At 47.4% G+C, this 71,819-nt stretch overlaps 1 protein-coding gene across 1 annotated transcript; it reads right to left on the reverse strand.

Annotated features, from left to right (window-relative positions):
- Positions 1-21,313: 21,313 nt before the first annotated feature.
- On the reverse strand, positions 21,314-39,071 carry NCF4 (neutrophil cytosolic factor 4). The gene is made up of 10 exons (XM_060113466.1): positions 39,040-39,071; positions 33,551-33,635; positions 32,930-33,083; positions 30,770-30,840; positions 27,657-27,784; positions 25,993-26,050; positions 25,222-25,320; positions 23,013-23,143; positions 22,686-22,751; positions 21,314-21,509 (listed from the first exon to the last, which is right to left on the reverse strand). The coding sequence occupies exons 1-10, from the start codon at positions 39,069-39,071 to the stop codon at positions 21,314-21,316; spliced, it is 1,020 nt and encodes a 339-aa protein (XP_059969449.1).
- Between the last annotated feature and the right edge of the window lie 32,748 nt (positions 39,072-71,819).

The following is a 71,819-nucleotide window of genomic DNA, read 5'->3' on the forward strand; positions in this document are numbered from 1 at the left end:
GCCACAAATTTGGGAACAGTTTGTTTATTGCTCTTCCTGTGAGGGTATCTCTGCAGGTAAGTTTTGTTCTATCCCTGGATTCTAGGTTTCTCAAAGCTGCCTCATCTGGTAGAAACAGAGCTTGGGAGAGGCACACATTGCTTCTGCTTATTCCCACAGATGGGGCTTTGTCTCATGGCCACACTCAGCTGCAAGGGAAACTGGGAAACTCAGTCTTTATTCATGGCAACTATGTATGTTAGTTTCCTAGGGTTGTGGCTACAAATGAGCACAAACTTTGTGGCTTACAGTAACAGAAATCTTTTCTCTTTCAATTTCAGAGGCCAAAAGTCCAAAATTGTTGTGTAATAAGGCTGTGCTCCATCTGGAGGCTCTAGGGAGGATCCATCCTTGCCTCTTCCAGCTCCAGGCGTTCCATGGCTTGTGGCTGCAAAACTCCAATCTCGGCCTCTGTCTTCATATGGTCTTCCCTTCTCTCTGTGTCTATCCTCTGCCTTCTTCCTATAAAGACACTTGTCATTGGATTTAGTGGCCACTTGGATATTCCAGGATGGTCTCATCTCAAGATCTTTAACTTAATTACATTTGCAAAGACTCCTTTTCCAAATAAGGTCACAATCACATGTTTAGGGGGTTGGGATGCAGACATATCTTTTGGGGAACCCACTACACTCTGTATCCAGCACAAATGATTTTATTAGGAAAAGGGAAATACAGACACTGGGGAACAATGAGCAGTCTCTGCCCTCTGCAGGAGGATGGACATCCTCGGGAACCCATAGAGCCAAGCTTTGCAGAACTGGGAAAGTAGATGGGGACTTGCGTGGGGCTGAGAATTTGAGACAGCTCTAGGGACTGGTTACATTGTCAGCTGTTCAGCAGTAGCACCTGCCACCACTGTGACCACTCTCCTCTATTTCTGCCCCCTCCCTCCTGTCCCTGCTTGTTTGCACCCTCAGCCCCACTTCCTGTATTACTCATGGCTCCCACGGGCTCTTCCATCTCAGGGTCTCTCTCACCTGCTTTCTCTCTCTATGTCCTAGGCTGGGATCCTGTTAGGCAGACCCTGAGATCGTGTTTAGCATTTATTAAGATGTGTCCTTGGGATCAAAACCTGTAAGAGGGAAGGAGAGGAACCAAGACTAGCAGAAGTTGAGCTCTGCTGCTGGCCCAACCACAGCCTACACATGAGTCTATATTTATTCTAACCCTGGGCCACTTCTCTTTCCATACTAAGTAAATAGCCAAATGCTCTGCTCAAAAATGCCCATTGGGAGGATTTTTCATTTTTTCCAAGACCACTCCTCAATGGGACTGCAGTGCAACTGCCATGCCCTTTCTGCTGGTACCCTCCTGCATCAGAGTGGGACTTTAGTCACTAGTGATGAACCTACACTGACACATCATTATCACCCTAAGTCCATGGTGTTGTACATTCTGGGTTTGGACAAATGTCTAAAGATGTGTATCCATCATTACAGTATCACACAGAGCGGTTGCACTGCCCGAAAAATCGTCTGTGCTCCTGATTCTTACATTGGGGATGTTCATCTTTTTTCTAGTTCCCTTCCTGGAATTAAAAAACTAAGGAACTATGGAATTAAAAAAGTCAAAACCAGTCACCACACCACCTACCACTGTTGATTTCACTAGAGAAAGAATTTTTTTTTTTAAGGAAAGGATATAATCTCAGAATAAATAGTCGTAAAATTTAAATACAATTGTTTTAATTTTCCCCATTACACTTCATTACACTATTCATCCCTCTCCTAACCCCTGGCCATCACTGATCTTTTGACTGTCTCCATAGTTTTTCCTTTTCCAGTATGTCATATAGTTGGAATCACACAGTATGTAGCCTTTTCAGATCGGCTTCTTTCATTTAGTAATATGCATTTAAGTTTGTCCCATGACTTTTCACATCTTGATAGCTCATTTTTTCTTTTAGTACTGAATGATACTCCATTGTCTGGATGTATCCCAGTTTACTTATTCATTCACTTACTGAAGAGCATCTTGATTGCTTTCAAGTTGTGGCAGCTCTAAATGAAGCTGCTATAAACATCTATATGCAGGTTTCTGTGTAAGTGTAAGGTTTCAACTCCTTTGGAAGAAACGGCCAAACTGTCTCCCTAAGTGACTGTACCATTTTGCATTCCCATTAGCAATGAATAAACATTCTTACTGCTCCACATCTTCACCAGCATATGGTGTTGTCAGTGTTCTGGATTTTGGCCATTCTAATAGGTGTGTAATAATGTCTCATTGTTGTTGTTTTTTTTTTTTTTTTGCGGTACGCGGGGCCTCTCACTGTTGTGGCCTCTCCCGTTGCGGAGCACAGGCTCCGGACGCGCAGGCTCAGCGGCCATGGCTCACGGGCCCAGCCGCTCCACGGCATGTGGGATCTTCCTGGACTGGGGCATGAACCCGTGTCCCCTGCATCGGCAGGCAGACTCTCAACCACTGCGCCACCTGGGAAGCCTGTCTCATTGTTTTTTTTAATTTGCATTTCCCTGATGACGTATTATTTGATGTCCGTATATCTTCTTTGATGAGGTGCCTATTAAGGTCTGTGACCCATTTTTTAATCAGGTTGTTCATTTTCTTATTGTTGAGTTTGAAGGGTTCTTTGCATATTTTGTATAATAGTCCTTTATCAGGTGTGTCTTTTACGAATATTTTCTCCCACTCTGTGGCTTGTCTTTTCATCTTCTTGACATTGCCTTTCCCAGAGCAGGTGTTTTTTAATTTTCCAGCTTATCAATTTTTTCATTTATAGATTGTGCCTTTGGTGGCATCACCAAACCCAAGGTCATCTAGAATTTCTCCTGTGCTACCTTCCAGGAATTTTATAGTTTTGCATTTTATATTTAGGTCTATGATCCACTTTGAGTCAATTTTTGTGAAGGATGTAAGGTCTGTGTCTAGATTCAATTTGTGCAGCACCATTTGTGAAAAGACTATCTTTGCTCCATTGTATTGCATTTACTCCTTTGTCAGAGATCAATTGACTATATATCCGTGGATCTATTTCTATGCTCTCTATTCTGTTGTATTAATCTATTTGTCTGTTCTTTCAGCCATGCTGTGCTGTCTTGACTACTGTAGTTTTTACAGTGAGTTGAAGTTGGGTAGTGTTGATCCTCCAATTTGTTCTTCTCCTTCAATATTGTGCTGACTATTCTGGGTCTTTTGCTTCTCCATATTAGCTTTAGAATCTGTTTGTTGATATCCACAAAACAACTTCCTGGGATTTTGATTGGGATTGCATTGACTCTATAGATCAAGTTGGGAAGAATTGACATCTTGACAATATTGAGTCTTTCTATCCATGAACATCTCTCTGTTTACTTTGTTCTTTGATTTTATTAATCAGAGTTTTCCTCATATAGATCTTGTACATATTTTGTTAGATTTGTATCTACGTATTTCATTTTGGGGGTGCTAATGTAAACAATATTGTGTTTTTAATTTCAAAGTCCACATTTTCATTGCTGATATACAGGAGAGTGATTGACTTTTGACTTTTGTATACTAACCTTGTATCTTGCAACCTTGTTGTAATTGCTTATTATTTTCAAGAGATTTTTTTTTGGTCAGTTCTTTTGATTTTCTACATAGACGATAATGCCATTTGCGAACAAAGACAGTTTTATTTCTTCCTTCCCAAGCTGTATACCTTTTTAGTTCCTTTTCTTGTCTTATTGCATAACTTAGAACTTCCAGTGCAATGTTGGAAAGAAGTAGTGAGAGGGTATATCCTTTCCTTGTACCTGATCTTAGTGGGAAAGCTTTGAATTTGTCACCATTAGTGTGATGTTAGTGGTAGGCTTTTGGTAGATATTCTTTATCAAGTTGAGGATCATCTTGAGCTTTTTAGGTTAGAGACTCTGTCATGGGGAGGAACATAGGAAATCAGCTGTCAGGCATAAGAGAACCCTGGCTTTCAGAAACAAGGCTGGACCCAGAGGTGAGAACAGAGCCTCAAGGAGGGTTGGGGAACAGCTGTGACCCTGTTCATTCCTCCTTTTGTGGGTTAGGAATGGTTCTAGGGCTGAGGATGGATCTGAGCCTCCAGCTGGGGAGTGAGGAGGTTCAGCCTTGGGGAAAGGAGGAACTGGGACTATCTCTGAGACCACTGACCTGTGAGGTTAAAGGCCATGCTCCAGGTGAGAATGCAGGGACCCCTGGGAGGCATCTTGGGGAGAGGCCTAGACAAACAGATCCTGTGAGTGTGACACAAGGCATGAAGCTGCCTCTGATCAAGGATATTCTGAAGGCAGAAGTCTGATGGAACAGTCAGGAGAGGTGGGTGTGGACTGCTGGGCTCAGAGATGGCAGCCTAGGCTGGGATCCTGCACAGCCTTGGGGAACATGGGGCACTGGCACTGGTTGAGGGAGCCAACAGAGAGATGGGAGGGAGTTCAAGGCTCACAGGGCCTCCTTTTCCCATCCTGGGGACCACCATCCAACCCCACCATTGGCAGAGACCTGCCCAAGACTCAGGGAGTGCTTAGACTCTGTTCCTAGATTCAGACACATCTTCCCCAGGGCCCTGCATGAGATTCTGCTTCTCTCTAGACTGTGGTTTTAGTTTTATCTTTAGACTGCTCTCTCTGTTGCATAATTTGATTCTGTTGAATTGATGGTTTCTTGAGTATGACAGAGGAAATGGTAAGCATGTGTTTTGGGGTGATTAGCATGGGAATGGGGGAGCTGATGGGACACATGGGTTCTCTCACACCAGGCGGTCTCAGGCAAGGGGGGAGCTTTGGAGTTTGGTGGGAAGGCAGATGAGCAGAGCTGAGTAGATTCAGACCGCATGGGCTCATCAGCCCTGGGGTACAAGGCCATTAGGGCCTCTCCCATCTGAGTGCTGCCCCAAGACCTGGCCCCCAGCTCTGATCCTTCCTCCCAGCCTGGCCAATGGGGTGCCTTTCCATGCAGTTGGTTCTCCTGTAGGCTTCAGAGATTCTCTGCATCACTGTCTTTCTTCAAGGGGCCACTCCCTCTGCAGCCTCCTTCTCCCTCAACACCCACTAGGGAAGGAGGCCTCAAAACTGCCATAAGGGCATTCCACATTCTTAGGATTTTGTTTCCCTACTGATTACAAGATAAAACTTGACAGGGGTAATAAATCTGGCTCATTGAGGGAAGTCACAAAGGTTCTGGAAATTCCATGGACATTCCTCTGCACAGAATTGTCAGTGGTGCTCAGTGATGTTATCTCGACTTTGATGGCCTTGCGGAAGGTCCCTTGTCCTTTTGTTTTTAGGAGGAGAAACCCCACCCAGCCTCAACGCTGCCTGAGAGAGGGCCCTGAGGAGGCCTTCATTCCCAACTTGGCCCTGAACTATCAAGAATGGAAGAGAGGTCAGCTGTCTGGTGGCCCCAAGCCAGCTGGAACTGGTTACCATCTTCCCCAAGAGACCATCAGGGCCAGGCCCAGCACATTGACTTTCTGATTCATCCCAGTCACTGCCAGAGTTCCAGGCTCCCAAGGCTTCCCCTGTGACCCAGAAATTCATTCCCAAGTTCTCTGTATGCTTCCTAATTGGACCCCTTGTCTGATACCTCAGCCTTTCCAAACCCTACCTTGCACTCCTGGGAACTCCTGGTCTAGCAACAGCTCAGGCTCCTTTCTCTGACTGTTCCCTTAATTCCTGTTAAGTGTTGAATTGCAAACCCCCCCATCCCATCCATATGCTGAAGTCCTAACCACCAGGACCTCAGAATGTGCCCTTATTTGGAGATAGAGTCTTTACAGAGGTAATCAAGTTCAAATGAGGCCATTAGGGGCCAAATGAGGTCAAAATGGATCCCTAAGGCAATAGAACTGGTATCCTCATAAAAAGAGGAAATTTGGAAACAGGCATGCATACAGAAAGAACAGTCTGTGAATATAAACGCTGCCATCTATAAGCCAAGGAGAGAGGCCAGGGACAGATCCTTCCTTCCAGTCCTTAGAAGGAAACAGCCCTACCAATAACTTGACTTTAGGCTTCTGGCCTCCAGAGTTAAGACAGATTTTGTTGGTTGAGCCACTCAGTCTATGCTACTGTGTTAAGGCAGTCCCAGAAAACTATGATACCCATCTAGCTCTGACTCAAGCCTGCCCTCCCCTGAGGACATTTGCTTCCTCTACAGCTCTCTCCAGCAGAGGATTTTTTCTCCCATTCCTGTCTTCTAAAATCCCCAGCTCATTTGAAGTTCACGGCATCAGACTCTACCCAGCTTCCTTCCATGTTGCTGGCATCTGCTGACGCTACAGTCGACCCCTCTCAATCACTGATGGCTTGAGGACCTGGTTTGCTGTCTCCTTCCCTCCACTCCTTAGAGCATCATTTCCAAGATCCATTCCATCCAGTACCTCAGCCTCTTGGTCACTCATCACATGAGTGGCAGAGTTGTGGTTCAGAGCCTGTTTCTTTCTACAATCCCACAGCCAACAGGTGAAGTACCTGGATTCTGGAGTCCATCTACCTGGGGTTGATTTCCGTCCCTGCCACCTAGAGCTGTGAGTCCTTGGGCACTGCCATCTTCTAAACTCTCTGTGTATCAATGTCTTTGTTTATAAAGTAAAGATAAGACTCGTGTCTTCTTTATGAAGCTGTTTTGAGGACTAAATTAGAACATTCAACTAAGAAACTATGTGGCACATAAAAAACTCATAATAAATGAGTAGTATTAGTATTAATATAGCCTGGAAATAAGAGCAGTCTAGTAGGTAGAACTTTGTATCCCAAGAGGATGAGAGCAGAGTGAGAGGACAAGCTGAGGAATTGTTTACTTAATTACTTTATATGCTATATACTTTATATACTAGCTACTTTATATACTAATGGTAGAATCAGGTCTGGAATACAGACTTTCTAAGTCCCAGAAAATGACAATGCAATAAATAAAATTAATTTATATTTATTGTATAAGTCAAGGTCCGATCCAGAGACAGAAATTACATATTTAACTTTGCTGTGTAGCAGAAACGAACACAACATCGTAAATCAACTATACGTCAATAAAATAAACTTTATTTTTATTTATTTTTCTTACTTTTAAATTAATTTTTATTGGAGTATAGTTGCTTTACAATGTTTAAAATAAATTTTAAAAAAAAGAAATTACACGATTTATTTGACCAGAGAGAATCTGACATACATAATTGTTAAGTATAAAGTTGTTAACTTGGTAACTAAAAAGTTAAAAAGAGAGAGTGAGCACTTTAAGGTATCACGGAGGTAGCAACTGCAGACTGTAGCTACCAGCCCAAGCGCTGGGGGCAAAAAGGGAAGAGCTTGGAATTATAAAAACGTAGAAATTGAGAGAAGGGACCCCATTCAGGTGACGCTCAGACCTCTGAAGAGGGGACGTTGTTCAGCTGGTGCCAGTGTCTTGGGAGGTGGGGGGCAGAGTTGCCCAATGAAGCCAGTCCTGCCAGTGCTGGAAAAACCACAAAATGGAGAGGAAAGAATTGCCACTGCTGGGGTGAGGTAGAGTTCCCTGAGTGAGGCTCATGAGACCAGCTAGGAGGCAGGAAGGGGCAAGTCCTTTCTTCCTCCTCCAGCCTCAAAGCATCTCTCTTGGGTCCCCGTTAACGGACACTAAGAGGGTACCAGCTGAAAAAGCAGAAATGTGGCTGGGGATTCCCAGGCTCAAAATGGCAACAAAGCAGAGAACGGAAGGACCGATTTGGAGCTGAGAGACAATAGCTTAATAACCAGCACAGGCAGGTTATCGATATGGGAGGAAAATAAGGAAATGTGTGTGGCAGGGTGGGTTGGGAAGGGGCTGGGTTGTCCAATCAAAAGATGAATTTCAGGGCTTCCCTGGTGGCGCAGTGGTTGGGAGTCCGCCTGCCGATGCAGGGGTCATGGGTTCGTGCCCCGGTTTGAGAAGATCCCACATGCCGCGGAGCGGCTGGGCCTGTGAGCCATGGCCGCTGAGCCTGCGCGTCCGGAGCCTCTGCTCCGCAACGGGAGAGGCCACAACAGTGAGAGGCCCACGTACGGCAAAAAAAAAAAAAAAAAAAAAAAAAACCAACACTGAATTCCTATGGCTAAGTTGATCAGGGAATCCCTTGTTTTTTTTAATTTTTTTAAATTAAAAAAATTTTTATTTTATATTGGAGTATAGTTGATTAACAATGTTTTGTTAGTTTCAGTTGTACAGCAAAGTGATTCAGTTATACATATACATGTATTTATTCTTTTTCAAATTCTTTTCCCATTTAGGTTATTACAGAGTATTGGGCAGAGTTCCCTGTGCTATATAGTAAGTCCTTGTTGGTTATCTATGCCCTTGTTTTTTTCTCAGAGCCGCTGAGTGACATTGGTCCAGAATTTAAAAAGCAAACATGCTAGACACAGAGCTGATCTCCATAGGAACAGAGATATTACAAATACCTAAGAAAAATATGAGCATACCAATTAACAATAATTCATAAAGGAAGAAATGCAAATACCCCCATAAATGTGAAAAAAATGTTTAACCAAGAAGATGCAACTCCATACCATTTTCTCAATAAGAATGACAAAGATTGAATGGAATAGTAACATACAGTGTTTGCAAAAGTCGGTAAAAGAAGAGGAACTCAAATTCTCACGCACTATTGGTGAGAGTGTAAATTGTTTTAAACTTTCAATGGGGCTACTTGTTAATAAGTATCAATAGCTTTAAATCAAAATACTTATATCCCTTCACCCAGCTATTTCACTTCTGAGAATTTATTTGAAGGAGCTACTTAGAGAGAAGTGCATGGATCTGTACCAAGAAGTTCTTTGAAGTCCTTTTTATAGTAAAAAAAGAAAAAAAAAAAAAGGAAAACACCTAAATATTAAATGAGAATATTAGGTCAATCAATTATGGTGCATACTCATCCATAAAAATATGTTCTCAATGTACTGTTAAGTGAAAATGCTGGTTGAAAAATAACACTTTTTGTCCTCAAATTATAAATCATGTATTTTTGCAAATATAAAACGAAATATAAATATAACAATATAAAAGGAAAAGACTGGAAGGGCATACATCAAAAAATGTCAAAAGTTTTTTTCTCTGGCTAGAACTATGGGTGATTTTTGTTTACTTCTTTTGCTTAGCTGTAGTTTCTAATTTTTCAACATTTTTTTTGTTTGTTTGTTTGTTTTAATTATTTATTTTTGGCTGCGTTGGGTCTTCGTTGCTGCACATGGGCTTTCTCTAGTTGCGGCGAGCGGAGGCTACCCTTCCTTGCAGTGCATGGGCTTCTCATTTCAGTGGATTCTCTTGTTGCAGAGCATGGGCTCTAGGCAGGCGGGCTACAGTGGCTGTGGCTTGAGGGCTCTAGAGCACAGGCTCAGTAGTTGTGGCGCACGGGCTCAGTTGCCCCGCGGCATGTGGGATCTTCCCGGACCAGGGCTCGAACCCATGTCCCCTGCATTGTCAGGCGGATTCTTAACCACTGTGCCACCAGGGAAGCCCTCAACATGTATTATTTATGAACAGGGCAGGAAAAGAGAAGCAAAAGCTTACTGGTCACTGAAACTGCTAATGTATCTAAAGACAGCTGGGCCCATCAGGAAGGAGGTGTAGAGCCCTTGGCAGGCAGACAGACAAGGGCAGCTGTGGAGTCCAAAGCCATTCAAGTCCTATTCAGAGGATGGGACCCTGGGGAAACTAAGGCACAGATCTCTCCTGTGAGATGAACACCATCAGCCATCACGCTAAATAATTAAACATGCTAATCATCCACTGATCTCCCCATTCCAGGCCTTGAGGATTAGAATTCATCCCCCCAGCATGGCTCGGAGAGAATATTGGATAGAGATTGCAAGTGTTTCATGTCTCTGCAATTATATTTCTTGCTGTAAATTGATAAGCCAAGGTGACGAGGAGGGGGAAGGGAGCATGGTCTGGCCTGGAGCTTCTGGCTCTCAGGGCCACTGCTCTCTGCCCTGACCGGTGAGGCTACCACTTGGGCTAGTTAATGGAAGACCTCGGGCCCCTAGGAAGCAGCGAGTTCCAGCCACTGCCTGGAGTTGTCATCAAAGACAAGTTTATTCCCCAAGGTAATGTAACCTCATCCTCTAAGCAAAAGAACAAAGTCTCAGAACTCTAAGACAGAAAGAAACACTGGATCACAAAGGAGAAATGTTCTTCCCCTGGAGCCATTTGTTCCCCAGCTTGAGACTGGGGGCAAAACTCCTAACAGCCCCCTATATCTCCAATTCTTGAACTTCATGGGGTGTCACAAAGAGGGAAGGTGCTGATGGATGGTAAGCACTTAGATCAGTGTCAGGCACATAGTAAAAGTTCAATAAATGTTCATTGTGATCATTATTTCCCCAGTTTATTTCTGCTCCTACAACAGACCCATGTGCCACCAGAAGGGCCACCCGGCTTCTGGGTGTCTGCATGCAGAGATCAGGAAAAGTATTTGGAGGTAAGTTTATTCTCTGACACGCTACTGAAAGCCCAAGGGTCGAGATATTCTTTAAATTTCATGATCTTCAAATGCAACAACTCCAAGGAACAGTTGGAGGAAGCCCTTTTGCGATGTCATTCCCCACGAGAGCACATTTGGTGTGGATTTGAAGCCAGTAGCCTCATCTGCCTAACCAAGGAGATTCTGACACTAGACCAGAGGTAAAAATAAAATCTCGAACTTGTTCCCAACATGGCACAACTCAACGTTAGAGGAATTACAGTGAACCTCTCTCTAACCCCATCACGACGTCAAGAAACCCAGGAATGGTGCAGTCCTTGAGTTTGACGGGAGAAAATATGATGTTTCAAAAATTAAGGGAAAATATTGGAAGGAACTGAAGCATTCAAAGAATTGGATTCCAAAAATAAAGGCAGATGCTCTCGTGGTACGATCAGGAGTGTTTAAAAGAATGAGACAGACTGCCTGGGTCCAAATCCTACTGTCAGTCGGACTTCAAACAAGGTACTCAGTCTCTCCATACCTCTGCTTCCTCATTTCCAAACTGGGGATGCTATTTTCCTTTTTACACAGGACCACTTTGAAAGTTCAGTGGGATGATCCATGGAATGTGCTTAGAGCTGACCCTGGACAGAAGTACGTGCTCAATATATGATCCTGGATGTTTGTTTTTGTTTTATTTTATTTTTTGTTTCTCTGTCTTTTTTCTTCCTTCCTGTTCTGTAGGTCACATTCTAGAATTTTCTCTAATTTAATTTTGATTTCTCTATGCTGTTTTTGAGTGTATATCTTAGTACAGCCTTTTTAAGATTGAAGTATAGTTGATTTATAATGTTGTTTTAGTTTCTGGTGTATAGCAAAGTAATTCAGTTACATATATATATATATATATATATATATATACACACACATGTATATATATTCTTTTTCATATTCTTTTCCATTGTGGTTTATTACAGGATATCGAATATAGTTTCCTGTGCTATACAGTAGGACCTTGTTGTTTATCTATTTTATATACAGTAGTTTGTATCTGCTAGTCCGAAACTTCTAATTTATCTCTCCCCCACTCCCTTTCCCCTTTGGTAACCGTAAATGTATTTTCTATGTCTATGAGTCTGTTTCTGTTTTATAAATAAGTTCATTTGTGTCATATTTTAGATTCCACATATAAGTGATATCAAATGGTATTTGTCTTTCTCTGTCTGATTTACTTCACTTAGTATGATAATCTCTAGGTCCATATCCTGGATGTTTTTGACTGGGAGCAAGTTTACCTTTTCCATATGGTCAGATTAATTAAGTCAAGCAAATCATTTGCTATTCCTCAAGTTTATTTTAATCTTTGAACCATTCACCTGATAGAAGTGGACGCTTTCAGTGCATAGAAAAAAATATTTTACTTATTTTTATTTACTTATTACCAAAAAATTATATTTTTCCAAAAGAACTTTACTTCTCCCCTTTGGCAAGAGATCTCAACACTTTCCAGCTGTTGATATTTTCTGACTTGCAGACTTTCATTGACTTCCTTTACATCTTTCCTTAACTCTGCAGGACAGGTGCCAACAGCCTTGATGAGATATTCAGAGGAAAGTCTGGCTTCATCTGGCTTCATCCTCTGGCCACCCATTCACAGAAGGCTGGCAGCAGTGGCCCCTACCAGATGACCTCTGCTTTCCCTGGGACAAGGGGGCAGGTAGCACCACTGATGGGCCATCACCAGGTATCTTTTGGCTTCAGGTTGCAGAAATGTTTTGTCCTCTTTCTACGACTTTGATCTCATCTGTCCCACGTTGCTTTGTTGTTTGGGAAGCCTCTGCCCCACCCGCCTCTTCCAAACACCACCCTGATCTTCAGAGGTTCTGTGACTCAGTCATGGGGATTCCAGGATTCCACCTGCCCAGGTTTCTGAGGTTATAAGACTTCAGCATCCACAGAGCTCATGTTCCTTCTCAAAGGCCCCAATTTCCAAACAGGAAGGACATAAGCCCCGACCAACGTCACCAAACATCCCAATGGGTGTTATTTGGGTCCAAGTGTACACTGTTTAATGTCAAATGGGTGAAAAGGTCAAACCAGCCTTACTGGAAACCTCCTGATGTATTCTGGACAGACATGAGAGGAAAAGGACATGGCTCATAAAAGTCCACTTAACAGTAATAACCACGTCTCCAGCACAGTGCTTGGATGTTTTTGTGTTTATAAGGGCATCTTTCTTCCTTGAGGGAATTGTCCTAGGATGGGGTGGGTGGAGTGGGGTGGGGAAATATGATCAAGGTGTCTGCGATTCCCTCCAGACTCCAGCCAGCCTGCACCACACTCCATTCCCCGCTGGACCATGGGTCCCAGCTCAAATGCTCAGAGTTTGTGTTAAAGCTTAGTGACTTCTTTTTAGGTGGTCTTCTTTTTATTAAGTCTGCATTTTTTGGGTGGGTGCTGTATGCCAGGGAATGTACAAGATATATTTCTTTATTTTCACAAACCCTATGACAAAGGGAGGTACTATTATCGTGAGCCCATTTTATACAGGAGGAAACTGAGTCTCTTACCCAAGTTACCCAGCTAGGAAGTGATGGAGACAGGACCCAAGTTTTCACTCACTGAGCCAGGCCCCTCCCCTGCTTTCACTCTCTTCACAGCCTCCCCCCCAGTTGGCAGCTGCTTCACTTTCCTCCCGCTCCCCCTCTGCCCTTCCCGGTTGGCCCCCCTTCCTTTCTTTTGTCCATTCCTTGTTGCTCCTAAGGACAAACTTCCAAACCAAGGCTATTGTGAGGGTTTACTGAACCAGCTTCTGGGGAAATGGAACATGAGACAGAATTTCAAAGGAGGAAAGTCCCAAAGTTTACAGGTTGGGAAGAGGGTTCCGAGTCTCTTGCCACAACAGTGCTTACTTGGATTCCTGCCTTGGTCTTTCTTCTCCAAGGCCAGGCTCACCAATCCACAACCTCATCCCGGAAAACCCCATTCCTGTCACGTCCGTCAGCCAGAAGAGTCGAGGAAACATATTAAGGTCACATTCACGGACTGCAGCCTTGGGCACTGCAAAGAATAGAAGTCATTCCCTCTCAGAAAATCAGCATCCTCCAATTATTATAGAGACAGGAAATGTCAGCCCCCAGTCCTGCCATGCCCATTCTGGAGCCAGGAGAGAAAGAATTGATCATTGTCACTTCATGTCCAAAAATGTACAAAATGACCCAAGGGAGGGATCCAATGCTCTCTTAGCATAAGAGATCAAATAATTAATTAACACAAAATGAACCCAAAGTTCTGAAGACTGGAGAATATGAATCTCCCATGGAAACTGACTTTTAAACTTTTTTTTTAAATTGAAGTATAGTTGATTTACAATGTTGTGTGAGTTTCAGGTGTACAGCAAAGTTTCAGGTGAATATATATATTCTTTTTCAGATTTGTTTCCCTTAGAGGTTATTACAAAATATTGAGTATTGTTCCCTGTGCTATACAGCAGGTCCTTGTTGGTTCCCTATTTTATATATAGTAGTGTGTATTTGTTAATCCCAACCTCCCAATTTATCCCTCCCCCTCTTAAATTTTTAACCTCTAGTATACCCTTAATGTCTTAGTGATACATAGAAAACAACATGTGTAACATGTATGTAAGCTACAAAGTATAACAAACAGCTGTCAACCTACCACTCACACCCTGAGTACTACAACACATTACCCATCATCTGTATCCAACTGCCTTCCTCCCCTATGTATTCCCTGCCTCCCTCCCGGAAGCAACTGCTATCCTGAATTTTGTGTTTGCTATTTTTTCTTCATAGTTTTTGAGCTTTATAAAAATAGAATCCTATTTTCTGAGACTTGATTTTTTTCATTCAGTTATGTTTCTAAGAATCATTTGTGTTGTTGTGTGTTTCACCATTGTGCTCTAATCAATGAATAAACCTACTATTCTCTGGACAAGAGTTTGGATGGATAACCTTTGTTGGGGGTTGTTGCAAAGAGAGCTGCCATCTCCTGGTCCCATGCAAGAGTTCATTCTTGGGTCATAAAATACACAAATGTTCAACTCTCCAAAATAATGGAAAACGGTTTTCCAAAGAAACTGAATTAATTTACATTCCTCTTATTAGTACTGAGCATCTTTTCATATATTCATTCGCCCTTTATTTTCTCCTCCCTGGTGGAATACATATTCATGTTTGTTGCTCATTTTAAATATTATAGAATTGTTTGTATTTTTCTTTTCTAGATGTGGGAATTCTTTAATACTTTAGATACTAATCTTTTGTCATTTATATATCTTGCAAATATCTTTTAGTTTTTGGCTTATGTTTTCCCATGCATCTTTTTTTTGTTTTTGTTTTTTGGGGGGGGTTCGCGGGCCTCTCACTGTTGTGGCCTCTCCCGTTGCAGAGCACAGACTCCGGACGCACAGGCTCAGCAGCCATGGCTCACGGGCCTAGCCGCTCCACGGCATGTGGGATCTTCCCGGACCGGGGCACGAACCCGTGTCCCCTGCATCAGCAGGCGGACTCTCAATCACTGTGCCACCAGGGAAGCCCCCCCACCATGCATCTTTTGATGAACAGAACTTTGTATGTTTAACGTAGTCAAATCTATTAATATTTATTTTCGTTTTATTTAAGAATTTCTTCCCTACTCCAAGATTAGGTAGGTAGTATTCTATATATCTTCTCAAAGCATTGCTTTTCTTTCCTACAACCTAATATATTTAAAACTGCCTTTGGGAATTGTTTGACTTAGGGATTCAGTCTCACTTGTTTGGGGTTCCATACGGTTGAGCAATTTGCCCAAGTACCATTCTTTGATTTTCTTCCTCCTTTCCCCTACAGATCTGCAAAGCTACTTCTATCATATATCAAATACCATGTATGCATGGTATTCCTGGACTGTCTGTTTTGCTCCATTGCTAGATTGTCAATCCCTGTCCCAATATCACACCATTTTCTTTTCCATTGCTTTACAATAAGTCTTGCTCTCCAGAGGGCATGCCTCGTCACTTTATTTTCTTCAGGAGTACATTGACTATTCCAAGTCCTTTATTCTTCTCATATCAATTCTAGAATAACTTTATGAAACTCTAAACAAAAAAACAAAACCAAAAAAATTATTGGAGTGTATTTTCTCATTGGATTAAACTCACGGATCCCTGTGGGTGAGTGGGGAGAACTGACATCACTGCAGACAGAGCCTGCTTCAGCATTTGTGAATGTTGATTTACCAGCAATATTCTAAACCTTGGCAATTATGTAAATGACATTCTTAAGACTGAACACTTTCAAGAGTGAAGGAGTCAGGCTCTGTGATTGTAGCAAGCACAGAGTCGGAAAAAAATATGTTTAACCTTGCTCAAAAATTCTTTGTACATAGGCTGTAATACACAAATCCCACTAGGGAGAAATAAAAACTGAAACACTGCTTTTCTTCTCTTTCTTTCTTTTTTTTTTTTTTTTAACATCTTTATTGGAGTATAATTGCTTTACAATGGTGTGTTAGTTTCTGCTTTATAACAAAGTGAATCAGTTATACATATACATATGTTCCCATATCTCTTCCCTCTTGCGTTTCCCTCCCTCCCACCCTCCCTATCCCACCCCTCTAGGTGGTCACAAAGCACCGAGCTGATCTCCCTGTGCTATGCGGCTGCTTCCCACTAGCTATCTATTTTACGTTTGGTAGTGTATATATGTCCATGCCACTCTCACTTTGTCACAGCTTACCCTTCCCCCTCTCCATATCCTCAAGTCCATTCTCTAGTAGGTCTGTGTCTTTGTTCCCGTCTTACCCCTAGGTTCTTCATGACATTTTTTTTCTTAGATTCCATATATATGTGTTAATACGGTATTTGTCTTTCTCTTTCTGACTTACTTCACTCTGTATGACAGACTCTAGGTCCATCCACCTCACTACAAATAACTCAATTTCGTTTCTTTTTATGGCTGAGTAATATTCCATTGTATATATGTGACACATCTTCTTTATCCATTCATCCGATGATGGACACTTAGGTTGCTTCCATCTCTTGGCTATTGTAAATAGAGCTGCAATGAACATTTTGGTACATGACTCTTTTTGAATTATGGTTTTCTCAGGGTATATGGCCAGTAGTGGGATTACTGGGTCATATGGTAGTTCTATTTGTAGTTTTTAAAGGAAACTCCATACTGTTCTCCATAGTGGCTGTACCAATTCACATTCCCACCAGCAGTGCAAGAGTGTTCCCTTTTCTCCACACCCTCTCCAGCATTTATTGTTTCTAGATTTTTTGATGATGGCCATTCTGACTGGTGTGAGATGATATCTCATTGTAGTTTTGATTTGCATTTCTCTAATGATTAATGATGTTGAGCATTCTTTCTTTTTTTTTTTTTTTTTTTTTTGCGGTACACAGGCCTCTCACTGTTGTGGCCTCTCCCCTTGCGGAGCACAGGCTCCAGACACGCAGGCCCAGTGGCCATGGCTCACAGGCCCAGCCGCTCTGCGGCATGTGGGATCTTCCTGGACCGGGGCACGAACCCATGTCCCTTGCATCGGCAGGCAGACTCTCAAACACTGCGCCACCAGGGAAGCCCTGTTGAGCATTCTTTCATGTGAAACACTGCTTTCCATTAGAAGGTCAGGAAGGGGGTGTGTATAGCATTTTTCCAGGAAGGATGATAACATCTCACCAGTGTTTTTGTTTGTTTGTTTGTTTGTTTTCCACCCATCCCTGCACTGAATATGCACCACTGGCACAAAGCAGTTGCTAATCAGTCAGAAGATATTTCTCTGGTTATCCATGCTGTCTGGTTTGTCTGGACAGCACTTTTTATTTGAACTGAAAAGAGGTTGGCTGCTGCTTCACATTTGCTTTCTAAAAGTCTCTTGCAAAATGTCTCTTCTGGCCCATGCTAACCTGGATCCATGCAGGGAAGGAAATTCTTGGAAATATAGTTCCAGCTTTGCTAAGTCAACACAAGTCCAAAAATTATGTTCACCTTTTTTTTTTATCATTTGTTCTTGCATCTCAGACTATCCCTCTAGGGCCATTTTCCTTCTTCTTGAAGCATGTACTTTAAAGATACTTTTAGTTCAGGTATCTTTTTTTTATATTGAAGTATAGTTGATTTACAATGTTGTGTTAACTTCTGATATACAGGATAGTTCAGGTATCTCGATGGCAGAGTCTCAGTTTGTATCCATACTTGACTTCATTTCACCTTCATTACTGAAAGAGAGTTTTACTGAGCATAGAATTCTAGTTTGAAAGTTATTTTATCTCAAAAATCTGAAGGTACAATTATATTGGCTTTGGCTTCCATTGATGCTGTTGAAAAGTCTGCTTCTCATTCTAACTGTTATTATTTTGTAGTGATCGCCACTTTCTCTGACTGCTTTTAAGATCTTCCCTTGCACTTCCATGTTCTGTAGTTTTGAAATATTGTAGCCAGTTGTGACCGCTTTTAATTTATCCTGCTTATCCAGACATGCTTCTTGTATCCATAGGTTTAAGTTTTTCATCAGTTTTGAAATAGTGCATCTGCCATCTATTTAAATGTTGCCTCTTTGCCATTCTCTGTATTTTCCCTTTCTGAGATTCTGATTTTTTAAAAAATCTCATTCTATTGTTTCTATCTCTTAACTCCATTTTCATACTCTCCAACTACTTGTCTCTCTGTGTTATATTCTGGGTAATTTCTGATTTTATCTTTCAATTCACTAATTTTCTCATCACGTGTGTAATATATAATACTATCCAACTCATCCACTGGGTTTTCTGTTTCAACAGATGTACCCACACACATACTCCTATACATAGGTATATGTACAAGTTCAATATATATGCCATCTTTCTTTTGAAAATCTGCCTGGTCATTCGCTTTAGCTCATTCATTTTTATGATTTAATCCTTAATTTCTTTAAACATTTTAGTCACGCAGTTCAATAATCTGTAGACCCTGAGGGTCTAAAGCTATTATTTATTGTCACTGCCTATTGTCATTCACAGAGAGTCAGTGATCTTTGACTAGGAGCTTATTGCTTCATCTTTTCTTTTTTTAAATTTATTTATTTATTTATTTATTTGGCTGTGTTGGGCCTTCATTGCTGCACACGGGTTTTCCCTAGTTGTGGCGAGCAGAGGGTACTCTTTGTTGTGGTGCGTGGGCTTCTCATTGCGGTAGCTTCTCTTGTTGCGGAGCACAGGCTCTAGGCACTCGGGCTTCAGTAGTTGTGGCACATGGACTCAGTAGTTGTGGCTCGTGGGGTCTAGAGCACAGGCTCAGTAGTTGTGGCGCACGGGCTTAGTTGCTCTGCGGCATGTGGGATCTTCCCCGACCAGAGCTTGAACCCATGTCCCCTGCATTGGCAGGCGGATTCTTAACCACTGCGCCGCCAGGGAAGTCCCCATCTTTTTTTTTTTAAATTATTATTTACTTATATATTTATTTATTTTGGCTGTGCCAGGTCTTAATTGCAACACGCAGGATCTTTAGTCATGGTGCGCGGGATCCTCTGTAGTTGTGGTGTGGGGAATTCTTAGTTGCGGTATGCAGACTCTTAGTTGCGGCATGCACGCAGGATCTAGTTCCCTGACCAGGGATCGAACCCGGGCCCCCTGCATTGGGAGCGTGGAGTCTTACCCACTGGACCACCAGGGAAGTCCCCTTTTTGCTTCATGTTAACCTGAGTGAGTCTTGTTAGCCTCAACTGGGGACACTACTCCAGAGCGGACTTTCTTCTGCTTCTGCTTGGAGAGGGGGACACCACTCTCTCAGGGTCACTTCAGCCCTTATCCCCAGACCTTGACCTAGTACAAGAGCCCCTGGTCCAGGTTCCCCATCTCACGGCCTCCCCTGGGACTCAGCATTCGAACAGCAGCACTGCCTTTGCATTCCAGAACAACCTCCCAGATGCTGTGGGCTCTGGCCCCAGCTCTCATCATGGGATTTTTTTTCAGTGGGGGTGGGTGGTGGGGTGGGAGGGTCATTGGAGAACCCCGCTACTTCTTATTGGGCTCATGATTCTTTGAAGAGTGTGTGCTATCTAGGATCCCGATACTTTGCAGCAGCAGGGTCCCTCAGCGAGTCTGGTCAGGCAACATGTTAGAAGTCAAACAATTGAATTTGCCAGTACATACTTTGCATGGTCTGTTTAATGATTCTTAAACAGATGTTTTCTAGTGCATTCTTACGGTTGAATTGTACTCCCCCAAAAGATATGAACCCCCAGTGACTCAGAATGTGACCTTACATGGAGATAGGGTCTGGACAGAGGTTATTAAGTCAAAATAAAATGATCAGGGTAGGCTGTAATCCAATATGACTGGTTTCCTTATAAAAAGGGGAAATTTGGACACAGAGACAGACACTCACAGAGGGAAGAAAAATGCAAAGACACACATGAAGATGGAGGATTAGAGTGAGGTGTCTACATGCTAAGGGATGACAAAGAACACCAGAAAAGTACCAGCAGCTAAGAAGAGGCAAAGAAGGATTTCCCAACAGGCTTCATTGGAAGCATGGCCCTGCAGACACCTTGATTTCAGTCTTCTAGCCTCTAGAACTGTGAGACAATAAATTTCTGTTGTGAAAGCCATCAGTTTGTGGTTATTTATTTATTTATTTATTTATTTATTTATTTATTATTTTTGGCCTCGCTGGGCGGCATGTGGGATCTTAGTTCCCCGACCAGGGATCGAACCTGTGCCCCCTGCAGTGGAAGCATGGAGTCTTAACCACTGGACCACCAGGGAAGTCCCTGTGGTACTTTGTTAGGCGGCCCCAGCACACAGATGTAGGGGGCCATGATGGCCTGGAATAGCGTTTCTACAACACAGGGCTGTGGGGATGAGAGGCACTGGCAGCCTGCCCTTTCTGGGGCTGAAATGGCAAAAGACGGGGAGCTGAGGGAAGAGGGGTCCCCCATCTTCTTGGCTGCATCCACTCAGAATAGTGCATCCGGAGCAGAGTTTCCATCACATGGAGTAGGGGATGGGGAAGGGAGGGGAGCACACTGAGGCTCAAATGCCACAGACTCATTGTTCTTACTGAGATTTAGTAGGCTTTTCTAGAATAAACGCTTCTCCACTTCCTGTATGCCCTCAGAACAATTTCCAGAAACTTTCAATGGTTGGTTTTTAGTATTTTTCATCAGTTAAGTGGTTGTTTCACTGGGCAGGGGCGTCCACCAAGCTCCTCCTGCAGCCATTCTGGAGGTGATAGCTATTGCCATTTTAGCTGCTTAGGAGAGAAAAAGCTTCAGCTCACAGAGGAAGATCCCGTCATTCTGCGTCCTCTTCCTCCCCAGTGGGGCCAGAGTCTTCCCTCCGCTCACCCCCTACTTACAATGGAGACCACCAACACCATGACCCAGGTCTCTGCCCCCTCTGCAGACCAGCAGGAATAAGAGAGCAGAGGAGGCCCTCGACCCTGGTCATGCAGAGGGCTTGGTGTTGGCCTGACCCAGAGGGCTCCCGGGGGACTATGACTTCCGTGAGGCAGGCGGCCACTCCTGGGAAAGGGCATAAAAGGGAGTGACCAGAAGGGACATGAGTGTCACTGGGTTTCTCCACACATGGGGACAGGGCGAGGGAATGGGGCAGTTGGATTAGGGGCCCAAAGCCAGGGCCCCCTTCCGTATATAAATGACACCTCAGTGATGCTCATTAATGGGTATTTTCCTCCCTCTCCTCTCTCTCCTCAAAAGACACTATCTTCCTCAGTCCAGCACTTTGAGATGAAATGGTTTATTTAATTCAGAGACCAAATGCAGAGATGGTACAAGCCAAGGCCAGTAGGTCCATCGGATTCAGAACCAGGAAGTGTGTCCCATGCTCCCAGCCTTTCTTGGTCCTAATCCTCTCCGAGGGCTCTTTGCTAGGTGTCCCCTCACTGCCCCAGGGATGCCGCTGGCTCAGGGGACCGTGTTGTAGACCTTGTAGTTGTCCTCCTGGGTGATATGCAGCTTCCAGGGGAAGAGGTGCTTCTGGGAGGGGAGACCTTGGGTCCACCTCACCATGAGCCTCACATCCTCGTCTGATAGCAGACGAACCAGATCCCCCTCGGCGTCCTGATAATTGAGGGCGATGTCCTCCCTCTGGAACTCCCGCCTGGGTGGGAGAGATCAGGGTTCAGGAAAGGTCCAGGGGCCTTAGGCCTAAGCGTGGGGGCAGGGAGAGGGGACAGGGAGTTTTAGGGCCAGGATCGAAAAATCAGACGAGGTCAGAGCTGGACACCAGCCCTATCATCCGAGTGGTCCAACCTCCTACTATACAGATGGGGAAACTGAGACCTCCAGGGGACAACGGGACTTTCACAACAAATTAGTGGCACAGCTTGAAATGTCTTGTGCATAAATGTGCTGAAGACTTAAGAACTGTCATAGGGAAGAAGAATGGGTTTTGCCAGGCACAGAGTAGAGCAGAAAAAAGCCCCTGCGACAGCCCCTGTGTGTGGCTATGGAGAAGAACCTTTTAAGGATTGGAACCGTCTGACCTGGGGTGCAGGTAGATGGGCGAAAAGCCATCCAATTTTCCATAGGTAATCTGACAAAATGCGTCAGAAGCCCTATCAGACTTGCAAACACCTTGATCCCCAAATCTCACTTCTAGAAAATCATCCTAAGGAAATAATCAGGCAAGTCACCAAATATGTGAATCCCAGCACTATTCACAGTAGTAAAAAAGTGGAAGATAACTTAAGTGGCCAACAAAAGGGGATGGCTACATTAGTTATGGTGCATCCACAGAATGATGCTATGTAGCCAATTAAATAATATTTAAGGGGAAGTGGGGTGCAGGTGGGGTGTGCGCTGAAGAAATCTGAATGCATATCAGATAATGAGAGGAGTAAAATATGAGGGGATTTCACCTCTTTATGTTTTCTGTGATTTCTGACATTCTTTTAAAAAAATAATGAATAGATATTGCTTTTGCAGTCAGGAATATAACAATGCTATTTCCATTCTGTAAAATAACTGTTCATAACTCAGCTGGATCTTGGGAGGCGGTGGTTCCCTAAGGGTGGAGGGTCCAAGTCCAAGGTTTTGAACCTAGAGAGACTTTAGCAAATCCAGGCCCACAAACTGTAAGCCCCTTTACCTCTCTGCAGCCCCCCACTCATCTCTAATGTGGAAAGGTGATACCCACCCCTCAGGGCTGGGCTGTGGATAAAACAAGAAGGTGAAATAGATGCAAAACGCCCAGCCCCTGAATGCACTGTTTCCCCTTCTGTTCTCTCCTCCAGCGTGTCTGACGCCCCCAGCGCCTCCCACCCCAGCCCCTCACCTCATGAGCTCCAGCAAGTCCTTGAAGAGTGGGGTGCTCTTGAGCTCTTCCTCCACTGCAATGTCCCTAAGGGGACAAGGGGCAGGGGTGAGGAGGCAGCAAGCTGGAGTGGGGAGAGGGGGATGAGGCAGGCCAGGTCATGCTGGACCTTGACATCCTGTGACCGCCTTTTGGTTTATCTGGAGGGCGCTGGGAGCCCCTGCGGGCTTTTACGTGTGTGTGTTTGGTGGGGGGACATGCGATCTGGTTTGGGTCTTAGAGCCCGGAGTGTGATATGGAGGTGGGGGAGGGGTGGGGAGGGGCAGGGAGGCTAGACAGGCCACTAACTTGATGGTGCTGATGGTGTCCTCATAGTAGTAGCAGCGTAGCCAGTTGGTGGGGTCATCCTCCTCTGGGAAGTCCTTGAGGATCTTCACAAAGGACACCGGGAAGATGCCTGTGGTTCCCCGGACAGTGCCCTGCGGGGCGGGGAGGGGGAGAAGGCACTGCCCTGCCGGTACCAGCAGAGGCATCAGGGCCATGCCCCTGGGACCCGCCCCTTTATACTGACAGGACAGGCGGAGGAGCTCTGGGTCCCCTTAGGCGGAGGGAGGAGAAAAAGTGGGCAAGGTCACCAAGCTGTTCACCCCAAGGCGTCCATGTTAGAACAAGTTAAGACCTGAATTTCTCTGGAAAGCTGCTTTCACCTCATTCATTTATTCACTCAGTCATTCATTCAAAGGCTTCTTGAGTGCCAGCTACGGAGCAGGCTCTGGGCACTCAGAAGAGATGAAAATCCCTGCCCTCCCTCCTGGAGCTTCCAGTGTGATGGAGGGCGACAGACAATGCACAGGTACACAGGTGAATCTCACGGGGACTCAGGTGGTGGTAGGCGTTCAGGAAGAAAGTTGGCGGGGGGAGGGAGGAGGAGGGGTGGGGCCAATTCACTCATTTGTCCACGGATCCCATCTGCTCTAGACCAGACAGCCAGAAATCTCCCTCCAGCCAGGCCTCTCTCTTAAACTCCATCCAAGACCCAGCCGCTGCCTGTGCTTTGTCACCTGTTCTCAATCTTCGCAACACTATGGAAGATATATTGTCTCCGTCCCCTTTTACAGACGTATAAACTGAGGCTGAAGTACTACCCTCGCTCCTCCCCAGCCCTCCCTTCCATCTGAGGCCAGAAGTCGGCCAGCATAGCGACTCATAGAACTTTCTAGAAAACAAGAAGTCAACAAACACTTCCTGTTTCTGGAGAATGACCCAGCAATACCCCTCAGCTGTAACAGCCTGTAGACTGCCTGAGACAGAGCTCCGGCACTGGCGTAAAATCAAAACCACCAAGTTGCGAGACCAACGGTTGGTCCACACGCCTCTCCAGCCCCTGGATGCCAGGGACCCTCCCCTTCCCTCAATGAGTCCAGGACCCCCGGGGGCTGGCCCTGCCTCCTGTGCCATGACCCCCTTCACACCCCACCCCCCAGGAGCCCCGAGAAAAGAGAGTCTTTCATAACTATAGGACTTAATCCAAAAGGCTGGCACCAGGCCGGGGCCTCCCACCCGGTGACCCCCACCCCCCATCTCCAGTCGTGCTATGAACCCTTGTATGGATCACGCTTGCCGCGTGCAGGGACAAAGCATGGCCAAGATGCCACACACCCAGTCTCCCTATGGGCCGAGCCCTAAAACAGCTGCACCTCCTTCAACCCTTCCCGGAAACCTGTGAAGAAACGGCCACTGTTAGTTATCTCCATTTATGGGAAAGGAAACCACGGGGTTGGGTAAGTTTCCCAAAGTTGCAAATATAGTTAAAAACAGAGCTAGGATGTCACACCAGACTCTGGAGCTCGTCTCCCTCATCACCTTCACTCGCTCCCTGCGTGGTGAGTAACGTTACCCCAGATTACGGACAGTGCGTCTCAACTGGGCGTGATTCTACCCCCCAGGGCCAGATGTCTGGGGACACATTTGATTGTTGCAGCTGGAGGAGTGCTACTGGCGTCTAGTGGATGGAGGCCAAGGACGCCGCTATACACCCCGCAGTGCACAGGTCAGCCCCCCAACAGAGAACTGCCTGGCCCCAAATGCCAATAGTGAACAGGCTGAGATACCCTGTTATAGACCAAGAAATTCAGCTCAGAAGGTTAACTGACTTGCCTAAAGCGACAGTTGGTTGGGGTCAGTACCAAAGGCAAGTGTAGGCTCAGAATCTGCTGCTCCAGCCACACACAGCTGTATTTCCTCAGGCTTCCCCAATCCACCTGCCCAGATCTCCAGGACTATCTTTGGACAGTATCTCTTCCATGGGGCCTTCTCAGATACCTCCGTGTTCTCTGATCCCCTCACAGACTTGAAGTGACCTCACCTCCAACTTAACTTCCACCTCACCTCCAAAACTCACCTCCATCCTCACCTCCAACCTCACCTCCATCCTCACCTCCAACCTCACCTCCATCCTCACCTCCATCCTCACCTCCAACCTCACCTCCAACCTCACTTCCATCCTCACCTCCATCCTCACCTCCAACCTCACTTCCATCCTCACTTCCAACCTTACCTCCAGCCAGTCTTTATTGATCCGACTGAGAAGGAAGATCACATCTCCAACTTTGAAATTCAACTCCAGTTTGCTGTTCCCAGTGAAGTCAAACAGGGCCTGGGGAGAAGGTGGAGTAAGGAGGGAGGGAGGAAACATTCACTGAGTTCCTACTAAAGTGCTTTACATACTTCAGCGTCCCATTTAACAGATGAGGAAACTGAGGCTCAGGGAGTATAAGTGACTTGTCTGAGGCCACTCTATTTGTTAGCGGAGGAGCCGGGTTTAGAACCCATGTCTCCCTGACTCCAGAATGGTGCTCCTTCCAGGCCTGCCAGGGTAAGCATGAGAGGGAAGGGGCCAAACTCCATGGACTGGGCAACTCCCCATCCCCCAGGCCTCACTGGGGACTCCAATGCCCCCATAACCCCCAGGGCATTGACCACACTGGTTTTGAAATACCCATTTCTAGGGGTGCATCCCTGGGGAGCTGTGAGCTCCTTGAGGACAGGGCCTGGTCTGAGTCACCTCTGAAGCTTCAGTCCCCAAGGCAGGGCTGACCCAGAAGAGCTTGCTGAATGAATGACGGATGGATGGATTCCCCTTTGTCTCCGTGTGCTCCTCACATGCCCTCCCCTCAGCTGGCTGGGAGTCCTCAGGTGTCCAAGGCCACGGATGTGGGTCCTTCTACCCCCCCAATACCCAGCCCCATTCTGGGCACACAGCGGACGCCAGCAGGACGGGCTCAGTGGCTGAAGGGTGGAGCCAGGCTGCTGCCCAGTGGTGAGGTACCTCCGCTCGTGGAGCTGCCATGCGGTCAAAGCCAGTGCCTTGTGGGGACGTGCTCTTTCTGTGGAGAGAGAAGAGGGGCTTGTCACCTCTCCTGCTTCTGTGGCCGGAGGAGACCCTCAACAGAGGCAGGAAAGGCAGGGGAGGGAGAGCGTGTTAAGGATGCAGCTACAATTGCTCCTCTGGACCAGCACACTCTCCACAGCTTTCACTGCCCTGGAGGAGGGATTGCATCCCCTTCTGTGGACCAGGAGGCATAGGCTCAGATATACATTTGCTTAGTGCCATAGTTTGCCAACCCTTCCACATTACTCCCACACTCAACCCTAATTTTTCAGCTGAGGAAATGGGCTTCAAGAAGTGCTGAGCTGGGCTCCCCTGGTGGTGCAGTGGTTGAGAGTCCGCCTGCTGATGCAGGGGACGTGGGTTCGTGCCCCGGTCTGGGAAGATCCCACATGCCACGGAGCGGCTGGGCCCGTGAGCCATGGCCGCTGAGCCTGCGCGTCCGGAGTCTGTGCTCCGCAGCGGGAGAGGCCACAACAGTGAGAGGCCCGCGTGCCCCCCTCCCCAAAAAAATAGAAGCGCTGAGCTCCACTCCAGGACACAGGGCTGCTGTGGGGCACAGCTGGAATTCAGAGCACACCTGCCTGGGTGCACAGGGGAGATGGCGAGGCACCACACAGAGAGGACACTCAGAGATACTGGCCAGAGGGAGGAGGGAGGAGTTGTGTGGGAGGGCGGGGCTCAGGAGCCCTGTCCTGAAATTCTTAGCAGCAGCAACCTCTTGTTTGGAAGCCCAGCCCTATTTCAGTGGCTTGGATTTTTTTAAAAATAAATTTATTTATTTATCTATTTTTGGCTACATTGGGTCTTCTTCGTTGCTGCACGGGCTTTCTTTAGTTGCGGCGTGCGGGGCCTACTCTTCGCTGTGGTGCACGGGCTCCTTCTCATTGTGGTGACTTCTCTTGTTGTGGAGCACTGGCTCTAGGTGCGCACACAGGCTCAGTAGTTGTGGCGCATGGGCTTCGTTGTTCCACGGTATGTGGGATCTCGAACCTGTGTCCCCTGCATTGACAGGCGGATTCTTAACCACTGCACCACCAGGGAAGCTGCCCGGTGGCTTGGAGTTTTGAAGACTTTTTCCAGCTTAGGAGGGGCTAGAGGGAGCTGCCGGCCCTTTGGAATAAGGGAGTGAGCAGCACGCCCCCTGGGGACCAGTGTGATACACCAGGAGCCACAGCCGGCCCCACGGAACTAAAACTAACCAGGGACAAGGCATCCCAGGAGATGCAGGGAGGAGTGTTTGCAGACAGAACGATTCCTCCTCCCTTCCCTACTCCCTACTCCCCCCAGGCACCCAAAGCCCTCGGACCATCCCCAGTGGTTGCTGAGGCACCAAGCTCTCCCCCATCAATGGCCCAGCCCCTGTCCTCCAGCCCCTACTGTCAAACACACTTTCTGTCCTCTAGGCCCTACGCTTGATTTTCCAAGCTCACCTAACAAGCCAAACCACCCTGGAGTGCTTAGGTATAGACCTGGTCTCTACTCCTTGCCTCTTTCAGGGAAAATAAGTGCCTTTGCAGCAGAGGCCTCTGGGACAGAGCACCTGATTAGGAGCAAGTGGCCCAGGGCTCTAGCTGATGGGGGTGCAGGGACCGGTCACTTACACTTTCCGGGTGCGCGGGCGGAGCCGTCGGAGAGCCTGGGGCACCTGCTCTGCATCATAGGGCGACTGGTAGAAGAAGATCCGGACGTCCTCATCCATCAGCACCCAGATGGGCAGGCTGAGGAGGTGCTGCATTTGAGGGTGATGCAGGACAGGTGGGGTGGTCAGCAGAAAGCTCTCGACATCCCAGCCCATCTGCTCCATCCCCGTCCCCCAAGCTGGGCCCGCCTCTCTCCACTAATGGTTCTCTGCCTGATAACAAGTAAGACATATTTTAAAATCTCAATAGGCTGAGGGTAACATGTCACAAGATTTGCCCCTGGGTTCAAGGTCAGGAGGGGGCCAACTTGCTTGAGAACAGTTCATTTGGAAAAGACCCAAAGGCCTTCAGACATGACGATAATGGTGACGACAGGTAACGTGATGTGGTGGTGACCGTCCAGGCACTGCACTGAGTGCCCCACGGTGTGACCTCGCTCCAGCTAACAATAACCTGGGAGGGAGGGTCAGAAAGGTGAAGGGACCTGCCCAGGGCCACACAGCCTAGCGAGTGACACCCAGAGCCATCTGCCACCAAGGCTCATCCCTTAGATCAAAACGAGACAATGCTGGGGGGAGTATTCCCCAAATAACCCAAATTAACAACAGTTAGTGGAATTACAGCCTAAAAAAATGCTTCCTGATACTTCATCTCATATCACAGTTGGAGAAACTGAGGCTCAGAGTGAGAAAGTGCCCGGGCCGGTGGGCAGAGCTAGGAAGTGGTGGGGTCGGGACTCTCAATCAGATGCTGGTTACACCCACCACAGTGCAACGACCCTCAGGCTGTGAGGATGCAGAATGCCCAGGACCTGCCAGGGTCATCCCCGCAAGCTGCCCACTGCACGGGTCCTCAGAAGCACTGTGATTGGCTTTGAGCGCTACAGCTCCAGAGGCACCCAGACCCCCTCAGAAAATTCCACGGGGTCAGCAGCACGGGGAGGGGCCGGGAACTCCCCTCAGAGGAACTGGGAACGCAGGGCCTGGAAGAGACACGGTTGTCCTATAGGGAGGGCAGGGGCCCAGCCCAGAGATGGGTTCAAGGGCAAAGAGAGAGCCAGGCGATGCCCGGGATAGCATCCCAGCTCTGCCGCCCATCTGGGTGACCTGGAGCAAGTGTGCCTCTGTATGTTCACTAATACAATGGTGGTGATTTTATTTCCCCCGTGGAATTGTGTAAAGATTAAATAAGTGAATACGTGCAGAACACTTAGAGCAGCATCGGGCATCTAGCAAGGGCCCTATCCAAGCTGGATATTATCATTGTTGCTGCTACTTTTATTACAATACAGCACAGTGGGTAAGAGCACAACCCTGGAGTCACAGAGATGTGGGTTCAAATCCCATCCTACCCACCTAACTGCTCTGTGACACTGAGTGAGTGACTCTACCTCTCTATGCCTCCATTTCCTCACTTTAAAATAGAGATAAGAGTATTGAACTCATAGGTTATTGAGGGAATTAAATAAGGCTATTTATTTATCCAATAAATGTATATCAAGAGCCTCCTTGTTGCTAGTCAGAGCACTCCATAGAGTTCTAGGCAATTGTCATTGTCACGTGAGCCCTATTCTTCATGAGCCCAGAGGTGAGACCGGTGGGTAGAAGTCACAGGGAGTCGGGCTTTTCTAATAGCTGTCCAACAATGGACGAGCAGCCTGGGTCAGGGGAGAGCGGTAGTGAGCTCCCCGTCTCTGAATGTTTCAAGCCCAGGGTGAGGTTACCATAGTACTGATTGACCTCTGAGCTTCGAGGAACCCACTCAGACACAGACAGGCAGAGATGAGATCCTTCAGGCTGCTGGTTGCCAAGACCAGGCGTGGATGGAAGAGCTTCAGATCCACAGCCCCTCCTCCCTCCCTCCAGCCCCGCTGGAGAGTGGAGCCGCCAGCTGCCCAGAAGGAGCAGCTGTCACAGCGCCCCCTGGAGGGGAGATGCCTCCAGTACTGGAGCCCACGGGCTTTCCCACCCTACCTCTCCTCTGTCCATAGCCCAGGATTCCTGCAGCCACTGGGAAGGGCAGGTGGCCACCTCCTCCCTCCCCCACCCCCTTTATACTCCTGGGGCCCCCTCATTCCACTAGGAGTCATGCTGTCTCACATTCTGGAAGCGGGTTCACAGTTTACAAAGCACCTTCCTGTCCTTTTCTCAATAGATCCCAACATCACTCCCCTCCTGTGAGACAGGAGAGCTGGGGGCACGGCTCCATTTCATAGGTGAGAAAACCAAGTCCTAGACAGAATGAGCAAATAGCCCTAAATCATCCACTCAGTGTCAGAGCAAAGACCAGAGCACTTAGCTCGGTGCTCTTTTCCCATAAGAGTAGAACAGGGAGGACTCACTGTCTGTGAGGATTCCTCTGGGCTATGAAGAGGGCTTCTCTCCCCAGTTTCCTAAGGGTGTCATCAAGCCAAGGTTTGCATGCCTCTAGTGATAGGGTGCTCACTACCTCATGAGGAAAACTATCCCTCTCTTGCCCAGCTCTAACTGGTGGAAGGTCTTTCCTGACCAGCCTGGCTCTCTGCCTTTAAGATGTTCCTTCCTCTGTGTTCTCGTCTTCTGAGGAGGTAGACAGTTTACAGGCTGGGGAATACACAAGGGCATCCATCTAAGGCCCATGGATGCAACTAAAATCCAGCCTGTGGCCTGTTCATACAAAGGTGCTATGTGAGAAAGCCGGGGCCTTGGTCTGCCATGCCCTTGTTATACAGACCGTATCCCTTTATGGTTTCATGACCCACCTGTCTGTATTCCCCCTGGATAGCGGGGACCTTGGGGCAGGCACTGGATCCTATTCTCCTCTGTACCAGGACACCCAGCACAGCCATTAGATTTGTCAGTTCAAAGTGTGGCTCTCTGAACTTTCTCCATTGCTCCTGTCCCATCCCCGGAACCCTGAGAACACATCCTGCTTCTCTCCCTAGGCTTGGCCTTTAAGGATTGAAGATGGGGACCATCAGAGCAGAAGAGCCAGCCCTAGTTCCCAAAGCCACGCCCAGGGATAGTACCTGGGCCCCGCCCATCCTCAGCATCCTGGGCCCTCCCAGGGGCCACCTGGCCTGGCCCCTCTGTTACCTTCATATAGGCGTTGAGGGCGGGTATCCGCATCTCGGCAATCTCCTGTTTCACACCCACGTAGACTTTGGCTGAGGAAACACAAAGAGCTGTCCTGGGAATCTGACCCAAGAGTGTGGTCTCTGGGCCCGGAGTTGCCCACCTGGGCCAGGAACCCTCCACACTGGCTCAGCGCTTTTCCCTTTCCTCTTCCCACAGCGCTGCGGTGGCCACCATCCAACGTGCATTTTCTGAGTTGTACTATCACCAGCTGATATTTTTCTTGTTTTAATTGTTTATGGATTGCCTGTTCTTATACACACACACACACACACACACAAATTCTTCGCTCTGAGAGAACAGGATCTTTGCAATTCTCACAGTTGTGTTCTCATCACCCTGGCTGCACATTCGTGTCACCTGAGAAGCATTTAAAATCTCATTGCAGGGAGGGGATATGGGAACATATGTATATGTGTAACTGATTCACTTTCTTATAAAGCAGAAACTAACACACCATTGTTAAGCAATTATACTCCAGTAAAGATGTAAAAAAATAAAAATAAAATAAAATAAAATCTCATTGCATAGGACTCACCCCAGAACAATTAAATCAGAATCTCTGGGAGTGGGACTCGGGCATCAGGATTCTTTAAATCTCAAGGTACTTCCAATAGGTCACCAAGGTTAAGAACCATGGTGCAGAATAATGCCCAAATCAATAAATATCTGTGCAGTGGATGGGTGAATCATTCCTCACAAGCAAGGCAGAGTGTTTGTGGGGAAAGGGAAAGCGATGACGGCGGACCAAAGACAAATGTCTTCTCCAGGAGCCTCAGGTGGGGGTCCTGGGAGAACTGCCCACCCAGAGAGCCCCCCAGAAAGCGAGTGTGAGACGGGTCTGCTTCCTGCTGCCTGCTGCCTGTGAGACACACTGGTTGGTGTTTGGCGGTGTAAGGGAGGTAGCGTCTGAGGTCTGGGGTAGAGAGAGACATTGGGGAATTAGTAGCAAGAAAAGGGCAGTTAAAATCACAGGCACAGGTCAGATTGCCTATGGGGGAGTGAGAAGACAAAACTGAGGATGACAGTACAGAGGATGCCCGCCTTCCAAGGAGCACCAAAGGAGGCAGAGATCTCTGAGGGCCCTCGGGGCTCAAGGAGGCTTGTGGCCAGAATGCCCACTTAGGGCACGTTTTTGTTTAAAGATGGAAGAGAACCGAGCCCTCCCGTGGCGAAGCTTGGCAGAGAATCAGAAGATAAAGGAGAAGGTGAGTCTACAGGGAATGCATGGGACAAGCTGTCAGGGAGGAGAGGTCAGCTGAGAGTAAGAGGGACCCCTCCTCCCTGCTGCTCAGAGATGGGGAGGGGGCGGGGCGGGGCCAGGGAATGGGTGAACCCCCGGGAGACAGTTTCCTCCCTGAGGCTGGACACTGGATGCAGGGAACCTCAGGCACTGGCTGAGGCAGAGAGGAAAGCAAGCTGGAGGCAGGGTTTGGAGCTTGAGGAAGGGAAGGTCAGGAAGTATCTTTGCTGTTTAGGGGAACAGTGCTTGGATGCAGCCTGCAGCATGTGCAGGGCACAGCCAAGACCACTCCGTGTACCCGAAACCCCCCTCTGGTGGCGTTTTCTCCTGCTGGGCTCATGCAAGCTGGCCTTGAGAAGCCAGAGGTTTGGGCCTGTCCAAGGTGAGGACTGAGCAGGGGAGGAAGGTCAGGAGACAAGGGGTGAGGGGACTGTCCAAAAGCAGAGGTGCACACCCACAGCGTCCCAGCAGAGCAGGGAAGGAGGGAGAGCCACGGGGAACTGGGGGGTTAGAGAGCAGTTCCCCCGCAGGGGACAGAGGGAGGGCTGGAAGATGGGTCTGTGTTTAACGTGGGAGACACGGGGATTCCTGTCTCGAAGAGGAGAGGCCCGGGCTGATGCGCTCCGAAGCTGGCGGTGGAGAGCTGAAGCAGGGCAGCCGTAACGGTCATCAGAGATCAGGAGGCCAAGGGCTATAAGTCCGGAGAGCTAGAGGTGGCAGCCCGTGGCTGGCAGGAGGGGGGCCGTGGACTAAATGAACGGTTTTCACTAAAATAGAACGGTTTGTGCTAAAATAGAAGCACCGAACAGCGCCCACAGAGCTGGGAGGAGAGGCTGGCGGGCGCCGCTCCATCCTGGGGCAGCCCGTTGGTGGCCTACCTGGGAGTGTGGGAAGGATGCAGGTGTAGGGGCTGGCCTTGCTCTCCGGCCCGAAGCGCTCCTCCAGCTTGCTCTGCAAGGCGTAGAACTGGCGGTAGCGGCGGTAGATGAGGTACTTAGACCCCCCTTTCGTCTTCACCTCGATGACAAAAACCTAAGGACAGAGGCTAGGGAGTGGGGTCTTGCAAGCCAGGGGGTGGGACCTCGCAAGCCAGGGGGTGGGGCCTCGTAGGCCAGGGGGTGGGCCTTTGCAGACCAGGGGGTGGGGCTTTGCAGACCAGGGGGTGGGGCATCTCAGGCCAGGGCCAGAGCAGGGGAGAGGTCCACAGGTCCTAGGGTTAGAGCAGAATTTCTCGACCTTGGTATCACATGTGAGGCCAGGTAATTTTTTGTCGTGGGGACTGTCCGGTGCACCGCACTGAGTGAAGCAGCATCCCCGGACTCCAGGCAGTAGACGCTCTGCCCCAAGCTGTGATAGTCAAACCTGTCTCAAGATATTTACTGCCAAGCGTCCCTTGGAGGGCAGAATCGCCCTGTTGAGAACCCCTGGGATAGAACTGAGGAGAGAAGAGTGCCGGAGGCTCAGAGGTCAGAGGGTGAAGGTCCAGGGGTCTCTCTTACAAAGTGGCTGGTGAAGCCTTTCTTCTCCTCGATGTCGGCGATGTTGGCTGAGGTGGCAACGTCGTCAGGAAGCTGGTTGAAGTCGCTGAGGGAGGCGGGATGAGAAGAAATCCTGGTTATCACCCTGCTGTGTTGGGTGGCCCCTGGGTGTGAGGCCCTGTGCAAAGTGAACCCGTGTACCTGCATTCCCCCGTTCAACACCCCTCTTGTGCCAGGCAGCAACACAGACCAGACCTTGACAGTGAAGGCATTTGGAATCGGAGCCATATATCAACAGCCATAGTAGAGTCCAGCAAATCGCTTTGGGGCTGTGTTATTCATCCGGGAGCAGGGAATCAAGCACCCCTGCCTATCAGACCCTGTTCTAGGCCCTGGATCACAGGGGTAAACAAAGTCAACACACACCTCCCAGAGAGAATGGCTCATTATACCCAGGTTGGGAAAATCCTCACAGAGGAGGTGACATTGGAGCCAGGTCTAGAAGGCTGAATAAGAGTCCACCAGGTAGGACCGGGGAGGGGGAAGGGCCTTCCGGGTAGAAGGAACAGCACGTGCCAAGGGTCTGAGGCCCGAGGAGTGGTTCCAGGTCTAGTGTGGCTGGAGTCTGGTGTGATCAGAGACTGAATAGGCAGATGAGGCCCGGTTGAGGTGGGTCTCCAGTGCTGAGCTAAGGAGTTTTATAGGCAACAGGGAGCCATGTAAAGCTTCAGAAGAGAGTGAGAACACAATAGGACCCCGGCTTTAGGAAGCCAGCTGGGGTAGCTGCATGGAGAGGAAAAGGAGGGCAGAGACTGAAGAGAGAGAGCACCACTGGGATGCCCTGAAGTGGTCTAGCTGAGAGCTGATGTGGCCCTGAGCCAGACAGTGGGGACAGGAGGAGAGGACAGACGCAAGGGACACCACCCTTGGCAGACACTGTTCCATTTTTGTGTTCCCTGCTTCTTCCTGCTAATCAAGCTCCAATTTTTTTCAGGGTGGCAATGCCTAGCCCCAAAGTGATAGATCACTATTGGTCTGAGCCAAATATACTAATCCCATTGCTGTTTCCCAGACCCCCTTGCAGTTAGGAGCAGCGGTATGAGCAGTTCTGGCCAATGAAACCTAAGAGGAAACCTAGAGGCTGTAGGAGCCTCTAGGAGAGTGTGCGCTTCAAGATCCAGAGGATTGGACAAGGCTAGCATGGTCTCCTCCCCTTTCCCCTTCTGCCTGCCTGGAAAGCAGGTGAGACATCTGGACCTGCAACAGCCACATTGCATCTATGAGGCAAAAACATGAGACTGATCACAGGAATCTCTGGAACGCTGGTCCTGAAGTCACTGAGCTGCAGAACCAGCTGTGGCCTACGTCTGGACTTCTCATTATGTGAAAACATGAACCCCTGTTTGTTTCAGCCACTATCAGTTCCTCTGTTCTCTGCAGCCTTATACATATCTGACAGACACACTACTACTTTGTGAGTCATTCCAGAGTTATGACCAGCAGGGTTTGGAGACTGTTTGGACGTGGAAATGAAAGAAAGGGCAGTGTCAGGAGTGACACCCACATGTCACCCATATTCTGACCAGGATGGGTTGGGGGGGAGCCTGGTTGATGGGCTCAGTTTGGAGCACGCTAATCTGAGAGGTCCCTTGGGCACACAGGTCGAGGTCTGGCAAAAGGTGGTGTGTGGCTCTGGAGTTCAGCGGGGGTGGGGCTGAACCCCACTGGAGTGGGAGTGGTAAAAACCATCTGCCCTGTGACTGGTGGTTAAGACCCCCAGGGAAGAGCAATCACTGAGCAGAGGAGGGGGCTGAGAGGGACAGATGGAGGAAGAGGAAAGGGACCGCCAAGGAGATGGAGAAGGAACAGCTAGGGGGTCACTGAGTCCAGCCGATTGTGGACAGATGAGGAAATGAGAAGCAATCAGCAATCCTGTTACTGTTGCAGCGACTGGGAAACAGAGCGGAAGTGGCGGGCAGGGCTGCCCTGTCCGAGCCTCAGAGCTGGCTGGGACCTCAGTCGATATTGGTTTCAAAGTCTACACACCCAGTCCCAGCCCTTGCTGGTCCCTACGTGACCTGGGCTGCTTGGGATCTCAGGCTACCTCATGACTCTGGAGGCTGGCGGGGAGGTGACTCAGGGTGCCAGAGAGCGGGAAGAGGAAATCCCCAGCACTCCCAGAGCAATTTGGTGGCAGCTGGCAACCTCCCCACTCACTTTCCACACATGGTCCTGTGGTAACACCCATGGGAGAAGCTTCCTCCTCCACTTTCTCCCCTGAGACTGTGCATTTCCTGGGTATTTCACCTGCAGTAGGATGGGGGTGGGGCAGGAAGAAACCCGAGAGGTAGAAATGGCCCTTTGCGGGGAATCAGGAGGGCTGGGTAATAGTAACTACAGCTAACGATCTCCTGAGCGCACCGAGCACCAGGTGCCCTTCTAAGACAGCTTCACTTTTTTCCAGACAAGGAAACGGGGGCACAGGGAGGTTAAGGAACTTACCCAAGTAAGTAAGGAAGCTGGGATTTGGCTCCAGAATTCTGTTCCCAAACACTGCTGCACTGGCCCTGCTCTGAAAGCTCCCAGCAGCTTGCTGTGTGAACTCAGACAAACCCCAGCCCCTCCCAGCCTCAGTCACCCCATCCAGAATAAGCAACAGTCACCCCATACAGTTAGCACCTACTGTAGCTCAGACCCTGTTCTAAGAACATTAGGACATGGCCTCTGCCTTCCTGGGTCTCATAGTTGAGTGGAGGAGCTGGACAAATAATTACATAGTTTCAGTGGTCCTAGAAGCTGTGAAGGAAAAACCCATGATGTTTCGAGCTGCAGCAGGAGCCTGGCCATTATTATATTCCTTCAACGAATTGGTAGTAGTGGGCAAAAAAGCTTGGCAAGCAGACAATTCTAAGATGAGGGTGACTTTTATCAGAGAGAGAGAATCAGGGGTCCTGTGTATGTAGGAGGACAAGGTGTGCTCAGATCGGGGATGGTCAGGGAGGGCTTCCTGGAAGAAGTGGCACCAGGTCAGGGGGAGAAGTAAAGAGGACCTGGCCCCAGGATGACAGTCAAGGGAAAGAGGGAGTGCAAAGACCCCAGCCATGCAAGAGGAGGCAAGTTATGAGGGACGAAGCCAGCGAGACAGGCAGCGCCTGCTCACGACAGGCCCTTGAGCCTCACCCTTTGGTGGTGGGGTGAGGAAGGAGTTTACGTCGGGAGACCTGTGTGTCATGGGGCGGGAGAGCACAGGTGAAAGATGAAGACCTGAATTCCCGCTCTGCCGTCACCAAGGTCAGCGGGCTTGGGGAGACTCCTCTCTGCATTCTGGCCTCTCCCCGACTCCAAAATGGGGACCATGGAAGTATTTACATCCCTGGAGGGTTCAGAGGTCACATCTGTAACAAGCACAGCTGGAGAATCCCCACGAGAGCAGGGACCCTGCTCACTGCTGCATCCCCAGGGCCCAGAACAGCCCCGGCACATAGTAGGTGCTCAGGGAGATGCAAGGCCACTCCCTGTGTCTGTCTTTCAGCAAGTCCGCTTTAGGCCACATGGAAATAGCCCCTGCCAGGGGTTGGGTGCGGGGAGCTGAGCCTGGAAGTTGCTGCATCAGGGCGATGCCAGGGGTGCAACAAACCCGGCTGCAAGTCCCACTAGAATAGCTGCCCCCTAGACACCTCAGCCGGGACCCCTCTGAGCTGAAGTCAATTCAGGGCCCATAGATTCATATCGTTCATGAGAAGTCCGTTTTGGGGGCCTGCACGGGAAGGGCTAAGGGGTAGAAAGGCCCTGAGGCGGCAGCTAGTTCAGGTTTTGTGCTGCCTGCACACAGTAGGTGCTCAAAACATGTCTGTGGGAAGCAAACTCCCTCCTCCCATGGCAGTCCTTTCCATCTTTAGACGTCTTGGGTTTTAGAAAGTCCTACTGCCAGAAATCTACTGCCCTCCCATCCTCCGCTTCGGCCTCAAGCATCGGGGGCTCACTTTCAGACAGGCATCCAGGTGCAGGGAGGCTGAGAGACCCCAGGGCCTGGCTCTACAGCCCCATGAAGGAGGGGAGCAGGGCGCCTTTCCTCCGTGGAGGGCCAAGGACATCTGCAAAGGGACGGGGAGTGGGAGGGAGGGGACACACTGTCCGGCTGGCCAGCTCTGGTCATCCTCTCTCTGACCCACGTGCTCTGAGAAATAGGAAGTGCCACCAGCCTCAAACAGCAGCTGTTTTCCGAAGGTTTGGGTTTGCGTGCCAGGCCCAGTCTCCAGTGAGGACTCGTGGGCTGGAGGGGCTGGGATCTGGTGGGAGAACCTCACCCCAGCCCCGAGCACCACCCTCTGTGGCTCTCAAAGGCCATTCTCGAACGACCCTCCAAGCATTTGCTTCTGCTACCTCTCCCGCCACACACACAAGCCTTCCTTCTGACGTTCTCGACCTTCGGGAATTCCATCCCGGGTTCCACTTCTAGCCACAGACTCCCCCACAGGCCCTCTGCTGCCCACTTCAGCCCAGAGCAGCCTGGCCCATCTCCGGTGACCCTCGGAGCCACCTCCACACTGTTACCACACTCTGATGTCACCTGCTGTTCCAATCCAGGAGGGCAGGAGCCAAGCCCTGTGTCCTCAGGTCCCCCCAGAGCTCGGAGCACAGGCCTGGCTACTGAGGAAACATTCAGAAAGTGCCTCCTGAGAAACGAGGCGAGGCCCTGACAAGGCTGTGCTCTGAGCCCCAGCCTTGCCATTCATTCCATGTGACCCTGAGTAAGTACTTTATTCTCCTTGGGGCTTAGTTTTCTCACCCATACAGTGACAGGATTGGACCAGAAGGATCTAAGAACATTTTCCAGCTCAGTGGTCCATTCATTCCTTTATTCCTTCATTCATTCACTCACCAGCATTTACTGAGCACTTAGTCTGTACTGGCATTGTTCAAATTCTGGGGATATAGCAGTGATCAAAAGAGATAAATACCTTATGGAACTTGCTTCTAATTGGGGAGCCAGTGGTAAAGAAAACCAACGAGTGAGTATAGACTATTATGCCTGTAATGTAAGGACTACACAGGAAAAGGAAACAGGGCAAGTGTTCAGAGGGGGCTATCAGGGAAAGCTTCTCGGAGGAGGCGATATTTGAGACAAGCCCTGGAAAAGAACCAGATTCTATGCCTCTGTCTGAACAGCCATTAATGAACAGTGTGGAGCAGCAAGGCCCAGCCTGGGCCCCAGGACACCTGAGTTCCCGTCCAGACTCTACCAGCCACTCCTGCGTGACCCTTGGGAAAGCCACTCGCCCTCTCTGAGCCTCAGTGTCTTCAACCGTGCCTGAGGGAGGTGAGCCATGACTTGGAGTTTCCTTTAAACAGTTTTCAGAGTCTGCATTTCTGAGTATTTGGGTTCTGACTCAACTCCAGCCTCTCAACTTTCGGCGTTGATAAGGGGCTGCAGGAAGGCAGGCTTCCATCCCCCAAGGTCTGCCAGGAAGAGTGAGGAGGCCCCGGGAGGGCAGCGCCCCTGCACTCACCTCTCAGCCCGCAGCTGCTGGGCCACGGCCATGGCTGTCAGTGGTCCAGGGGAGGCGGTGGTGGAGGTTCTCTCCCAGCCAGGCCCAGGCTGAGTTTGCCCCTCACTTCCCTCCAGCCACCCTGCGTCTCGGCTGTGGTCCCAGGAGTCCTCAGGAGCCGCCTTTAGGGAGGCCCCAGCCTGGCTTCTCTCAACTCTAGAAGAGGCTCCTCCTCCAAAGCCCTCTGGGGCTGGCCTGTGACCCACACTTCCTCTTCTTCACCTCTCAGCTGTACCACAAGTGGGGAAGTGCGCACACGCTGACGCTGGGTATGCAGGAGTGCACTGATATGGGGGATGTCGGGGACTTCCTCGATGTCAGTTCTTGGGACCAGGCTTCAGTTGGGCATCAGAGACCCCCTCTCCATCAGAGATCGGGTCCCAGTGCTGGCTCAGCCACCATGGGGACTTATAATCTTGGGGAGTCACTTCACATCCACTGACTCATCAAATCCAACCTGCACCCCTTCACTGTTGAGACTTACCCAACCTATTCCCTAGGCCTGGAGTGCTGGCCTCCACCTTGCCTGTCTTCCCAAAGGCCCAGCTCAGAAGCCACCTCCTCCAGGAAGCCTCCCTGGTTCTCCCAACGAAGTTAGTGCTCACAGGTGCTTGTGTCATATTAAAGTGTGAAGGTTGGTTTATGCTTCCGTCTTCCCCTTTTCCTGTACTTTCCTCATCCGTAGATCCCCGGGCCTACATGGGCCTGCCATGCCAATCCTCCCTACAGGGCTGTCAACCAGAGTGAGCTTCACATTACAAACTGATCACACCATTCTCTGCTTAAACTTTAACTGCTTCACCCTGCACTTAGGAGAAAGTCCAAACTTCTAGTCCTGTCTGCCTCCAAAGTTCTGAACACCCTACTGGCTTCCCCAGCCCCCTCTCCCGGGCTGTTTCCTTCCCACACTGGCCTCTAGTCCATTTCTAGAATGTTCCAAGATGTCTTCTCCTCTGGGCCTTTGTGCATGCTGTTCCCCTGCTGGAATGCTCTTCCCTTTCTCCTTTAGGGCTCGACTTGGAAGTCACCTCTTTAGGGAGACCTTCCCTGAACCCTCACACTAAATATGTCACACTCTCTCTGATGTTCTCTCCCAGATCCCTATACTTTTGCTTTAGAGCATTCAGAACTATTGTAACTTCATATTTGTTTGTGTATTTATATGTTTCACCACTGTCTTCCCAGCTAGCGCAGTGCCTAGCACATTGCAAGTGCTTACCCAATATTCAGGAAATGAACACAATGCTTCTAGTTGGTGATTCTGTGGCCCCTCTAACATGTCTGGCTATTGGATTCTGAGGGAGCTCACCCTAGAAGTTCACAGACACACTCAGGAACCCCCAACTGGTCACACACACACACACACACACACGCACTCATATTCACATTCATATAAACTCATGCATCACAGGTACAAAGTAGAAAGGCAGCAGGAAGAGGATATAGATGATGGGGAAACCGTGCCTTGTGCCATCACAGAATGGGCCCTTCTGACTCCCTCTTCCCCAAACCCATGCTGAATTAAGATCCCCCAGGACTGGGACAGGGTTCTGGGGGACAAAGCCAGCTGTGTGGAGCCTGGAACCAGGATTTCCCACTGCAGTTCCTTTGTTATTTCCCAGACACACGGACTGGGAATACGAGCCATTCTCAGGATCCTGAGGGCTGTCTGGCTCCAAGGATGAAGGGCATCTGGGAGCCTCAAGCCCTTCCTCTGAACCTCGTCCCGCTGTACCCAGCCACCCCAAGGGACCTTCTGCCCCAAATAGAGTTCAGGGTGGAGGCAGAGCCCCACGGAGGAAATATGCTCTGGGCCCAGTACTACGGTCCTGACCCAGTGAGGATCTCCCTCCCTCTCTTCAGGGCCAAAGGCTCTTCTGAAACCAAGATCCTTTATGGACTCCTTGGGATGCAGGGACTGCTTTGGAGAAGGACAGAAGGGAAGACAAGAAAGGAGAAAAATGGAGAGAGATACCCAATCAACAGCTATTTACCAAGAAAGGCGTTTAGAATATAGATATAAACTAACATGGCAGGGTGAGCACAAGTTGAAATTTCCCATCCTACTCCAGGCGTATAAAACCTGCTAGATAATATATATTTTAAGCATTTTAAACATAGAGAGTCCAGCTCAAAAGCAAGAAAGTCTAATTTTCAGATTTTAAGAGAGGGGAAATCTATACCAGTGAGAGGCACGCCACACCCAATGGGAAAGCCAAGGGTGGAAATGGGTTCATAGGGCTGAGATTTTAATGCCTAATCTGGGACTAGGTCCAGGCTATAGGTCCTGCTCTGTTGACAGGAAGTCAAATGTGCGCTCCCAGTGTGAAACTGAGTGTCAGAACCAATTAAAGAAATATAACGTCTCAGCTATCAGCCTGGGGTCACCGCAGGAACTGAGATACTCTCCCAGGCCATGGGTGGAATGAGAGCGACGTACACCAGATCAGAGCCTCAAGCCTGAAACATGCACTGATCTAAGATCGAAGCTGCCCACATGGTATAGAATTCCCAAGCTGAAGCATTACTTCCCAAGCTGAAGCATCAAAAATACTTTGGAGTCCATGAGCCTGCAGAGCAATAACAAAACTGCCCTGTGGGCTCACAGACCACAATTACAAATTGTGGAAAGAGCCTCTCCACTATGAAAGATAGCTTATAGACCGAACGTACAGAAGAATTCACACCCAAAGAGCCAGAAATAATACAAACAATGACTCCAACCCAGTCACTGGTGTCTCAGGGTTCCGCTCATCTGGAGGATGAAACAACTAAATGAGCAGTAACAGGACAGGGTTCCTTGTGGCAGATGTGGCCATTGTCTGTGAGTTCCAAGAGGTGCAAGCACTGAGCCGTGGCCGGGGTCCAGGAGGACATTGGCCTACAGTTGGTCAGGAAAGATAGGAAGTGACAACAATTTTAGCCAGAAAGTATGATCCAGCACTGGCATGTGATTGTGTGTATCATCATATGTGTATAGTTAAAAACACGTATTGTGTATAAACATGTTTATAAACACGTACAAGTCTGTGTAGACAAGTGTGAGTGTGTTTATGCTGTGTCTATCCAAGCATGCGATGTGTATAGTAGTGACATTGTGAGTCTGAGAGGATATATATATTTATTTATTTAAAAAATTTTTATTGCAGTTGATTTACAATGTTGTGTTAGTTTCTGGTATACAGCAAAGTGATTCCATTTTACATATATACATATACATTCTTTTTCAGATTCTTTTCCATTATAGGCTATTACAAGGTATTGAATATAGTTCCCTGTGCTATACAGTAGGACCTTGTTGTTTATCTATTTTATATATAGTAGTGCATATATGTTAATCCCAAGCTCCTAATTTACCCTCCCCTTCCCCTTTGGTAACCATAAGTTTGTTTCCTGTGTCTGTGAGTCTATTTCTGTTTTGGAAATAAGTTCAGTTGTACCATTTTTTTAGATTCCACATATAAGTGATATCATATGATATTTGTCTTTCTTTGTCTGACTTACTTCACTTAGTATGATAATCTCTAGGTCCATCCATATTGTTGCAAATGGCATTATTTCATGCTTTTTATGGCTGAGTAATATTCCATCGTGTATATATCCCACATCTTCACTATCCGTTCATCTGTCAGTGGACATTTAGGTTGCTGCCATGTCTTGGCTATTGTAAATAATGCTGCTATGAACACTGGGGTGCATGAATCTTTTCAAGTTAGAGTTTCCATCTTTTCCGGATATATGCCCAGGAGTGGGATTGCTGGATCATATGGTAACTCTATTTACAGTCATTTAGGGAACCTCCATACTGTCCTCCATAGTGGCTGCAGAGAGGATATATTTAAATGCAGGAATCTAAGTGGGCACAAAATGACCACAAACATGAATACATTTATAGCATGTGAACCTGGGTGAGCTAACATGTCCTTTTTCATCCTTTCTTTACTCATCTGTAAACTAGGCTTACCGAATGGGGTTGTAGTAAGAATTAACAAGAAAAAATGTGTGAAAAGTGCCTAGATGTGGGAATTTCTAAATCTTATTCAAAGTTTTCAATGTGTACATGTGTGTATGTGTGTGTGTGTGTACGTGTGTGTATGTGTGTGTGTATGTGTGTGTAGGGTAGAACAAGCCCTCAAATTCACCTTCCCAGGTTTCTCAAGGTCTTCCCTCCCCATCCCCAGCCCCCTCCACCCCCAGAAGCCTCCCGTGGCCCTGACTCAGCCGCTGGGCAGCTGCCTCTGCCTCGGCGGTAGGGAGGCGGGGACAAGGATGTCCAGGGAAGGGCCAGGGGCCTGCGGTGGACCAGCTCTTTCCCTCCCCAACTCCTTCTCTCCCCTTTTTCTGTCGCTGCCTGTGGATCTGCTGAATATGGGTATTTTCCCTGGCTTCTCGTATACCGAACACTGCTGCTAATTTTATGCCGGAGCTCTGATACTGTGTAATTTGAGGCCAGACACTGTCAGCAGCGGGCTCCCTTTCTGCTGCTGCTGTGGTTCCCCGTGTCCCTCCACCTCTACCACTGGTCTTCTGCTGCTGCTACTGCTGTAGGAGGAGAACGAGGCCGAGGAATAGCCAGGAAGGGGAGCCAAACCCTTCACACATTCCAGCAAGCACATCTGTATCCAGCCTTTCTGGGTAGATACCAAGAAATGCCTGACGGGACCTCCTGCATCTCGAGAACTGACTTGTGATAACCTCCCCCTCCCCCTCCCCCCACCACAGCCTGTGAGTAAAACTCACACACGAGTCATCCAGCTATCCAAATCGGTAGCTCCCGGTCCAGGCAGTAAAGCTCACATGTTTTATTCACAGAAGCACGCACGCTGGCCCTCCCTTCCCGCCAGGTTACTTTGAAGGTACACCCAAACCTAACAGCTCAGAGGTTTGAAGCAGAGAATCAGGAGGAAGAAAACTACTAGGGGCAGTCGGGAAGTAAATGACAGTAAAGTGACATTTTGACAGTGGCAAAGAGGATGGAATATGAAATATAAAGAGGCTCAAGGCAAATGCCAGGGGCCACCCAGAGAAAGGGCATTGCTGCATTATGAAGGTTTACTAATCATTCGTAACCACGTCTCCAAGGAAAGTTTCAATACACTCAGAACATACCTGAGGGATTGCCAGAGCCTGAATGAGGACTGGATCTAAATGTCACAAAATGCACAGCCTTTTTCAAACCTTACTCATTCGGGTGCTGTGGGTACGCGAGATAAAATGAGGAAACCTACCTCTGAGTAGCCATTTGTCACGGCTAAGAGCTGCAGCTGCAGGAGAGGGGGCATGGTGATGGTCAGGGGCTGGGGAGGAGGTGCGCAGCTTCTGCAGGACCAGGAGATGCTCCCAGAAGCTCATGATGGGAACGCAGTAAATGCCTGCTGCCCGAATCAGTGACTCTCTTAGGGAAGAGAAGGAAAATCTCAGATTAGACTGAACAAGATTCCTGGGGAATCCCTCATGCCCTGAATTCCCCAACCGTGACCCACATGTGTCTCTTTACAGTTTATGAGGGGAGCTTCACTGGACCTCCTCCCAGAGCCATAAAGAGCCACCCTGGCAGGCCCTCAAGAGCAGTATTTGAAGACAGAGAGTGTGTGGGTGAGGCCAATTAAACAGCAAGCTCCCTGAAGGCAGAGCGCCCTGCCCTCCTCTGTGACGCACCAGCAGCAGAGCTGGGTCTGGAACTCAGGTGCCCTGGCTCTGGCACACACGAGTTCTGTGACCTCTCTGACCATCAGTTTCCTTGTTCATTTTTCTAAATAGAGATAATATTTGCTTCATAGGATTTTTGCCTTATTCATTTGTTCAAAATGTAGTGAGCACCTTCTACATCCCAGACACCTACTGTGTGCTAAGTTCCAGATGAAAGTCATTGTTCTTGTGATACATACCTTCTGGAAGTGTGTTAAATAAGGTGGTGAACGCCAAGTACTCAGTACAATGCCTGACCCATGGAAAGTGGGCAGTAAATCATTGATGTTAATGTTATTTTATTTTTTTTTAATTTTTTATTTTTTGCGGTACACGGGCCTCTCACTGTTGTGGCCTCTCCCGTTGCGGAGCACAGGCTCCGGACGTGCAGGCTCAGCGGCCATGGCTCACGGGCCCAGCCGCTCCGCGGCATGTGGGATCTTCCCGGACCGGGGCACGAACCCGCGTCCCCTGCATCAGCAGGCGGACTCTCAACAACTGCGCCACCAGGGAAGCCCAATGCTATTATTGATGATCATTTCCTTAGTATGTCTTGGTCCCTTCTTGGCCTATCTCTCCCTGCACACCTTACTCCCCTGTGACTTAAAACTTAACACATCAAATTCTATTTTTTTCCCCATATATGTCATCCACTATCACTGCACTTGAGTTGTGGGAACGGCTCTGCACTTAATCAAAATATTTACGGAAATAGACCACTAGGGGGCGCTGCGACCCAGAAGCCCGGTTCCCACTCTGCCTCGCTACCTACAGGAAGAATGTCGTAAACCGCAAGAGAAGGACCGGTCCGACCAGAGGGTAAAATTGTGTGATAGCCTGGCAGAGCGCTGCCTGCTGGATCTCACAGCCCTCTTCAGACGGCCTCATCAGTCAGAACCTGAGCAGGATTCATGAGAAGATGCTCCCTGAGGCTTAAGGATCCTGAATCTCCTCTCCTTTGATCATAAGCATGAAAACGGCCAAGATGCTCTGAGTTTACTGTTTAACTAACCCTCCACCATAAAACTGCAGGAGTGAGGCTTCCCTGGTGGTGCAGTGGTTAAGAATCCGCCTGCCAATGCAGGGCACACCGGTTTGAGCCCCGGTCCGGGAGGATCCCACGTGACTCAGAGCGGCTGGGCCCGTGAGCCATGGCCGCTGAGCCTGCGCTCTAGAGCCCACGAGCCACAACTACCTGTGCACCTGTGCACCTAGAGCACGTGCTCTGCAGCAAGAGAAGCCACGGCGGTGAGAAGCCCGTGCACCCAGTGAAGAGTGGCGCCCACTCGCCGCCACTAGAGAAAGCCCACGTGCAGCAACGAAGACCCAACACAGCCAAAAAAAAAAAAAAAAATTGCAGGAGTATATGAGTTAGCACTTGCAAAGCCCTTACAACAGTGTCTGGTTCATAGCGCAGCTCAGTGCATGTTGGCTCTGATTATTGTTACTTAATCCTCACACCAACCCCCATAAAATAGGTCATATTTTTATCCCCATTCTGAAAATGAGGAAACCGAGGCTCTATGGGATTAGGAGACTGAACCAAAGTGACCTAGTGGGTGAGCGGCAAAGTAAGATTTTGACCTTAAGTCTGGCTGACTCCAAACCCACACTGTTAATAACTGTGCTATACTGGCCCATTCATTCATTTATTTATTCCACAAGCATTTAGCATCCACTCTTCACAGGTAGAAAGGATACAGAGATGAATCTGGCACAGGTGCTGCCTTCAGGGAGCTCACACTCCTGTTGAAGTACACATGTAAATATGCATGCTTGCATACACACCTGCAATGCACGCACACGCATGCATATGCACAGGCATGCATGCAGCTGCACACACTTGCACATACACAGACGTGTGTGCACATGCACACATGGAGACATACATACACACACATGCATGCACGCCCACACATTAACACGTGCATACAGAACAAAGCACAATATGGGGAGAAACCAGGAGATACACGTTAAGAATCCAGGTTCCCTGATTCCATGCCCAGTGCTGTCTTCAGCCCCCAGGGGGTTGCAAACACAAATGTCTCCAGGGACCTGGCAGGTATCCTCAGTTTCAGATGGAGCCAGGGTGGAAAGGCAAGGGGGTGGGCAAGCTGTGGCTTAGGGTCTGCCTTCCATGCCATCAGCTTCTGGCACAGAACTCCAAAAGACTCCAAGAATTCTAAATTTGAACCTGGCCTTCCAGCTCGCCATGAAGGTCTACTTGTCAAGGTAGAAGGGCAGAATTGTTTTATTTGTGGTTTGTTGGCCCGTTCTGCAGCCTTATGTATTTAGACATATGGTACGTGGACCTCCATTTGTCCTACCGCTCCAGTCCCCGTAGTGTTGGGGTCAGTAAGTAGGGCAGAGGGACTTGTAGGCCACAGTAATCCTCTGGATTTCTTTCAAAGGGGAGAGAGAATCCATGAGAGTGTTTTAAAAAAAAGCGTGATGTAATCTGACTAACTTTTTAAAAAATTTTTTTATTTATGGCTGCATTGGGTCTTCGTTGCTGTGCGCGGGCTCTCTCCGGCTGTGGCGAGCGGGGGCCACTCTTCCTTGTGGTGCGCGGGCCTCTCATTGCAGTGGCCTCACGGGCTCTAGGCGCACAGGCTTCAGTTGTTGTGGCACATGGGCTCAAGAGTTGTGGCTCACAGGCTCTAGAGCGCAGGCTCAGTAGTTGTGGTGCATGGGCTTAGTTGCTCCACGGCATGTAGTATCTTCCCCGGATCAGGGCTCGAACCCGTGTCCCCTGCATTGGCAGGCAACTCCCAACCACTGCTCCACCAGGGAAGCTGTGATTAATGTTTAAAAGATCCCTTTGTCTGCTACTTGGACCGTGGCCTTGTAAGTAAACAGACTATGTGCCCCCTTCTAACAGCATTGTTTTTAAGAATTGGCTTTATCGAGGTATAATTTGCATACGATAAAACTCACCAACTTAAAGTGTAATTCAATGGGTTTTGACAATTATGTAACCACCACATCACAATATAGGAGATTTCCATTATTCCTAAAAGGTCCCCTAAAAGATCGTGCCCCTTTGCCATCAACCTCCTCCCTTCCCCACCCCAGGCCCTGGCAACCACTGATCTGTTTTCTATCATTCTATTTTGCCATTTCTCAAATTTCATACAAATGGAATTAATTATAGAGTATGTAGTCTTTTGTGTCTGGCTTTTTTCACGTGGTATAATTCATCAGAGTTGGTGTGTACATCAGTAATTTATTCTTTTTATCGCCAAGTAGCAGTCTATTGTATGAATATACCACAATTTGGTATCTATTCACAAGTTGATGGACATCAGTGCTGTTTCCAAGTTTGGGGTTATTAAAACAAAGCCGCTACAAATATTCACGTACAAAGGCTTGTGTGGACATGAGTTTTCATCTCTCTTGGGTAAATATCTAAGAGTCAGATGCTGGGTCGTATGGTAGGTGCATATTTAACCTTCTAAGAAAACCATTTTAGAAAGTGGTTGCAGCATTTTGCATTCCCGGCAGCCAGCCAGCAGGAGGCATATATGTTCAACGTTCCAGATCCATGGTGGCTCAGAGACGGGGGCACCGGGTTTGTAAAGACCAGGGGTCTAAATGCATCCATAGCCTGTGGGCTAGTTATTATCTCCTCTTAGCTCCAAACCTAGGCTTCTGTGCTCGGCTTTCTTGAGCTGGGGTTGGGTCTCCAGACCACATTTCTGCTTTGCCAACTGATTCCCAGTAATTTCTGCCACTAGGGGGCACTAGAGGGAGGCCAGAAGGATGGAGAGTAGAAAGGCATTTATTCCTTTATATTCGTTCACTGTACCCAGCAGTGCTGCCCTGGAAGCCGTAGGTGGTCCCAGTAACAATCGATTCTAGTGTCTAGTTTTTTCCACATTCCCAGTATGAGGCTCACCTCACCCCCTCCTCAGCTATCTGAAGTTCTGAGTCCCAGCTCCCTGAGGTCTCTTCTCCAAGTTTCTAAGGCACCAGCAGTAGCTGGGCAAAAACACCCCCTCCATCATCTCCCTCCTCCAAGCTTCCAGGTTGTGACAACCCTACTTTCTTTCTCCTGTTGCCACGGTCGTAGGAAGCAGTTACTATCTAGTTACCTCAGTGTCCCCTTTTGCCTTGTCAGTCTTCTGAGATCTGTTCAACCAATCCCCTATATTAAATTCTCGCTGCTAAAATAATTTATCTGTTGTTTCCCCAACACCCAGCCCGCCTCGCAGGCCACAAGTCTACCTCCCAGCTAGAATGTCCTCAGGGAAGCAGGATGGTCAGGCAGGAGGAGCCTCGTACAGGGAGCAGAAGGACGGGCCCTTGGACAACTCACCTACCCACACTGACCATCAGTGTCTTTATCTGTAAAAAGCACCGAGCTAGAGCCTGATCTAATTGAGGGCTCAATAAATATTTGAGGAAGGAACTGGGGGAAGGAGGCATTTTATATTAGTTATAGACGCCTGCTCAGTTTGGGCATGTTACAAATTTTATTCCAATATCTTACAGGGAATGCAAATTCCTCTCCCTCCTCACTCTGTACTTTTGTTCTTGACTACAGAATGTTCTAGAATCCATGTTCCCCTTCTTCCTTTGGTAATAAAGTCCAAAGGAAGTTGAGCTGGACTCATGTCCCCCTGGTAAAGGTACCATTTCCCAATCTACCTTGTAGCTACATGTGACCATGTGACCAAGGGCTGGTCCGTGGGATGGGAGGGGAAGCTATGGGCACGACTTCTGGGCTGTGCCCTCAAAGGAAGAAGGCGTATCCTCCACTTCCCTCCTCCCCTTCCTGCTGGCTGGAGAGGCCCAGGGTAGCGAATGGTTGACCAACAAAGGCGAGGGAGCTTGGGTCTTTGACCAATGCTGCACAACTCACATTCAGCCTGTTCATGAGAAAGAAAGAAATCTCTATTGTGTTCAAGCCAATGATATTTTGACCTTCGTTCACAGCAGCTGAGCCTGTGTCCTACTTCATGCATTAGAGCAGTGCTGGCAAACGTGTCTTGTGAAAGGGCCAGGTAGTAAATATTTTAAGCTTTGCAGGGCGCCATTCTCGGTCAGTCATACCTACTGGATTCTGCTGTCACAGCGTGAAAGCAGCCATAAACAATAAATAATTGAATGGGTATGGCTGGCTTCCAATACAACTTGATTTACAAAAATAGGCCACGGATGCGGCCCTTGGTCCGTACTTTGCAGATCCCTGCAGCAGACTTAAGAGCCAAGAGTCTCCCTGATAACAGCTCACAGAGACTCTCCTAAGAGCTGAGGAGAGCTCAGGCGGGGATGAGGCCGAGCAGCTGCCCAAGTGCTTGCCCTGCCCCCACCCAAGGTCGCCTCCTTCCTGGGGATCTACTTCTGTTTCTTGGTGCCACTCTGACACCACTGCCTTTCATTAAAACTCTGCCCCAGGAAAGAAGGGTTCCTCTGACTGTGGTCTGTACAGCCTGGCGATGTTGGTAATTGATGTTTTTTTAAGGATTCCATTTATTTTTTCACATGTTTTTATTGAGGTAGAGTTGATTTATAATATTATATAAGTTTCAGGTGTACACATAGTGATCCGTGATTTTTAAAGGTTATCCTCCATTTATAGTTATTATAAATTATTGGCTATATTCCCTGTGCTGTACAATATACTTTTGTAGCTTATTTATTTTATACATAGTAGTTTGTACCTCTTCATACTCTATCCGTATCTTGTCCCTCCCCCTTCCCTCTAACTTGACTTTTTTTTTTTTTTTTTTTTTTTTTGCGGTATGCGGGTCTCTCACTATTGTGGCCTCTCCCCTTGCGGAGCACAGGCTCCAGACGCGCAGGCTCAACGGCCATGGCTCACGGGCCCAGCTGCTCCGTGGCATGTGGGATCCTCCCGGACCGGGGCACGAACCCGTGTTCCCCGCATCGGCAGGCGGACTCTCAACCACTGCATCACCAGGGAAGCCCTAACTTGACTTTCTTGAAGGCACCAAAAGGGGAGCCTCCCTCGCCCAGGCTCTCCCTCCAGCCCCAGCACCCAGGACATGTTTTCCTCCTGTTTCCTGCCTTTTCTGTATCCTACAGATCAACTTGGCTTCTCTCCATGCCTTCTCCCCACTTTCCTCCCACTGCTGTGATTCTAGGGCTTTACCTCATCCTTTCAATTCTCTGCATCACTAAGCTGGTCAAAGACTTTCCCTGAAGGCTGGGTGGCCTCTCTCTCTAGCTCCTGGGAGTTGGGGGTCTCTATCAGATCGTCTTCTAGACTTTCCACCTCTTCCTACTGAGGATTATGTACCACGAGCACATTCAGGTCAAGGACTGTGTCATATTCATCTATGAATCTCCAGTGTCCAAAGCAGGACCAACAGGAGTTGGTGGGAGAGAGGAGGTGAAGAAGGGGGCACAGCAGTTGAGGGGCTTGCAGCCGGCTGGGACTGAGCTTCCGGTCCCAGGAACTCTCCCCTCCCTGGGCCAGGCTGGGACCCTGGTGACCGAGGTAATGCACTTCCTCTGCCTCATGGCTCTGCCTTTTGTGTTAAAGGAAGCGCTTCCTCTCTCCTAACCCACAACGTGCAAGAGCTTCCCAGAGTGCCCTGTCGCCCCGGAAATGTACACAAAGGAATCGGACAGCTTTGCAACATGAGGTCCTAAAAATTCTGTAGCCGCCCTTCCATCCTCTCCCCCTTTGACAATCTGCTCCCACCCCTGAGTGTCCGGGACCTCCTGCCAGAGTGGCCGGTGCTGCTCTCAGTGCATCCACCCCAGGCCTTACATAGGGCCCCTTCTCCAGCCTTGGCCTCTTCTGATGCCCATGAAGCAGCCTTGGTTCCCTGGCACCGCCTCTCCAGCATCTCCTCCTGGTCTGGGGGCTCCATTCCAGACTCCTCACCATCTGCTTCCTCAGCCCCCTTCTCACCCTTCACACTCTCTCTGGCTGTGGGTTCCATCCACTCCCCAGCCTCATTCCCCGCCTCTCCCAACTTCAGCCCACATTGCACATTGGTCCCCGAGCATGTATACAGCTTCTCTGCTTGACCAACTCCCACTTCTCCTGAAAGACTCTCTGTACCATCTACAGGAAAGGTGTCGCAAGGATTAGAAAGGTGGTATCTCCTGGCACACAGTAGGTGCTTCAGATGAGGAGGTTAGGATTGTTTTTTGTAGGGGACCCTAGAGCCCCAGGGGTGCTGGCAACAAGCATGGTGACTGCTTTCATCAGATCCCAGCGTGGGCTTTACTTCATAATGACATTTGATGCTCTGACCACTCCAACCAGTGTAGTGGTGAGAGGAGAGGTCATCCTTTCCCCATTTAACTTAATAGCAGGATCTAGACATTCTCCAGCCCCCAACCCTGATTCTTTCCAAGAGTCCACTTCTTCTAGAAAGAGGAGGAAGAGGGGCCTTATCTCTACTACTCTGCAGCCATACCCTTCCACCCCTACCCCAGCCCCCTTGGGCCCTGCAAAGTCCCATGTGGGGCATGGGTCTGCCCCTCATTCCCCCAAACCACATTTACAGGCTTCCATGGAAGGGTGGAAGGTGTGGGCTTGATCAGAGGGGTGAGAGGCTCCTCGCTGGCTCTCTGTCTTGGGCCAGATGCATGGCCCACTGCAGCAATCTTCTCCCATATATGATCCTTCCTTTCCAACTCTCCTCCCTACCCAGTGGCTCTGACTGCACCTGTTTCTTCTTTTCATGGATGTGTCACCGTTTGAACAAGAGATGCAGACACTTATTTCACAACAAGGAAGAAGACTTTGAAGGATGCATTGGAGGTTAATGCACTGAGTCCTTGCATAGCTGAGAAGGGCTTCATTCCATCCTCATGCTTGATTGGGCTTAGCTGGATATAGACTTGTTTGTTGAAAATCATTTTCAACAGAATATCAAAGGCAGTTTTCCATTGTTTTGTAGCATCCTGTGTAGGTCTTGGGAAAAACAGAAATACCAACTCCATTCTTATTTTTGTTTCAATGTATTAAAACTTTTTTTAAATTTTGGAAGCTTTTGGGACCTTCTCTTTAACTCTGGTCTTCTGAGGTTACATGATGATGTTTGTGGTGTGGATTATTTCTTGTTCATTTTACTAGTTCCCAGTAAACCTTCTCAATCTGGAAACTCACGATCTTCAGTTTGTGGAAATTTTGTTTCTTTGATCATTTTCTTTGCTCTCTCTCTCTGTCTTTAATTCTTCTAAGTCAAATGTTAGACCACCTGAGTTGTTTTTCTAAGTCTGTTTTTCCCCCTCATATTTTCCATCTCCATTTCTTCCTGTTATACCCAAAAGATATTTCTGTGACTTATCTTCCGAAGTTGCTACTGAAATACTGATTTTGGCTACCTTATGTTAAATTTCAAGATCTCTCTCTTGTTCTCTGATTGTTCAGTATTTTCCTATTCTTGTTTTATGAATTGTATCCATCAGCTTTTGCTGTGTAACAAACAACCACAAAAATCTCAGTGGCACATAACAATAAGCAATTTTTTTTTCTTTGCGGTACGTGGGCCTCTCACTGTTGTGGCCTCTCCCGTTGTGGAGCACAGGCTCCGGACGCGCAGGCTCAGTGGCCATGGCTCACGGGCCCAGCCGCTGTGCGGCATGCGGGATCCTCCCGGACTGGGGCACGAACCCGCGTCCCCCGCATTGTCAGGTGGACTCTCAACCACTGCGCCACCAGGGAAGCCCAATAAGCAATTTATTTTTGCTCATACATCTGTGGCTTGACTGGAGTCATTCTGATCCAACGAATCATTCTTTTTTTTTTTTTTTTTTTTTTTTTTTTTTTGCCACGCTACATGGCTTGTGGGATCTTAGTTCCTCAACCAGGGATCAAACCTGGGCCTCAGCAGTGAACGTGTGAAGTCCCAACCGCTGGACTTCCAGGGAATTCCCCAATGATTCGTTCTTGAGTCCAATCTAGTGGGACAGTGTTTCTTCCAGTTTCTTTTTCTTTTATCATTTTAGTTTGGTATCTCTGTTTCACATGGGTGGTTTTCCTCATGTGTCTAATGCTCTTTGGTTATTCATTAGTATTTAAGACAAATGCACTAATAAGGCTGATCAGAAGCTCTGCAAGGGTGGGTGATGGCATGTGCATTGACAGGTGTCTATTTGGGTGTTGGGGCAGGGAGGCAGCTATGTTGTTGGGAACCCTCACAAAGATAGCATGTATAAGTCTGTTTCTCTAGTAAATTTTCCAGTACTTATCTTGCAGCTGACCTTCTATGATTGCAATGTAGGAGTAGGCAAGTGTGGACTGGGGGTGAGAGGGTAGGGAAGATGTTCTGACCATTCAGAATGTAAATTTCCAATTAATACAATTTTCAGCCCTGGGTCTTGTCCCTGTCCTCTCATGCTGGTGGCTTTGGTGTCCTGAGAGTCTCCCCTCCACCATCTCCAGAGAATAAATCTCCTGCAGGAGGCTCAAGGGCAAGCCCCTGCCTACTGGCTCTCAACTCATCCCATCATCCCCTCCACCTGCACCCCTAAAGTCCCGGTCCTTGTTGGGGTTCTGGAGGCTCACTCGTTTTCTTCTCACTGGAGTCCCCTTCTGTGTGCTCTGGTTTCTGCTGACTTCTAAATATGTTACCATCATTCCAAACAAGTCCCTCTTCTAAAAGTGTGTTGCAATCTCTCATCTCTCAATGCACCCTTTCTATTCCCTTTGTCCTTATGGGATTATACTGTTTATATTTTTTCTCTATAATGACAGCTCGTGCTCAGGAGGGAGGAGAATCCAACACTGCTACCTTTTTTCTACAAAGTAGTTTATTGCTTTTTGTGTTTATAAACATCTTTCATCCAGACTTTGCCCAGGGGGCCTCTCTAGTAACAACACAAAAATGAATCAAGGTATTTTCCTGAACTAAGAAGTCATCATCTGCTACCAACTCCTCCAGGAATGAAGCATAACAGGCATTTAAAAAATTGGCAACGCATATTTTTTTCGTTCATTTGCATTATTCCTCTCCTTTCATAGATGAGGAAACTGCAGTTTGGAGAGGGGAATGAATTGCCCAGGTCACAGAGCTGAGCTGGAACTTGAGTTCCACCCTTCTCATTTTAGAGTGCCTGCTGCTTCCCCTACACCACATGGCCTGGGGCCCAGAGTGCTCCTTGATGGAGAACACAGGTGCAGGGGCCACACACAGACCAGGGGCTTTACCTGGCTCATTCAGCACTGCCAGCTGCAACGGTCCCCGTTTATACACAAGGAAACTGAGACCATAGTGACCCACTCTACATCCTCAAAGGGCAGTTCCCCTCCATGAAGGGCTGACTTCAACGATTTTCTGATGCTTCTCTTACAGACATTTCTAACTTTGTCACAAATTCAAAGATGGTTTCCCGACAGACCTAGCTTAGGCATCCAACAAGCCTCGGGTGCCATGGAGACCATGAAGCAACAGAACCATAGGAGAGAGTTTTCCCTTTGGAGACTGTCATCTGCCCTGGCCCGAGGAGACCCAGAGGCCTGGAGAGGCTGAGTACCTGGTACAAGGTCACTGGCTCCCATCAGTCCAAGAGCTCTCGATTCTCACCATATGAGAGAAAACACCCTTCATTCTTAAATGTGGTGACTAAACTGTGTCTCAAAAGCTAACCTAGGGCTTCCCTGGTGGCGCAGTAGTTGAGAGTCCACCTGCCGTTGCAGGGGACATGGGTTCGTGCCCCGGTCCGGGAGGATCCCACATGCTGCAGAGCGGCTGGGCCCGTGAGCCATGGCCACTGAGCCTGCGCGTCCGGAGCCTGTGCTCCGCAACGGGAGAGGCCACAACAGTGAGAGGCCCGCGTACCGCAAAAAAAAAAAAAAAAAAAAAAAGCTAATCCAATTTGCAGACCTATTTGGATGGAGGTCTCAGGTGGTGAATCATTATTTTGCATGCCCCCCTGCTCTTTGTGTAGCATGTGCTGGGGAAGGGTGAGGGGAGCAGGCTGGGAGCTCCCTGGCCCCCATCCTGAGTGTGTGGCCCCAGGGCCGAGGGACTTTTAGGCTAAAGAACCAGGCCAGATGGATGTCCACAGTGCCCTGTGGGGAGGGAGGATTTCCAAGCCCTGTGGACAAACTCTGGGAAAAAAATGGGTCACCCTAATGCTGTACAGTCTTCAAAATAAAAGTCTCCAAATAGTAATGGGCTGGAGGTGGCCACAGAGCAATTGGGCGAGGAAGCTGGGGAGAAGGGAGGAAACAGGGCCAGGGATGCGGAAGGAGCATTCCAGAGAAGCAGGCACAGCTGTGCCATTGTCAAAATATTGATATGCTTCTACACCAGTCAGTTAAAAAGCACTGCCCCTTGGTGCCTGTGCACTGCCCCGCTTCCCAACACTCCCCCCGGACTTCTGGAGCCTCCTCACAATGCGGCAACTAAAGGGTTAATGCCTGGTATATCAGGTGGCCTCCAGGACGCTGCTTCGGACCAGACAATTGTGGTGACAGATTTTGAAGAGGACCCCTGACAAAATAATGACATTAACTGACACGGATGCCACGCTGGCTTAGAGCATTCACTCTCTGCGTTGGACCAAGGAGCCTCTGCTGTGTGCCAGGCCCTGTGCTGGGCCCTGGGGAGTCAGGCAAGATGCAGGTGCAGCTCAAAGTCAAGTGAGGCTCAGAGACCTGGGAGTTGGTTCATTTGGCTGCAAATAGAGCAGAAGCGGAGAGCGAGGTGAGGCGAGGAGGAGAGGTCAGCAGGGGACAGACCAAGGAGGGCTTTAAAAGCCAAACGAAGGAGACTGAACTTTATCCAGCAGCCCAGGAACACCTGGGGAGGGAACTGAGCAGGGGAGGGGCCGGATGGGATTTGCGTTTTACCTGGAACATCAAGGAAGCCAAGGGAAAGGTGGGTGGGAACAGGGCAAGACGAGAAGCTGGAAGACTGGGCAGTAGACTGAGTCTGTATCTAGGGGAGGGTCTGAGCAGAAGGACAGACAGAAGGCAGGATCACAAGATCCCTGGCTGATTCCATACAGCCACACTGTGTATGGAGCAAGGTTCAATATCATCCCCATTTGAAAGGTTGGGAATATTGAGGCTGCAGAACAATAAAAGTAGCCCACCTATACTGAGTGCTTACTGTGTGCTCTAGCACTGCTCTAGGGGCTTTACACGTAAAGTACCAATAAGGTATCTATTCCTATGATTCCCATTTTACAGATGAGGAAACCAAGGCAAAGAGTCAGTAACTGGTTCAAGGTCATGCTGCTAGGAGGCAATGTGAGAAGAGGAGAAAACTCAGAAAGAGACTCATGTTGGCTTTGAAGAGACGTAAATTCATTCTGTGTGTCGTTAAAAGGAAATTCCAGGTAGGATAGAAGGAAATGCCAGCTCCATATAAAGCATTTTCTAACAGGCCAGGCTGCCTTGTGAAGCAATAAGCTTTTGGTCAATGGCAGTCTGCTAGTGCAGAGAGGAGTCCCTGTAGGGTGAACCACCTGGAGCAGAGGGACATCCTAAGAGGGGGCTCTGGATCCAGATGAACTGGGTTCAAATCCTAGCATGCTACCTTCCAGCTGAGTGACTTTAGAAGGTCACTTAGCCTCATTGTGACTCAGTTTCATCATCTATAAAATGGGGCTAAGAGTAGTGTCTGTCTCCGAGGGTGGTTAAATGAGTTAATACATGAATTAACTCACCATTATCAGCACCCTCATCACCTGAAACCGAGCCCCTCTAAAACCAACTTCCCTTACCGAGTTTATGATTGCTGTCTCTACCCAAACCCTTTCTTGCTCCCTCTGACCTCAATCTTGTGCAAACTGAACACTAATCAACCGGAGTCAGATGACTAAAATTGCTGTTGTAGACATCATCATTAACATACAAACTCAGGTTGTTTGTCCAGGGAAAGATGGGTTAACAGGCCCTGAGCCATGGACCACCTGGCCAGAGAATCGTAAACTGGAGACATCCTGACTCCCAAGACTATGATTAAGAAATGTCAGAAGATGACGATTCATCCCAGCTTCTTTGTTCTTCCCCTTTAAAAATACCCCCAACTCAAAGACCAAGCTGGAGGGGATCTGAGACTTGTCTCCTACTCCTTTGCTTGGCGCCCTGCAATAAACCCTTACTTTGCTACAAACACGCGCTGTCAGTGTTTGGCTTTCTGCATCTCGGGCCAAGAGCCCTTGCTTGGTATCAACACCCTAGGGTTGCAGGGTGGAAAATGGCACTGAGCCCAGGGAAGTAGGCCAAGAGCTAGTTAGTGAGGGACCCAAGAAAAGCAAGCTTTCTCTGGATTCTCTCGAGTGACAGGCTGTGAGCAGGATCCAAACACTGGGTGATGAGCTGAGCAAGACGTGCCTAAATTCATGTCCTCTTTGTGTGCACTTCTCAGCTGCTCTCCCTTAGGGTTCAGTGAAGTCTTCTGACAGTTTCAGGATGATTCTGCCTGAATTCCAAGGACAAATGTAGGAAGGAGTTTGTGTCCCTGGTTGTGTTGGAACATTAAGGGATCACAGCATCCCCTTCCCAGCCCTTGAGGCCAGAGTGAAGGTGATGACAGATCCAGACTCCAGGGAAGACCCTGTCCAATGCCTGTGAGGAAATTGCACTTTCTGTGCTCCACCTCCATCTCGTTATGCCTGCACTCTCCCTGTAAGGGTTGTAAAAGTAGAAAACCAAAACCAGGAGGAAGGAGACAGCTCAGTAAGTCATATGAGAAGATCTGTCTCATCTCGTCATTGTGAAGAGTTCTTTCTGATGCAAAAGGGACAAAAATGCAAAAAAGAGGGCTTCCCTGGTGGCGCAGTGGTTGAGAGTCCGCCTGCTGATGCAGGGGGCACGGGTTCGTGCCCCGGTCCAGGAAGATCCCACATGCCGCAGAGCGGCTGGGCCCGTGAGCCATGGCCGCTGAGCCTGCGCATCCGGAGCCTGTGCTCCGCAATGGGAGAGGCCACAGCAGTGAGAGGCCCGCGTATTGCAAAAAAAAAAAAAATGCAAAAAAGGCAGCTTGATCCTCTTGCTCCCCCTCCTTCTTCTCCTTCCCCTTCTCTTCTTCTTCTTCTTCTTCTTTGTTTCCCAAGACTGGGGTCTAAAGAATGGTTATTGCCCCAAATCAAATCTACCTGGTGCCTCACCCAGGGTCCAGCCAAAAAGGAGAAAACACACCAGTTATTTTAATAGAGAGAATTTACTAGAGGGAATTGTTTAGACAGGTCTTACAACCTAGAGGTTCAGAGAAGGGACCCTGGAGAACTGAGATCTGAGCCACTGAGAAGGGACACTAGCCAGCTGGCTCTGGGATCTGAAGGAAATGCAGTAGGGCTAGTTTTGGGTGCTGGGAAAAACCGGAGATGGTAACAAGTGCTGCCGCGGAGATGAAGGGCCATTGCTAGGGTGCAGATGTGAGGCCAGGTGATGCTCAGGAGAACGGCAAGCAGAAGGGAAAACCCACGGCCCTTCTGCCTCCACGAGCCAGCAGCCTCCCTCTAGCGCCCACTAGTGGCAGAGCCCTACACGAGGCAGCTGGCAACACAGCACTGGATTTGCAGAATCCCAGCCCCAGCACCACAGAGCGGGACATAGGAAAGGGTGGGTTTGGGCCTGAGATGATAGCTTAATAACCAGACTACCTTCGCCACTGGGGACTTGCAAAGAAATGGGCCACAGGCCTCGGAGCAACTCCCAAAGCACCATTTAGAGGGATAAAACTCTCTTAGAAATAAACTCTGATTTATCTAACATTTATTGATCACCTACTATGTGCCAAGCATGGTGCTGGGTGCTCTGGGGAGGCTTGGAACCAAAAAAATCTTCAGGGTTGAATGCTCACATGCTGACTCTTTATCAAGAAAAATTACAAGGCAAAAGCTGGCTCTAGTAGGAGCTGCTGGACGAGTCACAACATTGACCTCTATTTTCTTGATCATCCAAGGCAGGTGGAGTGATCACCTTACGTGTAGACCTTATGGCATAATTAGGAGAATTGCATGAGCTAAGAAAGGTAAAGTGCCCACACTCAGGAGCCTCAGATTGGCCTTCCTTTTTTCCCTCCTTTTCATTCACCTCATCTTGGTCCCTCCCCTGCTCCTGGCCTTCTTCTTTTCCTCTTCCACCACCACGACCACCACCACCACCATCATCATCACCATCACCACCCGCAACTGGCCCCTCTCACTTAGATGCTGCATGCATTATTTTATTTACTCCTCACAACCATCCTATAAAGTGAGTAATATTATTATCCATATCTTATAGACAAAGAGCCTGAGTCCCAAAGAAGTAAGATCATTTGCCCAAAGTCACAATACAAAATAAGAAGTATCCCTCCCCTTTTACAAATGAAACCAGTGAGGTCCAAAAAAATGAAACGACTTACCCAGAGTCATCCCATAGCCTAACAAATGACAAAGCCATTCATACGCAATTTTCAGACTGCATGTCTGGAATCCGGCTTGCTGCAAACGAGTTGCAGGTTTTTCTATTTTGTCTTATATTATACATAATAGGGTTTTTTTCAAGTCAGAAAATATAGATGGGTTCTTCACCCTGTGATCCAGATTATACCCTGAAACATTTTTATAAATAAAAATAAATGATGCGTATGGTAAAAAAACAAAAACAAAACAAACCTCCACAGTGTATTTCATTGTACGGCTAAGCCATAGGTATCTCCCATTGATGGAAATTTAAATGGCTTATAGTTTATTTTTGCTGTCACCAAAACCTTCTGAAACAAACATTCCTTTGAGAGAACCATCATAAGTATCCATAGGGTAACTACCTAACAGTGGAATTTCTGGATCAAGGGGCTTGTGCATTTTTAATTTGGATAGAAATCACCAAATTTCCCTCCTAAAAGGGAAATTTACATTTCCTCTCCTCATTGCCATTGCTGGATGGGATCATACTTTAAAGTTCTTGCCAATCTGATTTTAAAAAAAGTATTTCATTTTGACTTGTGTTTCCTTTATGGTTGATGAGACTGAGCAGAATTTAATACATTTATTAGCCATCTGTATTTCCTTCCCTTTTACCCTCCTGTTTGTGCTCAGGACCCTTTTTTCCTATCAGATTGTTCATCATTTTCTCATTGATTATGAGCTCTTTGTAAATCAGCACCAATCAGCTCCTTTTCTATTGTGCGTGTTGCAAATATTTTACTGTCCATTTTGTTGTTTGCTTTTTGATTGTGTGTGTGTGTGTGTGTATATATATATATATATATATATATATATTTTTTTTTTTTTTTTTTTTTTTTTTTGCCTTGCAGAAGTTCTACATTTTCCTCCAGTCACATTTTTCCATCCATTTATTTATGGTTTCTGGGCCACCCGGTGGTTTTAGATCTGTCCTCCTTGTCAGCGGGTTGCTCTGGGTTGCTCAGTGACTCAGTGACTGACTCCATCCCTGTGCTCACCCTCCACCACTCCTACGCAGAGATGCTCCCCCTGAGAAGATTCAGCAAATGCGGCCCCTTGGCCTGCTTTACTCTGGGAGGCCTCCTGCCTCCACTTTCAAGGCGAACTTCGGGATGCATTGGCTTTGCTTCTCCCCTGATATCCAGCTCCTTTTAAGGAGCTGTGCATCTTATATGTTCCTTAATCCTCCAACTAAATTTACCAGCTCTTGCTTACAGCCAAGGCATCAGCTAAATTAAACTTTGGAGTTGTGAACACAGTGTGTCAGATGCACCCCAGTGAGGAGTGATGAGAGTAGCCACGCCCCATCTGACCTGAGGGCTGAGAGTCAAGCCCTGCCTCCTGGCATCTCCCTTCACTCAGAAATGCCATTGTGGTTGGGCTCCCCCCAACCTAGAGCATCCCTGGCCCAACCATGACCACATTCTGACCAATTTCAGATACTTAGACTCCACCTTTACTTTCACCTACGTTGGTGGCCCCAAATGATGGGCATGTGTAAAATATCTTGAGGAGGACCTTCAAGATGAAAGAGGAGTAAGATGTGGAAATCACCTTCCTCCCCACAAATACATCAAAAATACATATACATGTGGAACAACTCCTGTAGAACACCTACTCAACACTGGCATAAGACCTCAGACTTCCCAAAAGCTGTGTGGCTGACAAGGTCTTTGTGCTCCAGCCGGGTATCAGACCAGAGCCTCTAAGGTGGGAGAGCTGAGTTCAGGACTTTGGACCACCAGAGACTTCCTGGTGCTACGTAATATCAATCGGCAAGAGATCTCCCAGAGATCTCCGTCTCAATGCTAAGACCCAGCTACACTCAACGACTAACAAGCTCCAGTGCTGGACACCCCATGCCAAACAACTAGCAAGACAGGAACACAACCCCACCCATTAGCAGAGAGGCTGCCTAAAATCAGAATAAGGTCACAGACACTGCAAAACACACCACCGGACGTGGTCCTGCCCACCAGAAAGACAAGATCCAGCCTCATCCACCAGAACACAGGCACCAGTTCCCTCCACCAGGAAGCCTACACAAGCCATGAAACCAACCTTACCCACTGGGGGCAGACACCAAAAACAACGGAACTACAAACCTGCAGCCTGAGAAAAGGAGACCCCAAACACAGTAAGTTAAGCAAAATGAGAAGACAGAGGAATATGCAGCAGATGAAGGAGCAAAGTAAAAACCCACCAGGCCTAACAAATGAAGAGGAAATAGGCAGTCTACTTGAAAAAGAATTCAGAGTAAAGGTAGTAAAGATGATCCAAAATCTTGGAAATAGAATGGAGAAAATACAAGAAACATTTAACAAGGACCTAGAAGAACTAAAGAGCAAACAAACATTGATGAACAACACAATAAATGATTAAAAATTCTCTACAAGGAATCAATAGCAGAATAACTGAGGCAGAAGAACGGATAAGTGACCTGAAGATAAAATAGTGGAAATAACTACTGCAGAGCAGAATAAAGAAAAAAGAATAAAAAGAATTGAGGACAATCTCTGAGACATCCAGGACAACATTAAATGTACCAACATTTGAATTATAAGGGTCCCAGAAGAAGAAGAGAAAAAGAAAGGGACTGAGAAAATATTTGAAGAGATTATAGTTGAAAACTTCCCTAATATGGGAAAGGAAATAGTCAATCAAGTCCAGGAAACGCAGAGAGTCCCATACAGGATAAATCTAAGGAGAAACATGCCAAAACACATATTAATCAAACTATCAAAAATTAAATACAAAGAAAAAATATTAAAAGCAGCAAGGGAAAAGCAACAAATAACATACAAGGGAATCCCCATAAGGTTAACAGCTGATCCTTCAGCAGAAACTCTGCAAGCCAGAAGGGAATGGCAGGAAATATTTAAAGTGATGAAAGGGAAAAACCTACAACAAAGATTACTCTACCCAGCAAGGTTCTCATTCAGATTTGACAGAGAAATTAAAATCTTTACAGACAAGCAAAAGCTAAGAGAATTCAGAACCACAAAACCAGCTGTACAACAAATGCTAAATGAAGTTCTCTAGGCAGGAAACACAAAAGAAGGAAAAGATCTACAATAACAAACCCAAAACAATTAAGAGAATGGTAGTAAGAACATATATATCAATAATTACCTTAAGTGTAAATGGATTAAATGCTCAAACCAAAAGACATAGACTGGCTGAATGGATACAAAAGCAAGACCCATATATGTGCTGTCTACAAGAGACCCACTTCAGACCTAAGGACACATACACACTGAAAGTGAGGGGGTGGAAAAAGATATTCCATGCAAATGGAAATCAAAAGAAAGCTGGGGTAGCAATTCTCATATCAGACAAAATAGACTTCAAAATAAAGACTATTACAAAAGACAAAGAAGGACACTACATAATGATCAAGGGATCAATCCAAGAAGAAGATATAACAATTGTAAATATTTATGCACCCAACATAGGAGCACCTCAATACATAAGGCAAATGTTAACAGCCATAAAAGGGAAAATCGACAGTAACACAATAACAGTAGGGGACTTTAACACCTCACTTTCACCAATGGACAGATCATCCAAAATGAAAATAAATAAGGAAATGCAAGCTTTAAATGATACATTAAACAAGATGGACTTAGTTGATATTTATAGGACATTCCATCCAAAAACAACAGGATACACTTTCGTTTCAAAAGTGCCCATGGAACATTCTCCAGGATAGATCATATCTTGGGTCACAAATCAAGCCTTGGTAAATTTAAGAAAATTGAAATCATATCAAGTATCTCTTCCAACCACAACACTATGAGGCTAGATATCAATTACAGGAAAAAAAACTGTAAAAAATACAAACACATGGAGGCTAAACAATATACTACTTAATAACCAAGAGATCACTGAAGAAATCAGAGAGAAAATCAAAAATACCTAGAAACAAATGACAATGAAAACACAATGAAAGAAATAGAAAATATAAACACAACAATCACAAGCACTGAAATTGAAACTGTGATGAAAAGTCTTCCAACAAACAAAAGCCCAGGACCAGATGGCTTCACAGGCAAATTCTATCAAACAATTAGAGAAGAGCTAACACCCATCCTTCTCAAACTCTTCCAAAAAATTGCAGAGGAAGGAACACTCCCAAACTCATTCTATGAGGCCACCATCACCCTGATACCAAAACCAGACAAAGATACAACAAAAAAAGAAAATTATAGACCAATATCACTGATGAATATAGATGCAAAAATCCTCAACAAAATACTAGCAAATAGAACCCAACAACACATTAAAAGGATCACACACCATGATCAAGTGGGATTTATCCCAGGGATGCAAGGATTCTTCAATATACACAAATCAATCAATGTGATACACCATATTAACACATTGAAGAATAAAAACAATATGATCATCTCAATAGATGCAGAAAAAGCTTTTGACAAAATTCAACACCCATTTATGCTAAAAACTCTCCAGAAAGTGGGCATAGAGGGAACCTACCTCAACATAAAAAAGACCATATACGACAAACCCACAGCAAACAACATTCTCAATGGTGAAAAATTGAAACCATTTCCTCTAAGATCAGGAATAAGACAAGGATGTCGACTCTTACCTCTATTATTCAACATAGTTTTGGAAGTCCTAGCCACGGCAATCAGAGAAGAAAAAGAAATAAAAGGAATACAAATTGGAAAAGAAGAAGTAAAAGTGTCACTGTTTGCAGATGACATGATACTATACATAGAGAATCCTAAAGATGCCACGAGAAAACTACTAGAGCTAATCAATGAATTTGGTAAAGTTGGAGGATACAAAATTAACTTGCATTCCTATACAATAATGATGAAAAATCTGAAAGAGAAATTAAGGAAACACTCACATTGACCATTGCAACAAAAACAACAAAATACCTAGGAATAAACCTACCTAGGGAGACAAAAGACCTGTATGCAGAAAACTACAAGACACTATGAAAGAAATTAAAGATGATACCAACAGATGGGGAGATACACCATGTTCTTGGATTGGAAGACTCAACATTGCGAAAATGGTTATACTACCCAAAGCAACCTACAGATTCAATGCAATCCCTATCAAATTACCAATGGCATTTTTTATGGAACTAGAACAAAAAATCTTAAAATTTGTATGGAGACACAAAAAAGACCCCAAATAACCAAAGCAGGCTTGAGGGAAAAAAACAGAGCTGGAGGAATCTGACTTCCTGGCTTCAGACTATACTACAAAGCTACAGTAATCAAGAAAATATGGTACTGGCACAAAAACAGAAACATAGATCAATGGAACAAGATAGAAAGCCCAGAGGTAAAACCACGCACCTATGGTCAACTAATCTATGACAAAGGAGGCAAGGATATACAATGGAGAAAAGACAGTTTCTTCAACAAGTGGTGCTTGGAAAACTGGACAGCTACATATAAAAGAATGAAATTAGAACACTCCCTAACACCATACACAAAAATAAACTCAAAATGGATTTGAGACTTAAATGTAAGACAAGATACTATAAAACTCTTAGAGGAAAACACAGGCAGAACACTCTATGACATAAATCACAGCAAGATCCTTTTTGACCCACCTCCTAGAGAAATGGAAAAAAAAATAAGTAAACAAATGGGACCTAATGAAACTTAAAAGCTTTTGCACAGCAAAGAAAACCATAAAAAAGATGAAAAGAAAATGGGAGAAAATATTTGCAAATGACAAAGGATTAACCTCCAAAATATACAAGCAGCTCATGCAACTCAATATTAAAAAAACAAACAATCCAGCCCAAAAATGGGCAGAAGACCTAAATAGACAGTTCTCCAAAGAAGATATACAGATGGCCAACAAACACATGAAAAGGTGCTCAACATCACTAATCATTAGAGAAATACAAATCAAAACTACAATGAGGTATCACCTCACACCAGTCAGGATAGCCATCATCAAAAATCTACAAACAATAAATGCTGGAGAGGGTGTGGAGAAAAGGGCACCCTCCTACACTGTTGGGGGTAATGTAAATTGATACAGTCACTATGGAGAACAGTATGCAGGTTCCTTAAAAAACTAAAAATAGAACTGCCATATGACCCAGCAATCCCACTTCTGGGCATATACCCTGAGAAAACCAGAATTCAAAAAGAGTCATGTACCACAATGTTCATTGCAGCACTATTTACAATAGCCAGGACATGGAAGCAACCTAAGTGTCCATCGACAGATGAATGGATAAAGAAGATGTGGCACATATATACAATGGAATATTATTCAGCCATAAAAAGAAACGAAATTGAGTTATTGGTAGTGAGGTGGATTGACCTAGAATCTGTCATACAGAGTGAAATAAGTCAGAAAGAGAAAAACAAATACCATATGCTAACACATATATATGGAATCTTAAAAAAAAAGGTTTTGAAGAACCTAGGGGCAGGACAGAAATAAAGTAGCAGACATAGAGAATGGAGTTGAGGACACAGGGAGGGAGGATGGTAAGCTGGGACGAAGTGAGAGAGTGGCATGGACATATATACACTACCAAATGTAAAATAGATAGCTAGTGGGAAGCAACCGCATTACACAGGGAGATCAGCTCGGTGCTTTGTGACCACTTAGAGGAGTGGGATAGGGAGGGTGGGAGGGAGACGCAAGAGGGAGGGGATATGGGGATATATGTATTCGTATAACTGATTCACTTTGTTATACAGCAGAAACTAACACGGCACTGTAAAGCAATTTTACTCCAATAAAGATGTTAAATTTTTTTTTCATTAAATATATATAAAAAAAAGAAATGCTATTGTCCCGCCACCAGGACATCATTTATATATATATATATATATTTTTTTTTGCAGTATGCGGGCCTCTCACTGTTGTGGCCTCCCCCGTTGCGGAGCACAGGCTCCGGACGCGCAGGCTCCGGACGCGCAGGCTCAGCGGCCATGGCTCACGGGCCCAGCCGCTCCGCGGCATATGGGATCCTCCCAGACCGGGGCACGAACCCGTATCCCCTGCATCGGCAGGCGGACTCTCAACCACTTGCGCCACCAGGGAGGCCCACATCATTTATATTGAGTTACCTCCTCTCTCTCAAGGATCCATCCATTCATTCAATACATATTTATTGAGTGCTTCATTTTGCCAGGCATCAGTTCTGGGGAAACCTCTGAGGTTTTCTTTCTAGTGGAGGAGACAAATGATGGAGAAATGAATAGGCAATCCCCAGGCAAGCAGCCGAAGAACCTTGAAGAAACAAAAGCAAGTAAAGACAGAGGGAACTGGAAGGGAAGGTTGGATGCCACCGTAGACTTGGTGGCCGGGGATGGCCTCTCGCATGAAGCAACATTTGCGTAGAGACCCTGATGAAGCTCTAGAGAGTGCCATGAGGGTAGATATCTGGGGGAAGAAGGTTCCAGGAGGAGGGAGGAGCTAAGGTAAAGGCCCCAAGGTAAGAACCCACGTGGCATTGTGTCCCGAGACCAGCAGGGTCACCAGAGTCCCTGGAATACACAGTGAAGAAGGAAGGGCAGGGTGGGAGTTGAAGTCTGAGGGAGGGCAGGTGGAAGCACACAGAGCTTGCAGGTCATGGGTCCTGGGAAGGAGTTGGGATTTCCTTCCACATGTGATGGGGGTGTCATGGGAGGGGTGAGCGTTGGGAGTCAAGGGATCTAATTTCCATCTTTACTGGATTTGGTTTACATTTCCCCTCTCTGGCAGCCTACATGATGGAAAGGCCAGACATGGATTCCCACTAAGAGAGGGCTGCCTGGTAGCTACATGTGAGCTCTAATGGCGGTGTTTCTGGTACCACCACCACTCTTGGGGATGTGCACGAGGCCCTTCCTGCTCTGGGCAGAGTCCCAGGCAGTGAGGTCCACCTGGCCCAAAGCAGCATCCTTCCCACCTGGAGGGAAGAGGCCCCTCCATCACTGGAGACTCAGGCCCAGCAAGTTTTATACATGGGCCCAGCTGTGATCCTGCATTCCAGTGCCAGGCACCAGCTGCTAAGCCTAGCCTCTGAGGATGGGGCGGGAGTGGCAGGAGGGGGCGACAGTCCTGCACAGACACCACAGCCTGGGTCTGGCCCTCGGTGTTGAAGGCTCCAGAGTTGAATTGACCAATGCAGCCAGAGCTGAGTCAAACGTGCAGCCCTGTGCCAGCTTGTTAGGCTCCTAGGAGGAACCGTTATAAAGCACCATAGCACACCTGGTGGACAGCAAGGCCTGGATAAATACGGCTCCCTCCCTGGCTCCCTCTCCAATTTTGGCTGGTGAGATGCATGGTCACCTCCAGGGGGGTGGCTGAGTTAGGAGTGTCAGGACCAGCCCAGGAGGAGCCCAACCACAGGCTCCTGACTTGATATCAACCACACACACACACACACACACACACACACACACACTCACACTCACATAGTGTCAGCTGCATATGAATAGGCTCCCTCATCTATTTTTGCAGAGCGAGGGCTCCCAGGCCCAAGAATGACCCCCATGATTCCATTGTTAAGCCCCAAATTCCACCATTAAATTCCACCTGGACCACCAAACTCTGCACATATGTAGCTATGGCCAAGAAAGACTCACTTAATTTTTTATAAAATTTTTATTGGAGTATAGTTGATTTACAATGTTGTGTTAGTTTCAGGTGTACAGCAAAGTGAATCAGTTATACATATACATATAGCCACTCTTTTTTAGATTCTTTTCCCATATAGGCCATCACAGAGTATTGAGTAGAGTTCCCTGTGCTATACAGCATGCTCTTATTGGTTATCTATTTTATATATAGTTGTGTGTATGTGTCAGTCCTAATCTCCCAATTTATCCCTCCCCCCCATCCCCTGGTAAAGCCTCACTTAATTTGACTTCCATTGAACATATAGAGCAGGGTATGTCACTCAAAATGCCTCTTGGTTGTTCAGTATTCCAATAAATTGGAGGTAGAAATTTTATGCCAATCAAAGAAAAGATTGCCGTTTGGGGATAAATCATTAAAGCTTTATGTGTCTAGGTCCTACTATTGGAGCATCTGCAAATGTCATATGTGCAATTGCGGCTGAAAATAAACACAATCACGGCTTCTTTTTTAACATATTCTCTAATCTTCCTGCATAAATCTTCCTCCAGACCAAAATTAGCTTTACAAAGAGAAGAGAGCATTCCTCTACAATTTCCGCTGCAAGTTAATTCTTTTGGAGTTCCTGGGATGATGGCAAACAGAGAGAAAAGCTCTTAGGAGCTGAAATGATGGCTCAGCATTGTTGGGGCCTTTCGAATGTAATCCAAGGAAGAAGCTGGAAGGTAAAACATCCCTTGACGGAGGAGCCCATCATGTCAGCGGAATGTGCAGCAAGCCTGAGCAGATTAATTTCCTCCTGGCACAAAATATTCCTTCTGATCAGAAAGAAATTTGTTCAGAAGTAACTCCAGCAAAATACAGAACTGTTACAGGAGAGGTGCTGGATGACAAATCACAACTTTGATGGCAACAAAAAACAGAAAAAGTGAGCATCTCTGGATTCAACTTTGTCCTTCCCTGTCATCCTTCAAAGGCGAAATGTCCAACCCCACCCTCCCCTCCACTAGAGAACATAAAGTCTCTCATACCCTAGTATGAATTAGACTGTCTCTGATCAAGAAGAACAGGCAGCCAGATAAGCCTAGGGAGGAAAGAGAGCAAAATGATTAAGATGAAGACACAGGATCAAGAATTCAGCCTGGGGCTTCCCTGGTGGCGCAGTGGTTGAGAGTCCGCCTGCCGATGCGGGGGACATGGGTTTGTGCCCTGGTCCAGGAAGATCCCACATGCCACGGAGCGGCTGGGCCCATGAGCGATGGCCGCTGAGCCTGCGTGTCCGGAGCCTGTGCTCCCCAACGGGAGAGGCTGCAGCAGTGAGAGGCCTGCGTACTGCAAAAAAAAAAAAAAAAAAAAAAGAATTCAGCCTGGCTCCTTGGCACTTTTCTGAACGTCCACCATCTTTTGCATCAGGAAACTGGAGTTCTCAAAGTGTGTCACATGGAACTCAAATCACATAAGATCCTCCAGTGGAAAAGTTTCCAGAATATTTAGAAAAACAGCATAACAACATACTATAGGCCTCTTTTTGCCCCCTTGGAGAGAAGGCCGCAATTAAAGAATCTTATTTACATTTTGTTTTTTCCACTGTGCATTTCTCAAGTTTATTTGGCCATCAAATGCTCTATTTGTCAAACACCTGAAACGGTGTGTTGAAATTTAAGTATTTCCATCTAATTTTTAGCTGAGAGTCCAAGATAAGAGCTGCCAATGGTTCCCACATACCAAAGGGAGATTCTAGATTGGAAAATTTCTCTTAAAGGGCCAGATATTAACTATTTTAGGCTTTGTGGCTCATACCTCATGAGCCAGTAAACAAATTATAACTCAGTAAAACTGGGAGAGGAGAGGTGGTCGGCTGGATTTGGGCTCTACTTTGCCAACCCCTGTATTAGATCCCTTATGCTGGTCTTGCAAAAATGAAAGGGTCAAAAAACTCTTTTGTGACCCTTGGCCTCTCCTTCACTGGAAGCTATAAGAGGGTTAAAGTTGGAGAGGCAGAGAAGTTGAAGGTTAAAGATTTTTCTTTAGAGGGATTTGTTGGAGGATGTGCCCCAACCCCAAGGGGTAATTGCTGGGGTACAGTTCAGTTACCTATCGCTGTGGGAAAACCCATCTCAACCTTAATCTTCAATGATATATTATTTCTCATGATTCTTTGGGTTGGGTGGTTGGATAGTTCTCTTGCTCTGTGTGGTGTCATTTGAGGATTACTCACATGGCTACACTCAGCTGGGATTTAGGTGCAGCTGGGAGACAAAGGGAGTGTCACCCACAAGCCTGGGACATCAGGTGGAGTGGACTGGAGGGACTGGATCCTGGCTGGGACTCTCTCTCTCCATGTGGACTCTCATCGTTCAGTGGTTTAGCTCAAGCTCTGCTACAGGGTGGTTGGATCCTAAGAAAGCAAAGGTGGAAACTACAAGGCATCTTGAAGCCTAGGCTCAGAAACTCACACAATGTAACTTCTACCCATGCTGTTGGTCAAAGCAAGTCAGAAGGACATCCCAGAGTCAAGGGTTTGGAGAAACAGATTCCACATTTTGATGGGAAGAGTGACATGCCCTCGCAGGGTGAGATAGGGAAAAGATAACTTCAGTAGATGTTTCCATTAAAAAACAAGAGAGAAAACAGAAGGTGCACAGCCATCAACGGGCCATAGCAATTTGAAATCCAGAGAGGCACATGTCGCCAGTGGATTCAACATTTGTGTGGGTTCAAATCCCACTTCTGGTAATAACTCCTGTATCAGTTTTCTATTGCCGAGTTAGTGTTAAGCCCAACATTTAGTGTCTTAAAATAACAACAACTGTTTGTTTGCTCATGATTCTGCAACTAGGCAAAGCTTGGTGGGAACGGCCCATCTCTGCTCCATGGGGTGTTGGCTAAGTTGCTTCAGATAAAGCAAGAGGATTCAAGATGGTTTTTCTAACACTCCTGGCACCACAAAGAGTGAGTGGAATGGCAGGGCTTCTCTCTCACCCTTTGTTGTCATTCATCCTCCAGGTCTTCTCTCTCTGACAGGGTGATCAGGTGTCTTTATGTGATGGCTGGCTTTCTGCTGCATTGTGTCGGTCAAAGCCAAGTCACAGAGCAGCCCAGATTCAAAGAGGGGAATGTAGACTGCACTTCTTGAT

The sequence above is a fragment of the Mesoplodon densirostris genome, chromosome 11, assembly GCF_025265405.1.
Source record: "Mesoplodon densirostris isolate mMesDen1 chromosome 11, mMesDen1 primary haplotype, whole genome shotgun sequence".
NCBI classification, from domain to species: domain Eukaryota; kingdom Metazoa; phylum Chordata; class Mammalia; order Artiodactyla; family Ziphiidae; genus Mesoplodon; species Mesoplodon densirostris.

What these genes read in the sequence shown, in the direction of transcription:
- NCF4 (XM_060113466.1), bottom strand. Translation starts at nt 39,071, where the DNA reads ATGGCCGTGGCCCAGCAGCTGCGGGCTGAGAG. An exon ending in TGGCAGCTCCACGAGCGGAG is followed by an intron (nt 25,321 to 25,992) that starts GTACCTCACCAC and finishes CCTTCTCCCCAG; the next exon opens with GCCCTGTTTGACTTCACTGG. An exon ending in GACTTGCTGGAGCTCATGAG is followed by an intron (nt 21,510 to 22,685) that starts GTGAGGGGCTGG and finishes TCTCCCACCCAG; the next exon opens with GCGGGAGTTCCAGAGGGAGG.